Consider the following 61,927-nt stretch of genomic DNA (forward strand, 5'->3'; position numbering starts at 1 on the left):
TGATTCTTAGATTCACTTGTTGATAGATGCATATTTGTTGTTCATAATTTGTATCTTTATCTTTTACTTCCTCTTCCTCTTCTTAAAGGATACCTTTCAGCATTTCATATAATCCTGGTTTGGTGGTGATGAACTCCTTTAGCTTTTCCTTATCTGTGAAGCTCTTTATCTGACCTTCAATTCGGAATGATAGCTTTGCTGGATAAAGTAATCTAGGTTGTAGGTTCTTGGTATTCATCACTTTGAATATTTCTTGCCACTCCCTTCTGGCCTGCAAAGTTTCTGTTGAGAAATCAGCTGACAGTCGTATGGGTATTCCCTTGTAGGTAACTGAGTTTCTTTCTCTTGCTGTTTTTAAGATTCTCTCTTTATCTTTTGCTCTTGGCATTTTAATGATGATGTGTCTTGGTGTGGTCCTCTTTGGATTCCTTTTGTTTGGGGTTCTCCGCGCTTCTTGGACCTGTAAGTCCATTTCTTTCACCAGGTGGGGGAAGTTTTCTGTCATTATTTCTTCAAATAGGTTTTCAATATCTTGCTCTCTCTCATCTTCTGGCACCCCTATAATTCTGATGTTGGTACGCTTGAAGCTGTCCCAGAGGCTCCTTACACTATCCTCGCATTTTTGGATTCTTTTTTCATTTTGCTTTTCCGGTTGGGTGTTTTTTGCTTCCTCGCATTTCAAATCATTGACTTGATTCTTGCGCTCCTCTGGTCTGCTGTCGGGAGTCTGTATAATATTCGTTATTTCAGTCCGTGTATGCTTAATTTCTAGTTGGTTCTTTATCATAACATCGAGGGTCTCATTAGATTTCTTGAGGATCTCACTACATTTATCGGCGGCTTCTAAACAGTTCTTGAGAGACCTTAAAAGTGTGGTTCTGAACTCTATATCTTCCATTGACAATTTTGTCCTGTTTCTTTGTCTCCGCATTTTGTTATGCTTTCTTGGTGCACCCCCTAGTGGTCTTTGTTCGAAGTCTTATAGTTAAATCTTGATTGTTGTAGCTAATTCCAGGGAGGGTTTGACCTCCAGGCCAAGTGGCTATGAGAATCAGCTGTGTCAGCAGTGAGAGAACTTCTGTCCTCTAGGGAGGTGCTAATCTAGCCTTTGCCTGAGGCTATCCGGCAAAAGCCTCTGTGCAGGGCTTGGGCGGGCGGGTCGAACAGGATCAACAGGGTGGGCCAGAGAGAGCAGTTATGGCGGCTCTCAGTCCTGTCCCCAGGGGCTCTGCCTCTCTGAGTCCCAGCACCCACTGCAAAGTTCAGAGAGAAAGCTGCACTCGCTCTGACCGAAGCCAGACAGTCCCGCTTCTCCTGTTTGAGTCTGGGTCGCTAAAGACTCGCCCGGATCTGGAGCTCAGAGTCTGCGACTCCCTCCCGATTGAAAACGCCAACCGCGCCCTCCGCCGCCAGCCCGCTCCGCGCACTCCGCACCTCAGAATTTGACTTCAGCACTGCGCCTCCTCTGAGTGTCCGTGTGCGTTTCTCTTTCCTCCTAGTTGTAGGACTTCCACTCAGCCAGCGTTCCTGTGGTTCTGGGTGATGTCCCTTCTGTTTTTTGGTTTCACTTTTGAAGTAGTTGTTCAAAGCAGCAAACTCCGGCGTTAACCTATGCCGCCATCTTGGTTCTCCAGAGACAGCAAGTTTAAAAATAAAGAAAATACAGTATCTCCAAAGCCTCAGGAAGAGGATTGGCCCAAAATCTCAGTGGTCTTTTTACTGTCTCCATAGTTTTGCCTTTTCCAGAACATATATATATATATATATATATATATATATATATATATATATATGTCTAAGTGACGGAACGACCAATCGCCCGCTCACTATGACCTGCACTGACCACCAGGGGGCAGGCGCTCAATGCAGGAGCTGCCCCCTGGTGGTCAGTGTGCTCCTACAGCCAACCTTCTGCAGTCCCTCCCCCAGCCAGCTGTCCTGATTGGCCTGATCGGGACTGGGCAAGACGGCCCCGATTGTCCCTGATCACCAGCCAGGCTGAGGGGCCCTGCCCATGCACAAATTTGTGCACAGGGCCTCTAGTATCATATAGTTGAATCATATAGTATGTAGCCTTTTCAGATTGTCTTCTTTCACTTAGTGATGTGCAGTTAAGATTTCCTCCATGTCTTTTCATAGCTTAATAGCTCATTTCTTTTTAGCACTGAATAACATTTCATTGTCTGGATGGATCACAATTTATTTATTTATCACTATGGAGACAGTAAAAAGATTGTTGGTTGCCAGGGGTTGAGAAGGAGGAAAGAATAGGCAGAACACAGAGAATTTTTAGGGCAGTGAAAATACTCTGTATGAAACTATAATGATGGCTGCATGCCATCATACATTAGTCCAAAGCCATGGAATGTACAACACCAAGAGTGAACCCTAATGTAAACTATGGACTTTGGGTGATTATAATGTGTTAATGTAGATTCATCACTTGTAACAAAGGTATCACTCTGGTGGGGGATGTTGACAGTGGGAGAGGCTATGCATGTGAGGGGATAAGGGAATATGTGGGAAATCTCTGTACCTTCTGTTTTTCTGGGAACCTAAATATGCTCTAAAAAATAATCTTAAAAAAACACACAATACAATATACAGATGATGTGTTATAGAATTGTATACTTGAAACCTATGTAACTTTATTAACCAATGTAACCCCTAATAAATTCAATTTTTTAAAATGCCAGTGATTGCTGAGAATATTTTCCCCTCCAACTCTCCCCTTCACCTTTCAGGCCTTCTCTGAGCCTCTCCACTAAGTTAGTCCCCCATTCCTCAATTATCCTTTCCCAATCCCATACCTGTGCTAGTCCTGGGTTGGCCCTCCCTTTCTCTGCTCTGCTCGGTACCACAGGCAACTAACCCCTGCACTGAGGAGGCCAGAGGGTGGAAGGAACGGAGAATCTTCACCCCTCTCAGTCTTGAGTCGTGTCTATGAAAGTGATTGTGTCTCCTCTGTAGTTCCAACTTCTATCAGTGACCCTGGCCTCCAGCCACTGACTACACTGCGTTCCCCTAAAGTCCCTCCACCCCAGGGGTAGTAGTGGATTCATGGTTACTTCACCATCTCCTCCTGCTGGGCTTCTCAACTCTTCCATCGTCTGTGTGACCAATCCTTGCATTCAATTCCATGTCTAAAAACTCAGAGTGAGTTCTGCTTCCCTGGTTGGGCCCTGCCTAATATAGTACACACTGTCCATTCTCTCATCACCCTCATCATCTGGAATGACTTATTAAGTCCTCATCAGTAGTCACTTGTTCAAGGTCTACCCACCCACGACACTGGAAGCTCCCTAAAGGCTGGAACTGGTCTGAAATTCCACACTCCCCAGTGCCTGACATAGTTAGTAGGTGCTCAGAGCATCACGTTTGTGACTGACTGCAGATGAGAGCTGAGATGAGGTTATCTGACTAGGAAGCAATTAGTGGGTGTCCATGGAGAGAAGGGGTGGTGGCCAGAAACCAGATGGCAAGGGGTACATGCAAGTGGCAATTGAAACAGATGCAAGGAGGACCAAGAGACTTGGGAACTGAGAGGGGAAGAAAGGTTGGGCCAACAGTGTAAGGAAAAGCCAGGACAGAGGAAGAATTTTTTTTCTTTATTTGTCTGTTTTTAGGTTGCAGAGACTTGAGCACATTTGGAAATTAAGAGGAAGAAGCTAAAGGGGAGAAGTTGTGAGGACAATGGGGCAGAACACATCACCCAAGTGGTCTAGGAGGAATAAATCCACCAGAAGGCTTGAGGATGATGTGGCGAGGAGACTAGAAGGGATAACCAACGAGGAAGTGAGAAGAATTTGAGTCAATTCTTAACCCAGGACCCCCTAAGAAGGCTTCAAAATTGGGAGGGGTCTCAGAAAGGTAAGTCCAGGACCTGGTCTTAGTCAGGTATATTTTCCCAAGTGCCTTCATGGAGACCCCCACCCTGGCAACTCCATCCTTTGAAGAGATTGGCACCTCTTCTCTTCACCCACATCACATGGCTCCTCCTCTTCTCTGATAGTTCTATAGTTTACCATGTTCCTCCATAGGGGGAGCGGGGGCAGAATTGGAGGGGGTCAGTCCGAGACCAGAATCTGCATGCAATGGTATTCTGGTAAATGTTTAACAGGTTGAGGGTGGGTAGTCCTGATTTATACTGTTTGCCAATTTCCATGGTGTAAATACGCCCATCGTTTCTGATTTCAAGCTACCAACATGAAATTGTCACTGACTGCAGAGTAGGAAGAGAACTCCAGCACACCACTGCCTACATCTATTTCCTCTCCTGCCTCCTTGCCCCTCCATATAACTCTAGACTGGGTGGTAGCAATGGGGCAGGTCCAAGCCAGGGAGGAGGGCAGTGACATCATCTCTATCTTACATCTGAGTTCTTCTCAAGTGTAATTCTAGGATCTCACAGGAATTTGGGGCCTCAGGTCCACAGACACTCAGATGATTCATTACCCAGTTTCTCACTAAACATGGCTGGACACCATGAACTGTGCTGACTAAGGCAGTAAAAACCAGAATACAATTTCCTTTCTTGCAAGCAGAAAAGGGAAAATGATCCAAGGATAACATTCTCTCACTGATGCACAAAATTCATTCACCCTTCATTACTCTTGTGTAGAACTGATGGGCAATGGACTCCTTAAAGTCCAAAGTCCTTTTGTAGAGTCCTATATGCAGGAGAGCAGGAACCCTGGGGCCACACTGGTTTGAATCCCAGGTCTTCTGTTACAGTAAAATGACCTTTGGCAAATTAGTTCTCTCTGAGTCTCAGAAGTGGGGATAATTATAGTACCTACTCTATGGGGTTAGATTGTAAGAGTTCTCAACTGGGGGCAATTTTGCTCCCTTGGGGACATTTGGTAATGTCTAGAGACATTTTTTGTTGTCACAACTGAGTTTGGGGCGGGGGGCGGGGGGGTGATGTTACTGGCATCTAGTGAGCAGAAGCCAGGAATGCTCTTAACTATCCTACAATGTATATCACAGTTCCTACCCCCCACACCCCATCACCCCAAACCCCATCCAATCCAAATTGTTAAGAGGGCCAGGTTAGGAAACCCTGGACTAGAGTGAATATTCAGACGTTAAGCACACAAAGCACTTAGAAGTGTCTGATTTATTTTTTGTAAGCTCTCAAAAAACAGAAGCTGCTCTTCTTTTTGGAAGGACACAATCTTACCCTTCTGTCTCCAGACGTGAACCGTTGAGGTGGGATGTGGAAATCCTTTAGTGCTGAGAACCTGGCTCACGACTCCAGGTGTGAGTCACCCAGTCAATGTTGGTTTATTTTTATTTAAAGCAGAGCTGAGGCTGCACAAGTGACTCAGGGCTAGAAGCCTTAGGTTGTCCTGACTTAACTGGCTGGACTGGGAGGAAGTAATTTTGCCCTAAGCTCTCCTTCCAGAAGGTGCCAGCATTTCAAGGTGCTCACTCAGAGTGGGTGTAGTGCTGTTTCTCACCTCACCCCACACATGCTGGGGTTTGGAAAGGCCTGAGAAAAAGAGCTGAAATTCTGAGACCCTTCTTATCCCATATCACCTTCCTCACTAGCCTCTAGTGGTTTGTTTCTCTGCAGCCTGCTGAGAAATCCCTTCTTGGAGCCGCATATTTGAGTCAACATGCTCACTATCTCCCACTAATACACATTAGTGTTAATGGATAGATTTAAAGGCAGATAACCATGATAGAGTGGATGTGGGCAGGCAGGGACCCAAAGAAATGTCAGGGAAGTATGTGGGCCCTGGGTATCCTAAAGAAGGAATGGTGATAAAAGGATAATGCAAAGGCGAGCCAGGGAGCATCTGCAGATCTGGGCCTGTGCCCACGTCTTTCCTGAGAAGTGGTATGCCCAGAGGCAAACAGGTGGTGAGAGCGCCAAGCTCTGCATCCAGGTTTGCTGATACCAACCTGTAACCCACCATCTGGCCAAGCTCCGCCTCTCCCTGAGTCACTGCAATGAAAAAACTCAGGGGTTCGCCGAAACCGGTTTGGCTCAGTGGATAGAGCGTCGGCCTGCGGACTGAAGGGTCCCAGGTTCGATACCGATCGGGGGCATGTGCCTGGGTTGCGGGCATATCCCCAGTTGGAGATGTGCAGGAGGCAGCTGATCGATGTTTCTCTCTCATCGATGTTTCTAACTCTCTATCTCTCTCCCTTCCTCTCTGTAAAAAAATCAATAAAATAAAAAAAAATAAAAAAATAGAAACTCAGGGGTTCGAAGGAGCTTTAGGGGCTACCAGCTTTCTTCTTGCCCGCCATCTTGCAAGCTGGTCAGTGGCACAGCCAGTTGATGTACCAGAGACTGTTCAGCTCCAAAGCAAGGCTCTATCAGGGCCACAGTCTGGAATGCTTCAGGATCCAGACAGATGACATAAGGTTTAATGGTTGGGTGTAAGACCTAAGGCCAGGGGCTGTGAGAAACTGCAGGCTCTACCCTAAGGCATTCAAATTCAAATTTAAACACACACACACACACACACACACACTGGGCTAGCCAAACAAATATTTATGGCATGACTGCGTTGGCAAGGCCTTTAGGTTGTGAGTTTTTGTCCTCTGCCTAAATGAATGGTCTTTCCTACACCCCAACAAGGGAGATGTCTGTTGAGTGTAGATCACCAGAAGTAGGCTTTGAACTACCAAGGAATGTCTGAAAAGTGGTCTTGAGCAACACTTCCAGCGATGAGATGATCCTTATTCCCAAAACAGCTTTGGACAGGGCCTACCTATTAGAGTCAGTAACCACACCTGCCTGCTGTGGACCACTGATGGGGGTAGGTAGGGTGCCCAGGTAGAGACATATCTTTTCCATTTTGCAAACTATTTTAAAGTTTGGGAATTTTTTTTCTTTATTACAAATAAAATACAAGATCAATGAAAATACAGGTAAGCAAATATTCAAAAAGAAAAAATGTCCATACCGCCCCTAAATGCCTCCTGTCCACCTAACCCTCGCATTCGGAAAGAAGCACGGTTGACACCTTGGTCCTTTTTGTGCACAGGTCCAGGTACAATCTTCTTCCTGGTTCTGTAACCTAGTTCTGTCAACCCACCAAGGAGAAGCTTCACGCAGCGCTCGCACCACGCTGCTTCTCTGGCTGCGGGATGGGGTTGCACCATGCCATCCACCCGCTCTCATCAGACTTGGGTTTCAACACACAGGTCTGACCTGTGTAGGCCTTTGGCTCCCCAAGTTCTTCGAGGGCAGGAACTAGAACCTGTCTTACTAGTGCTCGGGAACTCTCCAGCCCTGAACAGAGTAAGTGCTCAATAAAAATGTTTCTAACCAGCACCACCACGCGCGCGCACCCCGCGCCGACCGGCCTCAGCCATCGAGACCTCGAGCAGAGGAAGCAGAACTTGGCCAAGTAGGGAGAGCGCCTCGCCGTCTCCAAGGTAACCGAAGTCCCGGGCTGGGAGTGCCCACGCATGCGCATATTCACTCTTACTTCCCGTAAGAACGCAACCCGTGAAAAAACTGCCGAAGCCGAGAGCGCATGTGTGGTTAGACCAAACTCCCGCCGCCTCCGCCTCCTGTCAATCCATCCGCCCACCGACGTCTTCACTATAAACATTGTCCGGAAATAGTGCCCATTTCTGGAAACGCGCTCTCGCTACCAATCGTTGCTCGAGGCAGTAGCCGAGACGCGCCATCTCATTGGTTAGGTTGGTGGGGTGGGCGGGACAATGGGGTCGAGGTGCGGCCAGAGTGGGAGGTGCGAACCCAGGCAAATTTGCCGCCGCCGGGGGAGGCGTGGCCCCGGGGGCGACCGGGAAGGCGACCAGGGGGTGGGGCCCGAAGCGGGGGCGGGGCGACCGTGGGCCCCGAGAACAGCGGTCGGCAGCCGGCGGCGGGAGATCGCGGGCGAGGGGAGCGCGAGGGGAGCGCGACAGTCCTGCTTGGGGAGATCGGCGCTCGGCCGGTAGGTGACTGGGCAGGGTCCCAGGGCTCGGAGCGGGGAGCACCGCATATGGGTCGCCCCTCAGCCCGGGACCGGGATGCGGCCGGGCCCGCCGCCCTAGAATGGTGGGGGTCAGCGGCGCGGCCGGTTGGACGAGTCCACTCGCGCGCGGGCCCTGGGCCCCGGGGGTCTCTGGTCGGCGGCGCGCCTCACCACGCGTCTAGGGCCACGGCCGCACGCCGCGCTCGCCCCGCATCCCCGCGGGCGACACTCTTGCCCGAAGCGCGCGCGGGGGCGCCCTGCTTCCCTTTCCCCAGCACCCCGATTCCCCTGTGCTCAGCTGTCCCCGCCGCCAGGCCTGCCGCTCCTGTCCGGTCCCCTGGGTGCCCGGTAGGATGGGGGCTCGCCTCGGCGCGGCGGAAGGCGGCTGATGCACAAGCGCTCCCCGGCCGCGTTGCCCCCTGTCTGCCGGGTCAGTGAGACCCTCCGGCTGCCCTGGGAAGTTCTCGATCGCACACCCCGGGCGGGGAGAAGGCGCAGACCTGCCCTTGGCGTTCGGCGGAGCTGGCTGGCCGCTCGCAGCATCCTCCTGCGTCCCCCGACGCCTGGGGACTTCATCTGTCGGCTCCAATAGAATATTTCCATCGCGGAAGCCCACTGTGGCCCCTGGCAACCTGCAGCCACTGCCCCCAGGCAGAAAGGGGCCACTGGTACAGTGCAGAGAGCCCCACCTGGCCAGGAGCCTCCTGATGCTGGGTAACTTCAGAAAAAGGCGGCACCTTCCTTATTAAAGTAAAAAAGTTGCTCTCCGTCCTAAAGGATGGACTGGGCCATGAGTATGAGGAAGGTCGGGGAGAGGATGAATGGAGGGAAGGTAACCGAATTCAGTTTTTGGTAAATGGAGAGACAGTGAACACCGGTGACTTGACTAGGAACTCTAAAGGCAAGTAAAATGAAATGAGGAGAGGTGGGGCCTAGTGCAAACTAGCAGTCTGAAGTTTATTCCAGGAAAAATGCTGAAAACCCCTTGACTAGAAGGAGAGATAATATCTTAACATTAGAGATGTGTTTCTTTTACTGAGTATCTTCATACCTGTAACCTCCTTTTTCCTTTAGAACCTGTGTGATGAGACAGATAACATTGTCTCTTACAGGTAAGGCACCTGAGGGGGGAGGGGGCATATAGAAATGCCAAAAGCCTAGGACACTGGAATCTTCTCCAGCTCTCCCCCCGGACCAGGACCACAATCTGGGACTGAGATGCAGAAAGGAGGGAGAAGTGTTTGGTGTGGTGTTCTGCTCCTAGCGCGAGAGGACAGGTGGACAGGTGCTTGTCTTGCTTACGATGTGTTTGGATCCACGCTTGGTGTTTTTAAGTGATGTCAAAGTCAGTTCCTTTGGTGCAGCAATGCCAGACCTCTGCTTTTCTCAGACACCTTTGGGGCATCCTCATTTATTTTGAAGGGCGTGGTGAACTTCTCAGAAGGTCTCAAAATAAACGTAATAATCTCTGACTTTAATTGTAGAAATATGTATCCAGGTATATGTCCTAGCACTTTCGTGAAATCAGACCATAGGTTGCCAAACTTTAGGTTATCTTCTGTTTTCAGGATATAAGGAGCAGTTTTGAATGTGGGAGGGGGGGAGGGTTGCCCCTAGTATTGTCTGTTAGAGCTTGTGGGAGTGGCACCACAGACAAGAGACCTTGCCAAATGAGCCTTCGTCTATTAAACAAAAATGTCTGGTTGGCCGTTGCCCCTCAACAGATGGAGGCTTGCTTCCTCATTTTGGTTCTCCTGTTGAACACTGACTTCTTTGTGATATTCTTGGAGTGTTTGTATATCACTGAATGTGGAGACGCAAGCTTGTCCTGATGGGCTGTCCAACTCCAGGCAACTGTTGTGATTTTTTGGGGTGCGTGATAAGAGTTCATCTTGGCGGGGCTCTGGTGAGAGGTCTGTGGGGATGTGAATGAGGTAAAGCTTCCTCCCGGGTTGTTATCTTCATTGTTGGCACCCTCAACCCTGTCTTATCACTCTGGCCTGTGAAGTTACTCTGAATTTCCTATTTTTTCCTGTGTCAGTGGATAGCACATGAGCTTTCCTAACAGGTCTGCCCGCAGTGATCAAGAGCTGACAGATGTCATGTTGGTTGACTTATGGATGTTCTTTCTGGGTGGAGAGTTAAGAAATCTTAAAAGCAAATTCCTAAATTAAAAGTAAAAGTCAGCTTGGTAACACATATAGACAGCATATTCTACCAATGGCTTCCATCCTCTCAGAGCTGTTTTTTTCCCCCTGGCAAAAGGTTAAGAGGCAACTAAAATTCTGCTTTCATGATTAATAAGTCACTACCGCAGTTGTGTCTGATGCTTCCTGTTTGCCCCATTTTAGTATTTCAGTTAAACTGGAAACATGTGAACATTACAGGCCCTTTAGATGGCACGGTGTGAAATTAGCAGGGAGGGGGTCAATTCCATGTCACTGGATTTGGGGAGCTCTAAAGATCAGCCAGCCCCTCTGGCCTCTGCATGCCAAGATTCCCAGGAAGGGAAAAGTGGGGGTGAGCATCTTTAAGGGAAAGGGCGCGTGCTCACAGTGATGCATGTGTGAGAGCTTTGCATGTACTTGGTGATGCTGACTGAAATGCTGAAAGCAGTAGCTTAGAAATGGAAGGCCACGCACAGGGCAAATCATGGAGTAGAACATCTCAGTTGAGCTGAGCAAGACATTGCAGTGTGATGGGTAAGGGGCCTTGGCCGTGGGCTTGTCTTACTGCCTGAGTGACGATGCAGAGAAAAGCCATTTTTCCTCAGTGACCTGTGCGCCCTTCTTTGCATTTTGATTTCAATGATTCTCTTCCCTTCTTGCTATTTTATATCCTTTAATCCCTTTTCCTCCTGATATAAATCCCTTGAAATTATATGGCATCAAGAATAATGGTGCTTAGTAGCTATTTTTTGTGTTTTTCTCACAATACTCCTATAAAGAAAGACAGGGACAGAGGTCAGGAAAGTAAAATCTCATAAAGAGAAATAAAGTAGATGAGATTACTCAGGAAATCAGTGTCATGCCCAGAATCTAAACCCTTATTTCCTGACATCAAGTTCACTGCCTTTTCTACTAACTTACTCATGAAAAGATAAATTGTTTCTGCCCCCCCCCCAAAAAAATGTCAATTTTGAATGTAACTAAACCAGGGTAGCTTCTTTATTTATCTAGCTATATATATTTAAAAATATTAATATGTCATTAATAATTAATCGATATCAATTATTCACAGTTATTATTATTAAAAGACCAACAGATGAATAGCATAGCCTATGCTCAGCCCCATTTTACAGATGCAGAAATTGAGGCAGAGTGGTGAAGTGATATATCCAGAGCAATATAGCAAGTCCATGGTGTCTCTGTGTCAAATGTGGGGGTTTAGGCTGTCAGGTCAGACAGACCTGGATCAGATCCAGGTCTGCTACTATCTGTGACCTCAGGCAAACTCAGTGCCTGGCATATAATAAGCCACAGAATACGACAGCTGTAAATGGTGCTGTTAGGCTGTAAACGTTGTTGGTGATAGTAGTAGTAGTAGTAGTAATAGCAGTAGCAGTAGTTGCCAATTACCACATTGACTAGACCTGTTTTCTGTAAGATGATGTCAGGACGGGTCAGCCTGCCTGACAGGGCGAGTCATTTTCTCAGCAGGACCTCCAGGGCGACATTTCTTGTCAGGAGGTTCTAGCTGTCAAGTTGCCCCTGCCTTACACCAAACCATGCCCTCACCACCCTCCCAATGAGCCTGAAAAGGCCCAGGCTCTACCTGGTCAGGGTTGGTGATTCTAAACAAGGGGTGGGCAAACTTTTTGACTCGAGGGCCACAATGGGTTCTTAAACTGGACCGGAGGGCCGGAACAAAAGCATGGATGGAGTGTTTGTGTGAACTAATATAAATTCAAGGTAAACATCATTACATAAAAGGGTACGGTCTTTTTTTTCAATAATTTTATTCATTTCAAACGGGCCAGATCCGGCCCGCGGGCCGTAGTTTGCCCACGGCTGTTCTAAACCATGGGTGCCCTTCGCCCTCCTAGGACTCTGAGCCAGAGGCACAGCTGGACCTTTCTAGGGCCTTCTGTGTCCTCCATGTGGTGGAGTGGGTCCCAACCTTAATTCTGGAGGTGAAAAAGGATAATACTGTGTCGAAGATAAGTCAGCAAGAATTTGTTCCTCTTTCATAATATATATATTTTATAATATACATTATATATATATATATATATATATATATATATATATATATATAATTGATCTCAGAGAGGAAGGGAGAGGGAGAGAGAGATATAGAAACATCAATGATGAGAGAGAATCATTGATCGGCTGCCTCCTGCACACCCCACACTGGGGATCAAGCCCACAAACCCGGGCATGTGCCCTGACCAGGAATCGGACTGTGACCCCCTGGTTCATAGGTCAACGCTCAGCTACTGAGCCATGCCTGCAGAGCAGGACTTGTTCCTCTTTGTTCAGGGCTCTAGGAGGAAAATTTTGGTTCTGTGGGGTAGGGTTCCCACCACTACATGCACCCCCAGCTCACCCTTCCTTCCTCTTACAAATATATCTGCTAATCTGCTACTATCTGTGTGACCTCTGGCAGACTCAGTGCCCGGCATATAATGTCTGAGGGCCCTGGGTCGGTAGTCACAGACTTGCAGAGTTCCCTTTAAATCACCCAAAGGGGAAAAAAAGTTTCACATTACATTCTAAATTCTTTTTCCCCTCCTTTTAACACAAAACAAAAATATAGGCTCCCACCAGGCTGCTGTTCCCTTTAAATAACAATTTGTTTTCTCCTGGGGAAGCTGTCTCGATGGCCAAAGAGTCATTTCTAAAGTGAACCTAGTTTTTAGAAAAAATAGATCACCGGATGTCAAGCATCATGTTCAGATGAAAATGAAACCAGCAGCCTGGAGTGGCAGCTCCACACTCGACTTCAGGCTGGAGGTGAGAGGCAGAGTGTGTCTGGACCCAGCTCAGTGGCTGGTTGGCCCCACAGAGTGCATTTGATAGGCCCCTTCGTCATTTTCCAGGCAGCTTTGCTTAGGTGAGCAAAGCACTTTCTCTGGAAGGTGAGTCACCCATGCAGGGGTGTAGGTGACAGGCGATTGATCCACCCAGCACAGTTGCAGAGGAAGTCTTGACTGGCCTGTGTGGAGAAGCCCTGTGCCAACGATTAGGTTCATTTCAGCCCAAGGGTTTGGAGGTAGGGATACAGAAGCAAACGGAGGCTCCCAGGGCTGGCTGACTGAAAGAGAGATGGATCCCCTGGCACGAGGTCATGTGAATAGGGCACAGAGCCAGATCAGCAGTGAGTCCAGCCACCTTGAGAGTAAAAAATGGCCAGCTGCCAGTGACAGTCAGCAAAGAAGCAGGAGGGGAGCTTTGGCTCCGTGGAACTGGGAAACCCCTTGGCAAAGAGCAGAGAGATATAACCCCTACTTTGGTGTGAAAGACCTTTTGGGGAACCCTTTTCTACCTGCCTTGCTTTTCACCACCTGAGTTGGAGGCTCCGATGAGCTCCAGTGATTGGAAAGGCTAGATTGAATCCTGCATTTCTGGAAACTGTAATTCCAAGCCTGCCACCACCTAGGTTATCTGCACTTCTAGAGCCACGGTATGAACTCGGAAAGAAGCAGCAGAGGAACTCCTGAGCTGGCCCTTCTGCACATCTGGTTGCTATGGCTTCTGATGACCCTCTTACCACTAAACCCATGCCTAGGTGTCTATTCAGTCAAAGAGTTTGTTCAGACTGTTGTAGATCTGTGCGGTTGTTGTTGAGCTTGACTGCTGATGGCCAGGGATGTCTGTAATCAGTGTCTAGGGCAGCCGTTCTCAACCTGTGGGTCGCGACCCCTTTGGCGGTCGAACGACCCTTTCACAGGGGTCGCCTAAGACCATCCTGCATATCAGATATTTACATTACGATTCATAACAGTAGCAACATTACAGTTATGAAGTAGCAACGAAAATAATTTTATGGTTGGGTCACAACATGAGGAACTGTAGTTAAAGGGCCAGAAAGTTGAGAACCACTGGTCTAGGGTCACCCACAAGATGGCCTTGACTTTATTGAAACCACAGGGAAAGAACTAGTATGACCTCGCAAGTGGTCACAAGCTTTTCCCAGCCCCTGGTGCACACGCCGTCAATCTGGGCTAACCAGCAGTCACTTTGGGTGGGCATGGCTAAGTCACCGTAGGCCTTAACTGCTCTGTCAAGAAAGTGCTATTAGAATTACAGACTGGAGCCCTAGCTGGTCTGGCTCAGTGGATAGAGCATCAGCCTGCGGACCCACGGGGCCCAGCTTTGGTTCCAGTCAACGGCACCAACCTTGGTTGCAGGTTCCTTCCCGGCCAGGCCCTGGTCAGGGCTCGTGTAGGAGGCAACCAATCAACCTGTTTCTCTCGCATCGATATTTCTCTCTGTCTTTCCCCCTCTCTTCCACTCGCTCTTAAAAAAATCAATGGAAAAATATCAGGTGAGGTTATGGGCTGGAAATGATCATTACCATTGCTTGCTCCTTTTTTTTTTTTTTTTTACAAAAGCGTAAATGGAAGGGAGCTGAGTGAGTTGCCCAAAGCCACCAGCTAGTTAATGACTGAAACTGACTGAAGTCCAGGCTCGTTACACTGTGCTGCACTGCCACTGAACAAAGGAACTACTCCTGAGGCAGGAATTGTATTTTGTTCCTGCTTTGTTCCCCCACCCCAGCCCCATCACCCTCAGCCTTTCTGCAAGCTCTGGCAGACCAGGAAAGGGTGGAGCCAGAGACGCAGCTGCTCTGGGTCTAAAGAAAAGTAAACAGAAAGCTATTTCATTGACACTGTCTTGGACCATGAAGTTCATGTAACCAAAACGAGGTCAAGGTTGATAAGAAAATACAATTCTGGGCAGGGTTACCAGGAAGTCTCAAAGGTTGCCTACACCTGTAGGACACTTGCCTACCTCGCCAAGCAGTATCTTACCTAAAGTGGGCGTTTAGTTGCTATGAATGATTGATTGTGAGGGCACAAACCCACTGGGCACCAAGAAGCTCTTATCTTTGCCTTATCTTTGATCTGTGAAGAAGAGACACGTTGCTAGTGGCATGCAGGTGGCTAGAAGAGCCAGAATAGTCCGCGTCATTCCTCTGGATCCATCCAGCTCCTCTCAGTGAAGAGGCTCTTCCTGTGGGCAAAGCATGACGTCATATCTGGATGGTGGCCCCTGCAAGTACAAAGAGCTGTTGTAGCCTAGGTCCACCACCCACCCACCTGCTGACATTGACATTTTCTCTCACTGGGCCAGAATCAGTCTACTGGTCAATACCAGGGACCGCTGGGAGGCTTGGGAAGAAAGGAGAGCTTAGCCAGCCTCCAATGAGGATGTTATTGCTAATGACGATTAGAAATAGATTCCTTTGACCCAGGAAGTTAGTTGGATGAATCAGTGTCCTTGAGACCATGCTCAATAGTCCCGGTGGTAAATGCTGAATGAACTTTGAGCAGTAGAAATAGCCTTAGAGATAAGTGTCAAAGGCCAAGATTTGTATATCACCTCCTAGCTAGCATGTCTACCCAAGTCCGAGCCCAGACGGATATTGTTGAGTTCAGAAGGGTCATTTCTCAAGGAAGTGGAAATAACTGGGTCTCTAGGTCAGCATTTAGAAAAGGGGATGACAGGGGTGGCTCAGGAACCAGCTCGCATGATACCTTCTTGCTGGGGTGCAGTCACAATACATCATGCTGATACCTTGTGCAGGGAGCTGGCTTCATCCCCTCCAGCTCTCCAGGTGATTGGACAGACTGGATACTCAGATCTCAGGCCAGCCAGGCTCTCAGAGCCCACAGCACTCATTTATTCCTCAGTGTGTCAGTCATTCTTTCGTTCAGTTAACACTTGTCAAGCGTATCAAATGTGGCAGGCTCTGCTAGGTGCTGGAATATAAAAATGAGGACAACTGAGGTCCTGGCCCCGAGGAGCTGGCCATGGACATGGAAGCAGACACATTACAGGTGCTGAATCCTGAGCCACGATTGTGGGAGCTGGAGAGGAGCAAAGAAGGCACCACGCGCCATGGCCCTCCTTTGCCAGCCTCACCCAGCTCTAACTCACACACAGAGCTCCTCAGAGGGGAAGAGCACCCCTCCCCATTCTGCAGGTGTCTGGGCAGGAACGCTCTCAGCATTTCTTTCATCTTGGGGCTTTGTACTGCTTGTTTAGCTTGGAATAAGAGCTTGAGAACCATGTGGAAACCTCAGCACTCTGGGGGAAAGGAGTCATCTGCAGTGGTGTTGGCACGTAGACCATGAGTAGCCAGCTATTAAAGACATGGCAGACTTATCCTGGTCTTCCAGGCTGGTTTTGAGAGGGCAGTGACCAGACTAGCAAATCCCATGTGCTTGGTGCCACTCTGAGACAGATCCGTAGGCAGATGGTCTGTGCCTGATCCATGGCAATGCTTCTTTTTTAAAGAAAAATATATTTCTGTTGATTTCAGGAAGGAAGGGAGAGGGAGAGAGAGAAACATCAATGATGAGAGAGACTCATTGATCGGCTGCCTCTTGCACACCCCATGCTGGGGATCGACCCTGCAACCTGGGCATGTGCCCTGACCAGGAACCAAACTGTGACCTCCTGGTTCATAGGTCAATGCTCAACCCCTGAGCCATGCTGGCCAGGCGACAGTTCTTCTTAGTAACTGGGTTCAGCACTCCAGGAAGGCCTTTCCAGGATTACAACGGAGCAAGCTCCGTGAAGGCAAGGACCTTGTCTGTCCAGGTCACCATCGCTTCTCTCTGATCAGCACAGTACCTAGAGCAGGGGTGGGCAAACTTTTTTACTCGAGGGCCACAATGGGTTCTTAAACTGGACCGGAGGGCTGGAACAAAAGCATGGATGGAGTGTTTGTGTGAACTAATATAAATTCAAGGTAAACATCATTACATAAAAGGGTACGGTCTTTTCTTTTTTTTAGTTTTATTCATTTCAAACGGACCAGATCCGGCCCGCAGGCCGTAGTTTGCCCACGGCTGACCTAGAGCATGGTAGCCCCTGGCTCAGTATTTGTTATTGAGTGAAAGTGCAAGACCAGAATCCACACTCCTCCTAGGCCCTGCTGTCCCGAGAAAGGATGAGAGAACCACAGGCTATGTCATGGTTCTCCCTCCTTTACCAAGGAATTGGTCTGAGATCCTCTGTGAATGTTCTGTCATACCACAGGTCCCAAGCCCTTTCTCCCTTCTGGGGGAGACAAGAATGTGAACCTCTATTGTAAAGGGACATGTCAAATGCACCCCTAACTGCTCACATCCTCCAGCTGATTATTCAGGCCAGTCTGTCGTCACCGGGTGTGCTAGGCAGCATCTGAAACGAGGCCATGGTCAGGGTTCCACTGCCCAAGGGCGGAGCTGCACCGTGTGCCTCCATGCTTTCCGTGGAAGGCCAGTGTTTGGGTTTTTTTTGTTTGTTCTGCAGTTCCTCAAACTAGTTCCTCAATTTCAGAACCACTCACCAGTGACTACAATGAACTTGAAGCCTCCTCCCTTACAGGAAGGCTGGGCCTGTCTTTCTCCATCTTCTTTGAATACAGGTAGACCCTGCTTTCAGCCAGTCCCACCTGGGAAATCCAGAGTTACAAACCGAGAGAGGAGGGGAGTGGTTTATCACAGTGGATTGACCGTAGCCCAGGGAACTGCTCCAGCTCAGAATCCAATCCAAAAGGTTACATAAGGAAAGCAGTTTTTCACAACCAAACATTGCTTGTAATGATGACCTCAGGCTGGCAAGATCCAGAAGCGCATTTTGACTCATCAAAGAAAACTGGTTGTGTCTTGCCTGACTTTATGTCATACTTAGGGCAGTTATGGCACTGTAATCTTTGAAAATTGGTCATTATTGACCTACCAATATATACTGCAGCCCAGAATATTCAGTTACACAAAATACCCAACCTATAGATTTCAGTGACACTTGATTTTTTATATAACATACATTAAAAGTTCCTTGTTGCTTATTGTATAAATCGAAGTATGTATGTGGTTGAGTTTTTTCCTCAATACTACTTTCTCCCCCTTCCTCCTGCATACCAATTGCATAATTGTGTCTGTGCATCAATGATGGCCCAATGGCAACTTTACTATATGCCATTGGCTCTCCTCATACAAAGGATTTGAAAGTTAAATTTGAAAATGCTATTGTCACACGTTCCTTTTAAAACTTATACAATGCCCAAGTCAGGGGCCTGGAGACAAAGCACTGATTACATTTATGAAGATAGCAAAGATACACAAGGTTTTGCTATAAAAACCAAAATCCAAAAAACAAACAAAAAAGGCTCAAAAAGCCTGGAACCAGGTTTTATAAAATGAAAGGCAAATTTGAAGTGTGTCATAGAATTGGTCCCTGGTATGGGCCAGCTGTGCTGGACAGCCAGAGCATGGAACACAGGCTGGCCACATGTCCTGCTTGGAGGCTTTGCTCTCCATTCTAATGTTGCTTTTATTAGGAAGCGTTTATGCTTCCTAATTGAGATGCTTCCTCCTGGGTTTCTCACTAATAAACCTTTGGCTTATGGCAGTTTCTGCATTTGGGTACCAATTTTTAAAACTTAGATAATTTGAAATTGGATAGTGTCGTGGCTGAGAGTATGGTGGTTGACATAAGAGTCCCTTGTGCAAATCCCGCTTCTAGCACTTCCTTGCAATGTGACCTTGGACATATTACTGACCTACTGAGCCTCAGATTTTTCCTCTGTGTAAAGGGAGTAATATTAGTGCCATGCCCACCGAGTTATTTTGAGGATTCAAGAAATAATGCTGCCCTGGCCGGGTGGCTCAGTTGATTGGAGCGTCGTCCTGTACACTAAAAGGTTATGGGTTTGATTCCCAGTCAGGGCGCATACCTAGGTTGCAGGCTCAATCCAGTTGGGGTGCATACAGGAGGCAACCAATCAATGTTTCTCACACATCAATGTTTTTCTCTCTCTCTCTCTCTCTCTCTCTCTCTCTCTCTCTCTCTCTCTCTCTCTCCCCCTCTTTTTAAAATCAATAAACATATCCTCCAGTGGGGATTTAAAAAAATAAGAAAAATAATGCATATATTACCTAATTCATAACAACCAATAATAGCTGTCATTATTATTTTTATTATTGACAACCAGCATGTAATTGTGTATACACATTGCAGCAGATGGTTGAAAACACCCAAAGATGTCCACAAGACGATTAATTTCAGTTCCAGCTGCCAAGGAATCTGGGTCCTGGTTCACGCACTGGCCAGTCATTCCTCAGCCCATTAGAGCTGAGGCACTGCCAGCAGAGAGAGAAGCAGGGTGGCGTGTGCAGATGCTCTTCAAAGAACATTCTCCTTCATGGGTTGCCCTTCTCTTCCTGACCACTTCTGTCCCTCTGCTCTTGGGTTTCTCCCCTCTGCCTTTGATAGTGTTTGTTCCACATCTTCCTTCTGACACTAGGGCAGCTGGCTGGAAGCTGTGGGAGGTGGGTTTCAGCTTTGCATAGGCAAGGACTTTCGAAGAACTGGCACTTGCCGTGATGGAAAGGACTGCTCATCTTATAACAGCTTCCATCTCACTGGAGGTTCTGCTGTTCACAGAGCACCCACTATATGCCAGGCACTGTACTGGGCATATAAACATTGTTTCTTACATTTAATTATCCCATAAAATCCTTTTATGTAGGTTTCAGATCCCTGTTTAACAGATGAGATAGTTGACTATCAGATTAGTGACCTGCCCATGGTCACACACCAGAGTGCTAAGAGGCTAAGATTTGAATGTTTGTTTGTTTAATACATTTTTATTGATTTCAGAGAGGAAGGGAGAGGGAGAGAGAGAGAAACATCAGTGATGAGAGAGAATCATTGATCATCTGCCTCCTGCATACCCCAGACTGGGGGTTGAGCCCACAATCTGGGCATATGTCCTGACTGGGAATTGAACCAGGACCTCCTCATTCATAGGTAGATGCTCAACCACTGAGCCATGTCAGCCAGGCAAGAACGAGATCTTTTGACTCCAAGGCCAACCTGTTACGTAGCTAGATGGCCCTCCCTCCTAATTATTAAGTGATATATTGGAATAAATTACTTCTAGGGCCCTTCTGATCCTAAGATCATTTTGTGATTCCTTTATCATTTATTTATCCATCCACCCATTTTCCCCAAATGGATTGTAAGCACCTTGAGGGCAAGGGTATCTTTCTAGCAAGTAATGAATATCATATTTGGGAACCACCTGTTCTTGACTGATGGCTGCTGCCTACTTCCCTGACACATAGGAACAGGAGAGAAGAGAGAGCCCACTGAGAAAAGGGTCACCCAGAAATTCCAATTCCAGAAATGTGCCACCTAGAACGATGGAATATTATGTATGTACTAGAGGCCTGGTGTATGAAATTCGTGCACGGGTAGCATCCCTAGGCCTGGCCGGCGATCAGAGCCAATCTGTGGGGCAACCAGTGGCATGATCAGGGGGCCCCTGCTGGCACCCGCCTTGGCTGGCCTGGGGTCTGTAGGTTGGGGGAAGCTCCTGCATTGAGTGTCTGCCCCCTAGTGGTCAATGCACATCATAACGACCAGCCATTAGGTCAGTTTGCATATTGGGCTTTTATTATATAGGGTAAGCTCATGCTTATTTTTAAAATAATCCCAAATTATATGTTTGCATATGTATAGTAATGGAACGAAAAAGATTTATGCTAAACTTAAGTATGTCTTATGTTGTAGGGAAGAGGGAGTGGTACAGGGATTTCTTTCTCTGTCCACTTTTGTATTGTTTAAATGTTGACAATGAACAAGTATTATCTTTGTGATTGAAAACAAAATAAAACAGGGTCATATGTTATATAAGGGAGGTAGGAGAGATTGGTGAGAAAACTTGCCTCTCTCGGGTTTCCCGGGTTGGGACCAGCCCTCAGATCCCACCCCTTGACATAAGCAGCGAGGGAGGAACTGGTGGTTTTCTCTCAGGTCCAGTTCTGCTGTTTCCCACTCTATGGGGCCACTCGTGCCCACGAGCATTTCTTACACCCAGGCCTGTGACCACTGTGTATACTTGGCAGTGGATGACCACAAATAAGAGCAGGGAAGCGGTGGCCATCAGAAGTGAGGACGGCTGGCAGAACCTTCTTTGAGCACCTTCCTACTTCTTGAGTCATAACTGATAAAACCCACAGTCCCCAGAAGAGAACAAAAAGGGGAGTGAAATGAAAACCAAAACCGGGAGGAATGGGCTTGCCCATCTCCAGCCTTCTGCGTTAGTGGCCCTGCTGCCAGAACTCATTGCCAGCCACAGAGAATAAGGTGAGGCTTCCTGTGTGAGTGGTGTGCGCGCAAGGGGGCGGGGGAGAAGGGGGGACAGTCATCACCCGCTTGTTAAGTCCCCCACACACGCGAAGGTGGACCGGACGTCTCCTAAGTTCTCACCGCAGACCAAGAGAGCCTCTCTGGAGGAAGATACAAGAAACTGGTAAAGGGATCCCCTCAGAGGAATGGGGGAAGGGTGGGAAGGACTTGCACTTGTCACTCTATATCCTTTCGGTATTTTTTTAACCACTTGGAACCATCTGTGAAAAAATGAACACGGAGAAGAGTAATACATGCTCACTGAAAAAAATAAGTGGAAACATTAGAAAAGTATAAAGAATATTAAACACCTCCAAGAAAGAAACATTGCTGTATGTCTGTGCTAGGTGTGCATTTTTTTATAAATGTATCCCGCTTGCCCTGACCGGTGTGGCTCAGTGGATAGAGCGTCGGCCTGCAGACTGAAAGGTCCCAGGTTCGATTCTGGTCAAGGGCATGTACCTTGGTTGCAGGCACATCCCCAGTAGGAGGCGTGCAGGAGGCAGTTGATCGATGTTTCTCTCTCATTGATGTTTCTAACTTTCTATCTCTTTCCCTTCCTCCCTGTAAAAATTCAATAAAATATATTAAAAAAATAAAAATAAATGTATCCCGCTAGCATTTCTCCATATAGTTAAAAATTATTTATAAGCAATTTTAATGGATGTAGCAGGATTTATTTCATAATTATCCTCCCCTGTACTTAGACTTTCCCCCAGTTTTTCACTATTATAAAAATGCACTGAACCTCTTTGTGCATCTTTATCCGTATTACTGTTTGCGCCATACCTAGATTGCAAGTCTGAGTTGTGCACACAGAAATGTCCGTCTTCTCTTGGCATAATGCTTTATTGTTTCCAGGGTTCTTTCACCTACATTATTTCATTTGATGACTAAAGGGAGTAAGGGTGTGGTGAAGGGCCAGGGTGAGGGTGAAAAAAATGAGGAGACCCAGTGCTGAAAGCCGTCGGTAAAGGAGGCCATGCAGGGGAGCTGATGGGAGGGACTTCCTGGAGGTGGAAGGCCTGAACTCCACCTGTGAAGGACAGGCAGGGTGTGAGGGCGGCCCACACAAGGACGTGCCACACTCCTCTAGAGACTGTAGATTCGAGCAACTAGCAGGGTGTGGAGAGATCAGACTGGCCAGAGCCAAACGTTGTGTTTAGGGAAATAGTGGTCAGACAGATTATGGACCACAGAGTTGGGCCTGGGCCCATAAGCAGTGCAGAGCCAATAGATGTCTTTGAGCGTGAGGTTATTTTAGGGACATGATGTTTTAAGATTAGCTCAGCATCAGGGTGGGCTGGGAGGGGGTCAGGGAGAAGCAGATGTGGGAAAGACCTATGCTAATAGAATTAGGTGATTGCCTTAAACATGTGAAGGAGCCTGTCAGCAGCAGTGTTCCTGCATGTGGTGGGAATTGAAGGACAGTCATACATTTTATTCCATGCATTTCATTTATCGGGCAGTTTGACCTATGGAATTGGCAGCGAGATTGCCTTTTTGTGGGCATGGCAGGTTTCTTATTTATAATTGATCTGTGAGGCTTTAATGATTAATGTACATTCACATTTCATAGCCTCCTTAATGGGAAATTGCTCTCCTGGGAAGCAGAACTCAAGCTGGCAAGGGAGGCAGGTTTGGAGATTCCTCCAGTTTCATCAGAGTGCTCCTTCCTCCTTCCTCAGATGTCTGCTTCTAGGTCCCAGTGCCCACTCGGGCTCCCCCCCTGAGGGAGAGAATGAAGCCTCCCAGACGCCTGTAACTTGTAATATTGTCAGCCTAGGCCAGGGAGGTAGGGGAAGATCCCGTCCCAATGACACGGTTTTCATTTAACGCCCAGCACCCACCATTTGCCCCTGCCCCGTAGGCTCCTCCACCTGGAACTCTGCTCCTGAATGCTCTGCCTCTCTCTCTTCTGAGAATGTAACCCCTGGAGGTGTCTCAGGACCAAGCACATTTCCATTATCTGGTACCTGGCCTCCACCGGCAGCCTCATCTCCTGCCCTCGGCTTCCTGACCTAAGTTGCCCATCAGCAACTTGGAACTGTTTGTGATTCCTGTATAGACTCACTCTGTACCTTAACTCCAGCCACTCTCTCTACCCGAAATACCCTCTCCTTTTTCTTGGGAAACGTTTGCTCACCATTGAGTCTCAGTGTGGGCATCACCTGCTTTGGGATGCCTTTCCTGACACCCACCAGGCTGGGCTAGATGTCCCTCTGTGTGTTCTCATTGCAGCTGCTGTGTGTCTGTGTCTGTCGTTGCATCACTATATTGTATTGTTTTTCTGACCACTTGTCTCTTTCCCCCGGTAGACTGTAAGCTCCTCAAGCGACTGTGTCTTCTTCCTCAGTGTATCCCCAGCGCCCAGCACAGGGCCCAACAGCCAATGTGAGCTCAAAGAATGCTGCTGTAAGATGCTGCTGTTCTCTGCAGTGTGACAGGACACCGAAGCCAAGACTGTCCTCATCCATAAGGCCTCAGCCTGCCACCAATTCGGGACGTTGAGGCTCTTTATTGGGTGTGCATATAAGTGATTGTTATATCTTTTTGTCTTAAGTATTTTGTCTGAATTAATATTACATGGTTTTATATTGACCTGGATATCTCTTTCCAGCCTTCCTTTCAAACTTTCTGTATAATTTTGTTTTGTTTCTTTTAGTCACTATCTAGCCAGATCTTTTAAAAACCTTTCTGATTGGCTGTGTTTTAATAGATGTGCTTAATCTATTTATGTCTGTTGTGATTATTGATATATTAACATTTCAACTTATCTCTGCCCCCTTAACTTGTGTTTCATTTTATACTTGCTGTCCTTTTTCTTCTCCTTACCTTTTGTTAGAGCAATCACGCTTTCTTTTTTTTTTTTTTTTTTTTTTAATATATTTTATTGATTTTTTACAGAGAGGAAAGGAGAGAGATAGAGAGTTAGAAACATCGATGAGAGAGAAACATCGATCAGCTGCCTCCTGCACATCTCCTACTGGGGATGTGCCCGCAACCCAGGTACATGCCCTTGACCGGAATCGAACCTGGGACCTTTCAGTCCGCAGGCCGACGCTCTATCCACTGAGCCAAACCGGTTTTGGCCAATCACGCTTTCTATTTTTCCTTTTTTACCCTTCTGGTTTGGAAACTCTGAATTGTATTTTTGTTCTTATAGTTAGCTATTCTTAAATTTTAACATACATCAATAACTATTAGTTTTTCTAATGAAGTGTAAACATTTTGACATGTAAATTCCATTAAAGGCAAGGCTCTTATCACTCTTTACCCATGGACCCACACACTCCACCCTTCTTCCTTATTTATATTGTCCAGAACTTAATGTTTTTAAATGTTTTAAACTAATTCCTTTAACGTTCCATTGTTAATTAAACTGACCAGCATATCATATTTTGCCCTGTGCCTACCATTGTTGCTTGCATCCCATTTCTTCTCTGTTTCACTTCTCTGCTTGCCTTCAGTGCTGTTGTTTTTTCTTATTTTTAACTTTTTTATTGAATTTATTGGGTTGACCTTTTCAGTGAGTGGTTCTTTCAATGAAGGTAGCACCATCTTTCCTAGAACTCTTGTTTGTATGTGTATTGTGTGTGAGTTTCTTTTTAATTGTTTTAAGAAAATGAAATGACCTGCTAATGCTAATCAAGTTAAAAATCATAATCCCCAGGAACATGTACTAATATAAGTCAACTAAAAATCTGACCAATTTTTTTGCTGATTCAGCTCTTATTGATGAGATCTCTCATATTTCGATCTTATGCCTCCATAGGCTAAAAAATTATTACCGACAGTGGGTAGATCCTGTGGGTGAAATAAGGGTAGTGATAGCCACATGGGTAGTAATACTGCTCCATTCCTGGTTGTTCCAGGTACCTCTGCCAAGACACTTTTATCCTAAAAAGGAACTGAGGATCCTTGAGTCCCAGGAGAAAGGGCCAGGCGTGTCCTAGCTGTAGCCCGAACCCCACATTAGATGCTCTAGTTGTATAAATTGGCCTCATTGTTTCTGCAGGTAACATGTCTTGAAAACTTAGTTCCTTCATCTGTAAAATGGGAACAGTATTAACCAACCTTACCGGTTGCTGAGGTAAAGCACCTAGTACATGCCTAGTACATTGAAGACGTCTGATGACTGGTCGTGGTTATTGCAGTCCCTGGCCCTTGGGAGACACTCATTGAACTCTTGTTGAATGAATGCAGGAGCCTAACACAGAAGGCTTCATTGAGGAGAAACGTTATAAAGGGTAGGTGAGGTCTGGGCAGATATTAATAAAGAAAGAAGGCATTCTCTATAGGAGCAACGAGGTGAGCAAAAGGAAAGAATCTGAGGCTCACCCATGGCTGCTCTGCTTGGGCCAGTGAAAGGAGTCTGGCTGGAACAGAAGCTGGACTGGGGGGGGGGGGGGGGGCGACGGGAGGATGGGTAGGCAGGGCAGAAAGGGAGCCAGGGCTGAGCGTGCATGGGGATCGCTGTGTCTGCCTCGCCAGATGACTTTTGCCAGGCCAGCTCGCTCTGCCTGACGCGGGCCCTTGTTCCCCTTCCTGCACAGCCCCTCGTTCTTGATAAGCTCAGGCTGGCCCAGTGGCCAGGCAAGCTGGGGCTTAAAAGAGGAAGCATCAGAATAAGATTGGTTTTTCAACTCATATCTTACTAAGGAAGTTGAGTCATTCTACTTCTGCTATTTGTCCCCTCTGGGCATTCAGAGAAGGACAGATTTTACTTCCAGATGAAATAGTCATGAGAGGGATTTGCCCTGGTCTGCCCTGGCCCCTCAGTGGACATTTTCAAGATGACCCTATAAGATGGAGCTTTTTATTTCCTTTATATTCAGAGAACCAAGGCTCACGTATGGCTTAAGTAAGGCTCGACATCTTGACTATATGGCGTCGAAACAGAGAAGTACCATTGTCTCAGTGGCAGCATTTATGGGCCTGGTGAAGGGCAAGGGAGTGAACTTTCATTTAGTATCTTCTATTGGCCAAGCAAACCAATTGGCGTTTCTGTACTCTACCTCGTTCAGTCCTCAAAATAACTCCAAAGACACGAAGAGAAGAAACTGGGCAGCCTGCTTAAGCTTTAGGCAGCAAGCCTCACCTCTGCAACCTGTGACTGTGCGGCTTGTATTTTTTTAAATATATGTCTTCATTGATTTGAGAGAGGAAGGGAGAGGAAGAGAGAGATAGAAACATCAATGATGACAGAGAATCTATTGGCTGCCTCCTGCAGGCCCCCTACTGGGGACCGAGCCCACAACCTGGGCATGTGCCCTGACCAGGAACCAAACCGTGACCTCCTGGTTCATAGGTTGATGCTCAACCACTGAACCATGTCGGCAGGGCCAGAGAAGCTGTTTTTAATGTGAATTACATATCAGCTGCATGCTTCTAGCTCTTTTATATATTAGGAGTTAAGGTCTGATTTTATTTGACAAAAATGGTCTCATGGCTTCTTTTTTTGTTGTTTAAGTTGCCAAGGCTAAAACCCTTATCTTCTGGTTCCTAGTCTGGTGTTTTCACCATACTTACTAAAACAGGGAAGTGAAATATGATACATTTTAGAGAGGTTATCAACACTGAAGATAAAATTTTAAACATTATTTTTGTACCCTCTAGTTAATAAAAAAAAAAATCATTTAACGTAAACTACATTCCTGTCTCAGGATCCTAGGAACAACTTTTGCTGTTGAGTAAACATCGCTATCATGGCTTTAGACCAGCGCTGTCCCGTGGACCGTGCTGCAGTGGTGGGAGCATTCTCTCGCTGCACTGTCCAACATAGTAGCTAGTGAAACTGAGGAACTGATTTTAAAATTTTATTTAATTTTAATCCATTTACATCCCTAGTGGCCACCATATTGGACAGCGCAGCCTTACAGTATAGAGAGGGGCTGAAGTGACAGTCCCTGACCCCTTGGCATCAGAATCATCCAGAGAACTTGTCAAAAGTACAGATTCTGGGCCTAATGCCCAGTGACTGATTCAGTAAGTGTAGGGTGAGTGCATCTTAAGAACTCATCTGGTTATTCTAACCTGCAGTCAGGTTGGAAATTGCTGCGTTAGCCGGGTGCCCTCTTCCTTAGGGTGGGAGAGCAGAGCCAGCATCAGGCATTCAGCCCTGGCCTTGATCTTCTGGAGATTACAGCAACCTTCTGGGGAATGTCAGACCCTTGGAGAATGTGATAGAAGCTATGGACCTCTTCCCTGGAAAAAGCCCAAACTGTATATTTTGACATGCCATCCTTGAACCCACTCCTCACCTTGGACCAAAGACCTTTACTACCTGGTAGGGGAGCCAAGTTAGAGTCTTAGGGTCTGGCAGCCTTGTCCACAACAAGCTGTCATACGGGTCTGCCCAAGGGTTCATCTGGTACCATCCCAGTCATTCCTACCCCGCCCCCCGACTTCCAGGGGCTCAGCAAGGCACCCCAGAAGAGAGAATAGGCAGTGTGCATGCATCAGGCCCTGAAAGAATGAATACTGAAGGAACTCCACCCCTTTCCCTTCCACTCTTATTTTCATGGCCTTGGGTGAGCTGAGTGCATTTGGCTATTGCTACAGCTCGCATACGTCCTCAGCTCAGCTCTGACGAAGCAGAGGCCAGACTGCATTTGAGGTGTGAGTGGAGATGGGGAGAGAGTCCAGGCTGAGTAATGGCTCAGGATTTTGACCTGCTTTCAAAGGCAGAGACATAACTGGCTCCCACTTAGTCCTCACTCTCCACAAGCTGCAGGAGAGAGAAGGGGCAGCAGAGCTGCGGGGCTGTGAGCTGGGGTGACTACCCAGGGACCAAAACCTGGGGCTGGGAAGGCCACCCGGCTAGCAGTCCCAGGATTAATGCAGAACCTGCTTTTGTAGACCAGACCCAGTATAGAAGTGCGGAAGGCGGGAAGGAGCGTGAGTGTGTGTGTGTGTGTGTGTGTGTGTGTGTGTAAGAGCTGCTGTCAGGCAAAGTGTCCCGAGAATAGCCTCTTGAACTTGGAGTCTGTCAGTGAGGGCCTGAGTCATGGTCATGTGGCCCAGGAAAGCCAGCCACAGGAGAAGCTGTACAGTTCCCAGGCCGTGATTTCATGCCCCTGAGGGGTGAGGGTCAGCCTGTTTTCCCCATGCCCTTCACAGGTTCAGCTGCCAGCTGCTGGGCTAGCTTCTCAACAGCCTTCTTGTTCCTCTCCGCCTGCCAGGCTGGTGGTGAGTCACCAGGGAACTGCACAGGCCCTGAGCTTGGCTGCCTCCGCCTCAGCTTCTCCCAGCAGGAGAGCCTGATATGCTCATGGGGGAGGATCCGGGCGCCTGGCCAGCAGCCCTTCTAACCACCAAGGTGAAAGGATGGCTGTGGTGGGGAGGGGGAATGGAGCTCTGGCTCAGGGTGAGCCATGTCAGGCAGAGGTGGACTCTGAGCACCAGCACATCTAGATCTCAAACAGCTGGGTGCCCTCGGGACAGCCGTTGACCACTCGGCCTCATTTCTCTCTCTCGTCGGATGGAATTCTCTCTCCATCCCCCACGCTCAGGACCATCCTGTCTCTGGAGGTCATCCTTTGATCCCCGCATTCAGCCAGCATCGATTGTCTCGTCTGTGCCTCGCTGTGCTGTACACTGAGGGCACCACCTCTGCCCTCAGGAGCCTTCTGACCAGGGAGTTCCCCGTGTGTTTGCCTATAACCCCGGAGACTAAGGGAGTAGGCAGCACAGCCGAGAGCCTGGGGCTCCAGGTCCTGGCCCTGCACTGCCACACAGTCTGGGCAACCTTGGGCAAGTCACTGCCAAATCAGGTCTCAATTTCTTCAAGTGAAAATGAGGAGGCCCTAGCCAGTTTGGCTCAGTAGAAGGTTGGCCTGTGGACTGAAGGATCCTGGGTTAGATTCCCGTCAAGGGCACATATACCTCAGTTGCAGGCTCCTCTCCGGCCTGGGCCCTGATCTGGGCTCATGCAAGAGCCAACCAATTGATGTGATATATTTCTCTCTGTCTTTCCCTCTCTCCTCCGCTCTTTCTAAAAACCAATGGAAAATATTCTCCAGTGAGGATTAAAAAAAGGAGAGAAAAAGGAAATGAGGAGGTTGCGCCCTGAGGGTTCTGCTCAGTGGTTGAGCTTTGACCTACGAACCAGGAGGTCACAGTTTAATTCCCAGGCAGGGCACATGGCTGGGTTATTGGCTCGATCCCCAGTAAGGAGTGTGCAGGAGGCAGCCGATCAGTGATTCTCTCTCACTGATGTTTCTCTTTCCCTCTCCCTTCCTCTCTGAAATCAATAAAAATATATATTAAAAAAGAAAATGAGGAGGTTACAGTACTGTGGCAGTCCCTGTAAGCAGAACGCTAAGGCTGTTTGTTAGGTTTGGAGGTTTGGGGTTGTTTTTAAGATCTCAATGCCCCTGGTAAAGAATCCAAGGAAGGTGGGAGGTGCTGTAGGCCCCAGATCAGTTCCTTTTTGGAGGTTGCAGGGGTTGAGGAGGTGGTTGGGAAGAAAGTGTTCTTACAAGGAAAACAGCCTGCTTGGAGGGCTTTGGCCTGATTGAAGTCAGAACACCCCCTGGACTGCTGAAAGTCATCAAGTAACAATGAGGTCACCCATTCAGCCTCCTCAGCGTCTAGTCTTCAGGACCAAACCCAGGCATTCGTGCTGAAAGCTGGAGCCACTCTGAGTTCAAAGCTAGGAGGCCCTTGAAGGCACAGATGTGAGGATCGAATTAGTGACCAGCACACCCAGCCCCCTCACCCCACCCCAGTCAGACTGGCTCAGTCTTTCATAGTCTTTGTGGTGAGGCAGACTCAGTAGGAAGGTTTGAGCCTAATGTTTCCCAGCTTCTGACTGTCTCGTTTTAGCTTGATAGGGCAGAAGGCCAGAGGCGGTCCAGCTTTGGTGGCCTTCACAGTTCACAGGGTCTGCCCTTCTACCCAAAGAGCAGACGGAGGCGGGATCCGGGATGAGTGGAGTTACGGCGGCAGGGAAGACTGCCTCTGGTAGTGACACCTTTAAGACCAGCCTGCCACCAGAGAGCACTCATTAAAGACCTGTTTGCGCCCCAGGCAGTTTGGCTCAGTGGATATAGTGTCAGCCTAAGGGGGACTGAGGGGTCCCGGGTTCGATTTCCAGTCAAGGGCATGTACCTGGTTGCAGGCTCCTGATTGGGGGCGTGTGGAGGCAACCAATCAATGTGTCTCTCTCACATTGCTATTTCTTTCTGTGTGTCTCTCCCCCTCGCTTCCACTCTCTCTAAAAATCAATGGAAAAATATCCTCAGGTGGGGATTAACACCAAATAATAAATAAATAGATAGGGCCTGTTTGCATCTGGTGCCTTCCCAGGCTTTGTCTGTAGCAAGTCAAGACCCTGCTCTGTGGGAGTTCACAGCCCAGTCTTTAGAAGGGTTCCCAGATGGTCACAGTCTCCGATGGTACGGTCTGTTTCATGGCAGCTCTAGCCCACGGGCTATTTGCACAGGTTGTCAGAACACTGGGCTCACCCTGCAGCTTCCTGTAACACTCAGGGCCGCTGGAGATTGCATTCTCGTGCTTTGCCCTCTTATTTCTAAGAGGTGTGGGGGTGCTGGAGGCTCTCATCTTGCTGATGTTGCCTGCAAGAAAGATGAGACCTAGGAGAGGTGTTCAGCAAATGAGTTTGGACGTTACAGAAGGAAGTATGTCAGTTCCTCTGGAGAGCCACAAGCAGATGCTTCCTGGACAGGAGCCAGGCGCTGGTGCCGCCGTTTGCATGGTGATTTTTAGACTTTGTAAGACATGTGTATACATATGCGCATATGCATACGTATGTCTAGTCCTGCTAGGGAGCAAAACCTTCATTCTCTCCTGTTGGAGAAGAGCCATGTGGACGGTGCAGGCATGTCCTCTGAGAAGACAAGGCTTGAGCAGTCAGTGAGGTGACTCATGGTTTTGGAATATAGGATCCACCACCCTGTTCTGGGGAAGCAACGTTTGCCATAAAACAAACAACAGAAGATCCCGCCATTATTTATAAAGGCAAAAAAGAACCAACCCAGATGTTTGTGCCATGGTGTCTGGAGGAAGTGGCCGGAAGCCTCCTTGTTGGGCAGGGTGGAGTCTGTTGAGGGTGGTGTGCTGCTAGGGCTGGGGGCTCGCTGCTCCTGGGGCCAGTGTAGATGCCGAGAGGTGGACTTCTTTGCCTTCGGGAACATTTGGAGGATGAGTGCACGGGCATAAAGAGGCGGAGCCCCATCTCCCCTGCTTTCCTCCTCCGCCCACGCCTGACCTGGGCCCCTCGGGGTCTGTGAGTGACCTGCTCTCGTTTGGTCTCCCCTCAGGGTGAGCGTGAGCCTGGGAGATGGCAGTGATGGAAGTGGCCTGCCCAGGCGCTCCTGGCTCGGCGGTCGGGCAGCAGAAGGAGCTCGCCAAAGCCAAGGAGAAGACACAGGCCATGGAGAAGGTGCACAGCTCCGTCAACAAGCTTGAGGCCGTGGAGAAGAGCCCCGTGTTCTGCGGGAAGTGGGAAATCCTGAACGACGTGATCACCAAAGGCACCGCCAAGGAAGGCTCCGAGGGAGGGCCGGCCGCCATCTCCATCATTGCCCAGGCTGAATGTGAGGGCCCCAGGCTGGGAGGGTACTGGCTGAGAGGGTGGGCCTGCAGGTGGGTGCAGCTCTTACGCAAGGGTGGCTGGCACAGGTGAGGTTTGGGGTCTCCTATGGAAGAGGGAGGTCATGGTGACCACTCTCTGTGATTCTCACAAGATACAACTGGGGGGAGTGGAGGTTAAGCCAAGACTGAGCGTGAAGTGGGAGTTATAACAGTGCTGGGGAGTGAGACAGAAGGAGGGAGAAGTGGCAGATGGAGGCCTTTACCCATTGTAGCCAGAGCAGGGAAGAGAGCTGGGAGGCAGGACACCGTGGGCTCCACAGGTCCCGGGGACTCTGCAGGATCATCAAGCAGGCCCTTAGCCTTCTGTCCTGACCTTGGGCAGCCGGCGCATCGCTGGAGAGGCCCCGACAGGAAAGGCCAGGTCTCCTGGAAAGCCCCTATGGGGCCTGATTCTCTTCCATCTCAAGGTGGCCCCACCCCAAAGAATGAACACCTGCTCCTGGGCCTGCTGGGCACGCTGATGGCCGCAGGCGGCTGCCGGGTAAGGCCTGGCCTGGCCCTTTCTGCTTCCACTTACAATATCTCAAAATGATTGAAACGATGGCTGCCACAGGAGCCCGAGAAACTCCCAGGAGGGCTGGGTCGGGCCAGGAGTCTCCTCTCTCCCCACCCACCCTCGGAGGTTTCTGGGCCAGGCAGACAGCTCATGACAGCATTTTCCCACATTCACATCCTCCCCCTCATCTTCCACTGCCTTCTGTCTGGTTTTTGAGGAGAGATGAGGGAATAACAATTGAAGTGGAGTGAGTGACAGAATGTAATAATAGACACACATAAACACATACGTGTAAGAACGTAATAGCTTATATTTATTGAGCCGTGATATGTGCCAAGCACTTTGGTGAGGATTTTGTATAGATCATCTCACTTGAGCTTCACAGTAAGGGAAGTGAGGTGGGCACCCTATGAGCCCGTATTATAGGTCTGCCCTCTGCTCTTGACCCTTAAACTCGGAGGGTGGGGTGAAGCAGTCATGAGAGGAGCTGGCATGCGTAAGGAGGGAGCCACCAGACAGACGGAGGTGGTCTCAGAGGAGGGGGGTGCGTGGTCCCGAGGGTGTCTCTAAAATGCCTCTCTCCCAAGTGCTGAATTCCTGTTCCTTCTCTTCTCCCTTCTGCTTGTCCAACCCCATTTCCTTTACTTCGAAGGTGAGAATAGCCAAGAGTTCAGCCCCACCTTTTCAGAGCGGATTTTCATCGCTGGGTCAAAACAGTACAGGTAAGGAGGTGAGCTTGAGCGGGACACGGGGAACTAAGCCAGCATCCTCCCTCCCCCCGCTGCTCCCCGGCCGCTCCCTGGTGACCCCTGGCTCCCTCCTTCAGCACCTGTGGTGCAGCCCTTGGAACCCGCCCAGGCTTTCCTGGCTGAGCTGCTCTCTCAGCCAAATAAGCTTTTCAAAAGCTTTTCACAGCGTGTGGATGACTGCCTCTGGGTCGCATCAGCTTGACATTTTATTTTTATTCTCCTCAGAGTCCTTGCTGCTCCCCCTCATTTCCCATCAACAGGGAGGGCGCTGGGAACAGAGATCACTTTTTCGCTGGTCCATGACCATAGGTGCAGGCCCGAGGGGCCTCCCTGACTGTGGGAGAAACCTGCAGTGTCTTTTCTCCTGTGAGACACCCGGCGGGATGAGGGTTTGGAAACAGGCAGACCCACAGCTCCGGGGCCCTGGAGGAAGGCGGCCAAGCGAGGCTCAGTCTGGTCCCAGGCTCCCCTTCCCCAAGGATGAATTTTGGCAACTGAAAGTTGAACCTGGAAACAACTTCCTCCTCTACCGCCAGGCGGACTTTTTTATCATTGCAATATGGAAACTGCTAGTGATAAGAAGGCTGTGGGGCCCTAGCCGGTTTGGCTCAGTGGATAGAGCCTGCTGACTGGAGGATCCGGGTTCAATTCCAGTCAAGGTCACATGAGCCGGTTTCGGGCTCAGTCCCCAGTGGGGGGCGTGCAGGAGGCAGCCAGTCGATGATTCTCTCTCATCATTGATGCTTCTATCTCTCCCTCTCTCTTCCTCTCTGAAATCAATAAAAATATATTTTTTAAAAAAGGTTGTGGGGAGGACCGCTGCCCTTGAACCCATAAATGCTCAGTGTTTGGTCAAATTCCTTACACTGCCCCTCATGCCTTTTGCCCAGGGGAAGGGCTCCTGAGGGAGCCATTCTTTGAGCCCCCCGAGAAAAGCGTGTAGGCCTCTAGCAGCCCCCAGGACTGGGGTGCGTCTGCCTCCTGTGTGCGAGGGTGGCTAAGGCTGAGGTCTGTCCACAGCTGTTTGGCAGCCATCCTTCCAGAAACCGTTGCCAGTGCCTTAATACCTGGCAGGGGAAAGAGCCAGTGAGATCCATGGCGGTGGGGAGGCCATCAGAGAAAGCCAGGCTCCCCTGGCCCCTGGTCACCAGCCCAGGCAAGATGTCTTGTTTCTGTGGCTCCTCACATTCCTATGGCCACCAGAGATCAGAGGTGACCGTCCTCAACTGTCCCTTCTTCTGGAGGTGACAGAAGCAAACCCTTGTCAGTTAGAGTCAATGCCCACCACGGAGTGACCCTCAGAGCCACGCGCCACCTACTGGGCCCTCCAGGGACTCCCCCCTTGGAGAGCAGGGAGAGAAGCATGTGCCTGAACACCCAGCCCCAATAATAATGGCTTAGGGGAAATTTGCCTTTGGGGCCAGGCACTGAGGTAGGCTTTTCAAATGAGATGTTTCTTTTTTTATTTTATTTTTATTGATTTCAGAGAGGAAGGGAGAGGGAGAGAGAGACAGAAACATCAATGATGAGAGAGAATCATTGATCAGCTGCCTCCTGCACACCCCACACCAGGGATAGAGCCCGAAACCTGGGCATGTGCCCAGACAGGGAATGGAACCGTGACCTCCTGGTTCATAGGTCAACCACTGAGCCACACTGGCTGGTCAGTGAGCTGTTTCTTTCCACCTCGCCACCTGCAGAAACACTACCCCCACTTTATAAATGAGAAAACCGAGGCTCCTGGGGCTTAAGGATGTCCCCAGGTTCACTTAAGTACCAAGGGATTTGTCTATGACTCTGACCGCCGTTACCTAAGCAGTTACGTCTTCCTGCCTCCTCACGTTCAAAATGCATATCTGTCCCCTTTTTGACAGCCAGTCTGAGAGCCTTGATCAGATCCCCAACAATGTGGCCCACGCAACTGAGGGCAAAATGGCCCGTGTGTGTTGGAAGGGGAAGCGTCGCAGCAAAGCCCGGAAGAAACGCAAGAAGAAGAGCTCGAAGTCCCTGGCTCAGGCGGGAGTGGCCGTGGCCCGACCGCTCCCCAGAACCCCCGAGCAGGAGAGCTGCACAGTCCCTGTGCAGGTGAGCCCCACTGTCATCCCCAGAACCGGCTCACGGGGCCCTTGGCACAGCGCCTGAGCCTTGGCCTGGCCCTATGTCCTAACACCCGTGTTTTCCCCACAGGAGGACGAGTCCCCACTTGGCTCCCCATATATTAGCAACGCCCTCCAGTTCACCAAGCCTCTGAAGGAGCCAGGCCTTGGCCAACTCTGTTTTAAGAAACTTGGGGAAGGCCTACGGCCAGCACTGCCCCGGTCAGAACTCCACAAACTGATCAGCCCTTTGCAATGTCTAAACCACGTGTGGAAACTCCACCACCCCCAGGATGTAGGCCCCCTGCCCCAGCCTGCTCACCCCTTCCCCTACGGCAGACTGCCCCATCCCTTCCCATTCCACCCCCTCCAGCCCTGGAAACCTCACCCCCTAGAGGCCTTCCTGGGCAAACTGGCCTGTGTAGACAGCCATCAGCCCCTGCCTGGCCCACCCCTGAGCAAACTAGCCTATAGAGACAGTCAGAAGCCGCTGCCTGGCCCACCCCTGGAGCCCAGCCGCCCACCTTGTGGCACTCATGAGAAGTGTTCTGTGGAGGAGTACCTGGTGCACGCCCTGCAAGGAAGCGTGAGCTCCGGCCAGGCCCACAGCCTGGCCAGCCTGGCCAAGACCTGGTCGGCGGGGGGCTCCAGGCCCCAGAAGCCCAGCCCCAAAACTGAGGACAGCGAGGGAGTCCTGCTTACTGAGGTAACTAATCCCCCAAACACACACATACCACTGCCACCACCACCAAGTCCAGGGTCAAGGGTAGCAGCTGGGAGTCAGGGGGACCTGCTATGGAAGAAAGGGCATCGCTGGAAACCTGCCAGACCCACTGTCAAGTTCCTACCCTTTGGGGGGATGGTTTTTTCTCTTTATCAAGATCACGCAGGCATGGGGTAAAAAGATGACATCATAGCAAATTGCTATCGCTGATGAAAAGCATAGTCACCCACTCAACCTCCAGGCTCTCTTTTCCGTCTTTTTAGCTATTTCTGTTTTTAGTCCGATTGGTTACCTCATTACTGCTGATTGTGTGCGTGTGTTATATGAATAATACATATGCTGAGAAATGGGAATAAGCAAATATCACCTTCAGAAGTTACCCAGGACCCCGATGTGAGACATGAGGATCTGGCCCTCCTTCACTACTCCCCGTCTTCCCCTTTTCCTCTAGTTCTCTTACCAGATAATTTTGTAACCGTAAATGATTTTCCACGCTTACATTTCTGGGCTTTATTCCATCCATCTTTGACGTTATCCCTTGGCCCCTGCCCCCTTCCCTGTCCTTCCCTTTCTTCTACCTTTTAGCTCCTGAGTTATATTTTCTCATTGTCAACATTGACTCAATGTCCGTTTCTGTCCCACAACCACAAGTCTGGGAGGCTTTTCATCCACGGACCCGCTTGCCTCCGGCAGCACGTGAGGCACTCATTCGCCTTCACCTAATTCCCATAACCCCCTCTCTGGGTCCTGCCCTCCCAACCCCCAACTCGGTGATGTCTTTGGTTGTGAGGGCTCAGCCCCAGCCTGGCAGCCTTCCTAACTGTAACGCTTCGTCCCCCTGTGGCCTGGCCACTGAAACGGGGCTCTCTCCGCCAACTACAGAAACTGAAGCCGGTGGATTATGAGTACCGAGAGGAGGTCCACTGGGCCACACGCCAGCCCTGCCTGGGCAGAGGCTCCTTCGGAGAGGTACACAGGATGGAGGACAAGCAGACTGGCTTCCAGTGTGCTGTCAAAAAGGTAGGCCCCCAAACATGTGCCAGAGCTCCAGGGGCTGGAGAGGGAGGCCAGGGCGCCTGCTGCACTCCCTCTGCCTTCCTTCGAGGTAGGCCCAGGGTGGCGTGGGTCTAACTTTCTAACGGAGCCCAGCTCTCCTGGCTGCCCTGGCTCCGTCTGGGAGCTGCACTTGTTATGCGTGTAAGTGAGAGGGGATCTGAGAGTGTGCACGCGGCCTGGGCCACTTCTGAGGCCATGCCAGGGGCAGGTAACCCTGGAAGACGGGTGGATCGCCATGACATGCATGTGAGGCCGAAACCCCTAACCACATAGTAGGGCCACCACACCTGGGCCATAAGGCAATTGCAAGAGCAACACCTCCACCTGACAGGTGCCTCCTGGAGGAGTCTGTGCGTCGGGGGAGTCAGATCTGGTTTGAGTTTGGTCCTGGGTGATGGACATTATGAGGAAATGAGACTTAGCAAGAGACGCAGGCTTGTCTGACTAGAATCCACCTCTGAAACACTTCTCAAGGAGAGTGGGGAGAAGGACTTGTGGTCCTAGGATTTAACTAGAGACACAGGCATGCATCACCTCTCCACTCTCTCATCTCACCATGTTAGAACTGAGACCAGAGAGCCACGTGCCTTGCCCAAAGCCACACAGCTGGGCCTGAAACGGAGGCCTCCTTCTTTCAAGTCACACACAGGCCCACCAGCCGCACATCCACACACCTGGAAGGTGTCAACCCTGCTCCCCTTCTGCCCCCTTTTCTCCTCCCTCTGGCTCTCAGCTCATCTTGACTGGAAGCCACTTGGTCCCTGGCCCCAGGCCAGCATCCAGGACCTCTGAAGCCAGAAACCAGAAACATTTCTGGGGGCCATTTCCTTGGCCCGCTGGCAAGGTGAAACAGACTAGCTGAGAGATGGACCTTGTTATCAAGCAGCTTTTGTCAAGGACATTCTGGTCCCTAAATGGAAAGAAACCAAGTAGCCAGACCAGGGCCTGTGCCGAGTGGACATCAACTCTGCCGCTGCCATGGATGCCTGTGGCTTTAAGGGGTGAAGATACAAATTGTGGCATTGATACACCTGGCTTCCCTGGCTTGTACCTGGGCCAGGGTGTTAGAGTTCTACAGTTGGAGCCTCAGGGCGACAGGACGAGAGGGGACTATCCGTAGGTATTACCCCAAACTTCAGACATACTGTCTCAAATAAGCAAGCTCTGCCCTCGCCAGCCCCCACTGACCAGAACATGTGCGGAGTTCCTGCCAGCGTGGTCATCTTCCCCTGGGAGGCCCGGGCCTCGTGCCTGACCTCTTCAGCAGCAGCTCCCTCCCCAGGCCATCGGAGAAGGCGCAGCTGTCCCTCCGAGAGGGTGTGAAGTGTCCTGGAGATGAATGGTCAGTGCTGGGGGCTTAGTCACCGGGCTTCTCAGCTGTTCCCCTGATGAGGTTGTCAGAGTCCCAGGCAACAAGGTAAACAACCCGAATATAGTAGAAGAGGACACATCCTCCGTCCCTCACCAAGGCAGAGAGGGAAGCTCCAAGCACCACTCGGCTGCCCACCCATCCACTCAGTGCTTCTGCTTCTGCTGGAGCATCCACTCCCCCAGCTCCCCTCCTGCTGTCCACGGTCTCAGTGGGGCGGCTTGTGGGCTGGGGACAGCCCCGCTCTTGGCTGGGGACAGCCCCGCCCTGCTCTCCTGTCTCCCGAGGAGAGGAGAGAGGGCAGGCAGTGGGGTCCTTTAGGATGTTCATCTGGAAGATCTGAGAGCCAGTTCCCCGCTGAGGAGTAGGATGGGGGGACGGGGTCAGAGGTCAGGCTGCACATAGGGTCAGAGCAAGTCGTGCACTGTCTAATGCTCCCTGGGGAGGATCCAGCACACGGTGAGGACAGCACTTCCTTGGTCCTCCTTCTAGAACATCCATGGCCCCAGGTCAAATGCTGATTGGTCATGAGTCTGGGGTTTAATGTAGAGTTTTTGTTTTTTAAGGTTTTGTATGATCTTACTTTTTTTTTAATATAATTTTATTGATTTCAGAGAAGAAGGGAGAGGGAGAGAGAGATAGAAACATCAGTGATGAATCACTGATCGGCCGCCTCCTGCACGACCCCTACTGGGGATTGAGTCCGCAGGCCAATGTTCTATCCACTGAGCCAAACCAGCTAGGGCTGAGCTTACTTTTTAATTGCAAATAAATATAGGCTCATTATAAAAGAATTCAAATGATACCCAAAAAGCAAAAGTTTCCCTGTTCCCTGACCCCATTCTCAGAGGTAACTATTCTTTGACATAAATCATTTTAGACTTGTTATGCATATATAAACATGTAGTTGTTGTCTTTATTAACATGAGGTTGTACCCTAGAGGTTGTTCTGTACCATGTTTTCTTCATGTAATAATATGTCATGGACAGATTTCCTTACTGATACATATGCATTGCGCTAGTGCTTTTAACAGCCAATATATAAGCTCTCATCCTAGCAGCGGATGAATTCATAGGGTCCATGTCTCCTCTGTGTGTGTGTGAGTGTGATGTATAGATGCACACACACATTTTTATGGGGAAGGGTCCGTGTTATTTATCAGATTTTCAAAGGAATCTGTGGCCCAAAGAGGGTTAAGAACCATTCATTTGAGCACATCTGGCTCAAGCATGGAGTTCTGGGAGCCTCCTTTTAACTCTGCCACTGACCTGGGATAGCATGGCCTTGGCCAAGTAAAGCCAGCTGCTGCCAAGCACCTGCTCTGTGGAGATAATGGGAATACCAGCTCACAGGCTATTGCAAGATGTAAATAACCACTGATTAGTGTAGAATAGTACCTGGCATATGTTAAGTGTGTATTAAATATTAGTTCTCGTTAACATCCTTATCTAGCCCAGTCCCTCACTTCCTGGGTGAGGACACTGAAGTCCAGAGCGGGGAGGTGGACCAGATGGGCGGCTGGCCTGGCTGCACAGCCTGTGTTCTCCCCACCTGGCTACCTCGGGACTGCCCTGCCAGCCTGCTCTCCCTGAGCTGGCACAGGTTTCTAAACCACCTCGTGTTTTGAAGAGTCTCCTTTGACCCCCCTTTGGCTGGGTGGGTGGGAACGCTCTTAACATGGCCGGGCCACTCTAGAGGGACTTACGAATCTCTTAAAAGTGAAAGCAGGGCTCCCCAAACTTTCTTTCACAGCTCTTCATGTCTCAGTAATGTTTTCATGGCACCCCAGGCCGAAACAAGTACCTAACAGTTCCATTGATTAAGGCATTAGGTCCAATAATGTCTTTATCCTAACAACTTAGTAGCCATTTGAAAACAACACATAGAAACTGAAAGAAAAATTTTCTTCTGTCCTTAAACCACCGTAATTACTCCTGGGATGCGCTCGTTGTTGGGCACTGCACAACTTCTCAAACTTTGAAGTCAGATTGGACACCATCACCTTCGATTCCTGCTCCCCATGTTCCCCCCGAAGTATGTATCACAGCAACCTCCGAAAACCTCATTTCATAAAGATCTACCATCAAAGGAATACTCTGCAACCTAGTGTTGAAGTGAACTACCTCAAGCCAGCAGTTTACTCGACGTCCCATAAACGTACATCGTTGCTATTGCCCCCAAAGTAAAATATTCTGGCGTGGCCTTCGAAGTTCTCGGCGATGCCCCAAGGTGCTTCAACTAACAGTTTGGGAGCACTCCGTTTACAGACATTTACAAACAAGTCCCGTTGGTGAATTAGCTCCAACTCGGGTTCAGAGCTGGAAACACTGACAAAGAGTCAAAGTTCATGCGAGTTCATTAACAAAACCAGATATAGTATTCTGTATGTAACCAGGAGAGAGACATTTTCCACTGATAGGCAAAAGTCCAAAAACCCCACATCGTCAGAGCTGTTTGCCAAGGCAGAACGTCTCCCTCCAAAGAAAACGGCCAGGTCCTGACTGATTTTTTCCAGCCTGTTCTGCTACCCCTGGCGCCCCCTGGTGGTACCTCTCCAGCGGTTCTCAACCTGTGGGTCGCGACCATCGGAAAACACATATAGCATATCAGATATTTATATCACGATTCATAACAGTAGCAAAATTACAGTGATGAAGTAGCAACGAAAATAATTTTATGGTTGGGGGTCACCACAACATGAGGAACTGTATTAAAGGGTCGCGGCCTTAGGAAGGTTGAGAACCACTGCTAGGCGAACACGAGAACCCCCAGGAGCCGGGAGGAAAGGCTATTCAGGAAGCCCAAGCATTTCCTCAGCTGCTCTTACTTGAGCTGGAGGAGGAGGTGGGAAGCTAGCATTTCCTGAGCACCACTGGTTGCCAGGCCCGGTGCTGGCTGTCACCCCTCCAAATGCTCACTCTTCCCAGGAGCCGAGGCCACTGCCCCCACCTTTCACTTATGGAAACAGGGTTTAGGGGGATTGATCTACCTTTAGAAGTGGCTGAGCGAGGGTCTCTGCGCAGGGTGCTTGTATGAGGGTCTGTTCCTTCCTGCCACCCCATGCTGGTCCCTGCAGAAAGGAGAGGGGTGCTCAGGCCAGCCGGTCCCCAGCGGGAGGGTCCTTGGCCAAACCCCTCCCCGGAAGCCTTCTGTGCCCAGATGCTAGGGAAACAGCTGCGCACAGAGCACAGCACTGCGCCGTCCACGTGGATGTCAGTCCTGGGAGGAGAGAGACCAGCATGAGAGTGAGAAGAGTGCTGAGGATCAGAGGCACTGACAGTCAGAGTCTTAATAAGATTCAGAACCCAGCATCTGAAGAGTCGTCGTGGGTGTTGATAGAGGAGAGGTCCTGTGTCTAGAAATTGCCCAGGCATTTGTGCTGGGGGAAAGAAAAAAAAGTTCTGTGTTTGGCAGATTTGAGGGTTTGAGGGTGGGCAGCCTGCTGAGAGCCAGGATGAAGATTGCAAGTTTTTGTATTTTCACACCCGTCAGCCCCTCAGAACTTTAATCAAGTCCTGGGAGTTGCCCCTGACCCCAGGGGTACACAGTTTGGTTTCTGAAGGGCCTGTAGGCCCACCAGGGCCCTGCCTGGCCTCAGAATCGTCACTGAGCACGTCAGCAGGCTCTGTGCGGGGAGCATCTGGGTCCTGACAGGATGACAGGGAGCCCGCCCTGGCCCCTCACCCTGACTCACAGCCACCTCCGGGCCCTTTCAGGTGCGAGTGGAAAAGTTTCGGGCAGAGGAGCTGATGTCCTGTGCCGGGCTGACTTCGCCCAGAATCGTCCCTTTGTATGGAGCAGTGAAGGAAGGTCCTTGGGTCAACATCTTCATGGAGCTGCTGGAAGGTGAGGAGCGAGGTCCCACCCCTTCTCCCTCAAAATTCAGAGCCCAGGGTTTTCCCGAGTCTTACCAGGTTCACCTTGGTCCCCAGTGCATCCGTTTTTAACCTATTGACCCTGTGGCATTGGCGGGAAAGGCCTGCTTTCCACCACCCGCCCTTGTCCTCGGCTTGGAGGCCTGGAAGAGCCCCATGTAAAGGCTGGCCCTTGGTCTCCAGGTGGCTCCCTGGGCCAGCTCATCAAGCAGATGGGCCGTCTGCCGGAGGACCGAGCCCTCTACTACCTGGGCCAGGCCCTGGAAGGGCTGGAATACCTCCACACCCGCAGGATCCTGCACGGCGATGTCAAAGGTGAGGCCCTGGTCCCGGCGGGCTTCTTCCTCTCCCGTCCTGCCGACTTCTTCCCCAGTCTGCTGGGCTCCCTGGTCATCTCCAGGGGCAGGGCCGGGGCCAGGCTGACAGGGCTGTGTGTGGGAAGGGGAAGTGTTCTCTAAGCCCTCAGTGGGTGGTGCCCCACTACACACGGGTGACCACTGGGGGGAGGGAGGCCGCAGAGCTGAGTAAACTCTGCCCCTGTCCCCTCACTCTTGGAACGCCTGCCTGCTGCCTGCCTTGAGCCTGAACTGATACCCTCCTCCCTTCCTCCATGACAAATGAGCCTAATCAAAAGCAGCAGCTGCCATGGAGGGTCAGCCAGAAAATTGCCTCACTGGAGGTCCAGGGTGGGCCGGGCCCGACGTGACTCACCTGTTCCTCTTCTTCCCCGGGACGGCCTGGCAGCTGACAACGTGCTCCTGTCCAAGGATGGGAGCCGGGCAGCCCTCTGTGACTTTGGCCATGCTGTGTGCCTTCGACCTGATGGCCTGGGGAATTCCTTGCTCACAGGTAAGCCCATGCCCTCCCTCCCCATCCCCACCCCCACCCCCGCCTATCGCCATGATGATCATAGCCAGTAGCCTTAGTATTAGCCCTGTCCTGTACCTTCCATAACGGAATCAGAGATGTGAGCACTATGTCCACCAATATGCTTCAGCCCCACAACCACCCTAGAGTATTATAAGGCTTTTGTCAGACTTAAATGCAATAACGCATGTCAGCTGCTCGTTTCTGATGTTCCCTTTACACAGAGGAGAATGGAAAGGCTGCGTGCCCGGCCCTAGGTCCCAGGTCTTCTCCCAGACGCTTCCATGGCTCCATCCCTCTTGTCTGGCCTTCTGGGAGAGCTGTGCTCCCAGCCTGTGACCTCGGCCTTCCTGCGCCTTTTTTTTTTTTTTAATATATTTTTTATTGCCGAAGCCGGTTTGGCTCAGTGGATAGAGCGTCGGCTTGCGGACTGAGGGGTCCTGGGTTCGATTCTGGTCAGGGGCATATGCCTTGGTTGCAGGCATATCCCCAGTGGGAGATGTGCAGGAGGCAGCTGATCGATGTTCTCTCATCGATGTTTCTAACTCTCTATCTCTCTCTCCCTTCCTCTCTGTAAAAAATCAATAAAATATATTTAAAAAATATATATATATATATTTTTTATTGATTTCTTACAGAGAGGAAGGGAGAGGAATAGAGAGTTAGAAACATCGATGAGAGAGAAACATCGATCAGCTGCCTCCTGCACAACCCCCACTGGGGATGTGCCCACAACCAAGGCATATGCCCCTGACCAGAATCGAACCCAGGACCCCTAAGTCCACAGGCCGACGCTCCATCCACTGAGCCAAACCAGTCAGGGCTTCCTGCGCCTTTGAGAGCAGGTTCTGGAGGCACAAAGGCCTGAGCTGTGTAGCTGGAGAAATATCTGGTTTTAACTTTTTAACTTATATTTTTCTGATTATTAAAGTAATCTACACCCACTGTAAGATATTTTGCAACTACAGAGTTAAATGGTATAGAAGGGGAGGAAAAAAGGAATTCTCACCATTTTCCTTTCTCAGAAAGATAATCATGAAATTTTAGATAATTCCTTCCAGGTATTTTTGGATTTTTTTTCTGTACATAGTTAAGGCCATTATAACCCAATTCTGTGCCCTGCTTTTTTTCATTTATAACATTAAGCATAAAGTAGTTTCCTTTTGATCAAAGGAAAAACAACCTTTTGGAAAAAAGTGCTTACTTGTTGTTAAAGGGTTTTGATGGTGATTCTGAAGATGTAAATTGAACATGGACACCTGCCCTCCACACTAAAATAACTTGGGGGTTTTCTTATTACAAAAAATAATTCCTTTTCTAATATATTTGCAGGAACTAGAGCTAAACAAAAATAAAAACTGTAGATCACCAGAACAAAAAATGCTATTTACATCTGGTATCAATCCTTCTAGCCCAGTGGTTCTCAACCATCTGGCCCTTTAAATACAGTTCCTCATGTTGTGACCCAACCATAAAATTATTTTTGTTGCTACTTCATAACTGTAATGTTGCTACTGTTATGAATTGTAATGTAAATATCTGATATGCAGGATGGTGTTAGGCGACCCCTGTGAAAGGGTCGTTCGACCGCCAAAGGGGTCGCGACCCACAGGTTGAGAACCACTGTTCTAGCCTTTATGAACATAAGTTTTCTTTTTTTTCACTTACTAAAATTTCAGGAATATGATACCATTCATTAGTCTTCTACAACCTAATTTTCAATGTCCAGGCCCCTCCCCATTTTAAAGAAGCACCTAAAGGATTTGGTCCAAAGGGCAGCGTCCATATTTGGATGATGTATTCTTTGTACCAGTCCCAGCAGAACCCCTGACTTAGCTCATCCCCAGCAGATGTGATATGAAAGCACTTTAACACAGACAAGTTCAAGGCATCTCAGGAACAGACTGGGGTGGTCATTGCCGAAGCTCTTGCCTATCAGAGGTCACAGGTGACTTCTGTCTCCCTTGCCTCCTCAGGGGACTACATCCCTGGCACAGAGACCCACATGGCTCCAGAGGTGGTGATGGGCAAGCCCTGTGATGCCAAGGTGGACGTGTGGAGCAGCTGTTGCATGATGCTGCATATGCTCAACGGCTGCCACCCTTGGACCCAGTACTTCCGAGGGCCGCTCTGCCTCAAGGTCAGTGACAGCACCTGAGACAGCCAGGAGGGACAGCCAGCAGGGCTACGGGGCTCTGGCTGCAGCCTGGAGGTGGCCTTGCATTTTAGCTGCTCTGCAGTGGCAGATGGGAGCAGGGAACAGGAAGAGGCCTCATAAATGTGGGATCCTGGCTAAAATACGTGTCCCCCGAATCTGAGGGGCCAAGGGGAGATCCTAGGTGAGGGATCTCCTTGAGCTCCCTCAGGTCTGAGCTCTCCTAGGTCTACACTCTGGGCCCCCTCTGCCTGCCTCCTGACAGGGTGGGCCCGGAGGTCCTGGGCGTCTTGCTGCCTGGCTCTGACCTCTCCTACTTGCACCGTCTTTTTCCCTTTTCTTGGAAAAGTCTCAGACTTCACTCTCCCCCAGGTCCCTCCAGTCCTCATGACCAACCCCCCAGCACAGCCGGGTGGGAGAGTGGAGAGAAGCAAGAAGAGAAACCTGGGAAATGGGGGAGGCAGGCCTCACGTGTTGCTTTTTTGTTTTGTGAATATATTTTTATTGATTTCAGAGAGGGAGAGGGAGAGAGATAGAAACATCAGTGATGAGAATCATTGATCAGCTGCCTCCTGCATGCCCCCTACTGGGGATCGAGCCCACAACTGGACATGTGCCCTGACCAGGAATCGAACCGTGACCTCCTGGTTCATAGGTCAGCGCTCAACCACGGATCCATGCCAGCAGGGCCTCACGTGTTGCTTTTTTGACCCCCAGATTGCCAGCGAGCCTCCGCCTGTGAGGGAGATCCCGCCTTCCTGCACCCCTCTCACAGCCCAGGCCATCGAGGAGGGGCTGCGGAAAGAGCCTGTCCAGCGAGCATCTGCGCTAGAGCTGGGGGGGAAGGTCCACCTGGCGCTGCAGCGCGGTAAGAGCCTGTGCTGGCCGGAGGGCCAGGGAGGCTGCGGCTAGCGTAGTGGTCGGGAGCAAGGCACTCGGCCTGCCGGAGCCTTGGTTTCCCCAAGGGAACATCAGGGTTGGTAAGACTGTGCAGAGGCCGTGCTCAAGAGATGGGGGAGGGGGTCACAACATCTAAAGGCGGCCCAAACTCATTAGTCATCAGAGAATGTGCACCAGAGCCAGCTGTCACTCTCCAGCCATTTGAGCGACAGAGCCTGGAAGTTGGCAGCACCAAGCACTGGTGGGGATGTGGGACAGGAGGCCGCAGGCTCTGCTAGGGTGCCTGCCAGAGCCTTGGTCAGCACTCAGGCAGACACCCGCAAACCTGGGAGCCGCCCTCCACGGGGGGCGCTGCCAAAGGGGTTCTCACCAAATCCCTAAGCCAGTGGTTCTCAACCTGTGGGTCGCGACCCCTTTGGTGGTTGAACGACCCTTTTACAGGGGTCGCCTAACACCATGCTGCATATCAGATATTTACATTACGATTCATAACAGTAGCTACATTACAGTTATGAAGTAGCAACGAAAATAATTTTATGGTTGGGTCACAACATGAAGAACTGTATTTAAAGGGCCAGAAGGTTGAGAACCACTGCTAAGCGGACACGCTGAGGACGGCACTGCAGCCTCGTTTGCAGGAGGGGAATTGGGTGCGGTGGGGTGTCCTTCCCTGGGAGGTAGAGAGGCCACGGGTGGGGGATGCCTCACAGAGCACCACCCAGCAGTTAAAGCAGCTCCATGTTCACAGAGCAGCCGGCTGCTTACAACCACAGTGCTGGTGGAAAGAGGACCCGCGGAGCGGGGCCCACAGCACAAGGCCTTTTTTGTAAATTAAAAAATCGATAAATAAAAACCACAAACGCTCTGCAAGAATGAGATCAAACCCAAAATGGCACATTGAACGTAACGGACTGTTACCTGGGAGGTTGGCAGGGGAAAGGCCGTGGTTATGGGAATGAAAAGGGAATAAGACAGGAGAGGGACCTTCTCTAGCCCCCAGCCCCAACATGGACGTTACAAGGATGCTCAGGGGCTGAAGTGCCCCCCACTCCAGAGAAATGGTGCCCTGGGGAAGCCTGTGGAAGGGAGGAGTAGAGAGGGGGTCAGGGAGGCAGTTTAGCTGGGAACTCTGAGTTGGTGTTACCCCAGAACGGTTTTTAAATCTTCTCTTGACTATTAATATTAAAGTCCTCGTCTGGAGCCAATTCTGTCCTTTTTCAACTTGCTGCTGTGACCTAGGGAGAAATTGAATAAAAAAACAGAAATACTGTCCACTTGCCATTGTAGGAGGCCATCCGATGGGAGCGGCCTCCTCTGGAGCGCACGCTGCCCTCCTAAGTGTGTCCCTCAGCGAGGCCAGAGCCCTCCCCACTGCTCGGTGCTGGCCCGTGGCCACCTCACCCCGTGTGCTCTCTGTTTTGTAGTGGGAGGTCTGAAGAGCCCTTGGAGGGGAGAGTACAGAGAGCCAAGACATCTGCCGCCGGCACTCCAAGGCCATCCGCCACCACACCCAGCCCACTCTCACCAGACCCTGCAAGCCCAGCCCGGGGAGCTCTCCCCAGGGGCCCCGGGGCCCCAGCCAGCCGAGGACACCACAGGTGGGGCCCCCAAGCTCCAACCTCCTCTACCTCCAGATCCCCCAGAGCGAAACAAGTGCCCAAGCCTGAACTGGGGCAAGGAGGAGTCTGGGATGTGGGAACCCTTGCCTCTGTCCTCCCTGGACCCGGCCCCCAGCAAAAACCCCAGCTCGCCAGAGCGGAAGGCCACCTTCCCGGAACAGGAACTGCAGCAGCTGGAAATAGGTACGGCCTCTGGGTCCCCAGACTTCCTCCCCTTTCCAGCCCCTTCCCCATGGATCGGCCCCTGCAGTCTGTGCAGGAAGACCCCTGGCCGCACAGCCGGGCCCCTCCCAGTCTTTCACAGCCTCCTCCTGCTTCGTTTTGCAGAATTATTTCTGAACAGCCTGTCCCAGCCGTTTTCTCTGGAGGAACAGGAGCAGATCCTCTCGTGCCTCAGTGTCGACAGCCTTTCCCTGTCAGATGACAGCGAAAAGGTGAGTCGGCCGTGAGCCGGGCACAGGGCACAGAGCAGGGGCTTCGTGTCCAGCTGGTGAACGGGCTGTGTGCGAGTAGTGGGTAAAGAAAGGGAGCGGGATGCGGTCACCCCTTCCTGCTGGGAGCGGTCTTCACTGGAGCAGGGGGCCTTGGTTTCTCAGAGTGAGACCCTCCGTCTCCAGCCAGCACTGCCGGACATTAGGAATGGTTTGGCCACTGGGGATGGTGGGGAAGGAGGCTTGGGTCTTGGTCCCCATAGAAAAAGTCCTCACCCTCTTCCAGCTCAGGGGCCCCTCATGACCTCAGCCTCCTACTGAGCCCCAAAAGTGCCCAGTGGAGCCATACACCAACCTAGAACAAGAGCAGTTCCTCACTGCAGGGCGGGCCTGGGTCCCTTTTGCCCCAAGCAGACCAAGGCCAGAGATGGTTCCCTGAGCCCAGGACCCTGAGTCTGTGCCCCCCGCTTGTTGTTTCAGAACCCGTCAAAGGCCTCTCAGAGCTCGCGGGACACCCTGAGTTCCGGCGTGCACTCATGGGGCAGCCAGGCTGAGGCTCGCAGCTCCAGCTGGAACATGGTGCTGGCCCGGGGGCGGCCCACGGACACGCCAAGCTATTTCAATGGTACAGCACCCACCTGCTCAGCAGCCCCAGCACCTGACCCACCTGGGACTAGGGAGCCTGAGGGCTTTGTCTCCCTTCCTCTGGCACATGGCGAAGGGAGAGGAAGGCTCCTGGCAAACAGAACTTGAAGTACTTGGCCATTAAGTCAGTTTAGAGCAAAGACCCTTCTCGCCCTTTCCTGCTGGGGCAGAGGGACTGTTGCCCCTGGTGGGCTGTGGATAGAGCTCGGAAGTCAAGAGTCAAGAACCTTGGCCTAGAATCAAGAAACTGAGCAATGAATGTCTCTGAACAAGGTTACTGGGATCCTCCACTGGGATCTGAAGTCAGAATTGCAGAGAGAAATTATAGAACTTAATTTTCAGGCTTGGTTGCATAAGTTATGTTGTGATTTCAATACAACAAGGGTTTCATCAGCTCACAGTCCCGGGCCCTCGCCAGGCCAGTGTGACTCATGGTTATCAAGCCTGCACCGCCTGGCCAGAGGCCTCTTCAGCTCAGGGAACATTACAGTCTAAGATGCCTGCGGTCTAACTTAGGGATCTTTGTTTCCAGTTCCTTTCTGCTTTGTGTGTGCGCTGGAGTACTACTTCCCCATGGAAGCCACCCTTAGCTCTCTGCACTGTGCAGGGCAAACTCTGGTATTGACAGAAAATGGCCTAGCAAGTGTATAACCTTAGGGCCACTCCGGACTAAATAGCATGTATGCAGCTTCCTCACAGCCAGCCTGCTTCCCTCTGCTTAGGGCTCCTCAGGGAGCCAGCAGTCACTTTCCTGACGGTCACCTTGCTTGCATTGTAGGTGTGAAAGTCCAAATACAGTCTCTCAATGGTGAACACCTACACATCCGGGAGTTCCACCGGGTCAAGGTGGGAGACATTGCAACTGGCATCAGCAGCCAGGTAAGGGGCAGGTACACGCTCAGGGGCAGAGGAAGGCTTCTGAATGAGCAGAAATGGCCTGTGGAGAATAGTTGGCCTTGGATGTCCCCCAGGGTCTCGGGGCAAGGCCGGCAGTAGTGACTGCGGGGTTCTCAGGACCCGCACTTGGACCAGGTGAAAGGCAGGTGGTGCCCTCAGGTGCACTGCTTGGCTGGAGGGAGGTAGCTCCCACGGCTGGGGGAGAGGAGACCGGCAGCTTTATACTTCTAGGTAGCTTCTGAGGCCCAGGCCAGTGTCTCAGGCCCACTGCTTTGCTCTGCCCCAGATCCCAGCCGCAGCCTTCAGCTTGGTGACCAAAGATGGGCAACCTGTGCGCTACGACATGGAGGTGCCAGACTCGGGCATCGACCTGCAGTGTACCCTGGCCCCAGATGGCAGCTTCGCCTGGAGTTGGAGGGTCAAGCATGGCCAGCTGGAGAACAGGCCCTAACCCAGCCTCCGCCACCAGCTCCACTCAGCCAGAGGAGCCTTCCTTCTTGGCGCTCGATGCTGCCGCTGAGCCAGGCTCAGGCAGCTCCCAGGGATCTCAGCAGTGGGACCAGGGCAAAGGGGGCGCCAGCAAAATGCCTCCTAGGATTTCCACTTGCATCCTGCCTGACCCACCGAGAGAACACCCTGTGCCCACGTGAGGAGGAGAAAGAAGTCAAGAGGCCTCTTCCCACAGGGAACAGAGAGGGCCTTCTCTGACCTGGTTCAAACGAGCTGGCCTGGCCCTCTGGATCAGTGACTACTTGTCAGGGGAGAGCAGTTTGGGGCCCATGAGGGACCTGCTGGTGGGTGAGCCTCTCAGCCTCTACGCAGGTCTGAGGGTGTCAAGTGCCTAAAGACCCCTACCCAGGTCCAGCACAGGACCAGGTGGCAGGTGTGCCCAGCCTTGGGTAAACAGGGCCTTCCGACCCCCTTGCCTGGCCTGGCCACTCTTCAGGCAGAGAGGGAGGGAGGAAGGCCTGACTGGGAAGTCTCCCTGGGAGAATGCACCACGTTCTTCAGGGTATTGCAACGCAGGTCCTGTGCTAAACGCAGTTTCAGCCAAGGACCAAAGAAGGTGTTTCAGTGACGTGGTCCTCAGTCCGCACGTTGGTGCCCCGTGGCTGCTGGCCACGCCTTCCCCAGAGCTGCAGGCGCTGGGCCCAGACTGCAGGCCCAGCACTGCCCTGACTAGCTGGCACTCGATCCCCTCGTCCATAAAGTGAAGGGCGATGGCATGAGACCTCCCTGACAGGAAGTGCCTGGGGATAAGGATGAAAGACAGAAAAGAAAGCAGCAGATGTAGGCGCTACTGTTACCCGAGCCACGGCTTCCAACATCTTGCACACCAGCTTCCCGAGACACAGCTCAGGCATCATGCCCACACTGACCCTGCCCTGCCCCAGGTTACGGGGGCACTGCCAGCTGCACTTTGCACTCTGATGACCTCAAAGCACTTTCACAGCTGCCCTCCAGGAGGGCAGGTCACTAGCACAAGCAGACTAGGAGATGGGGTGAAGGGACTCAAGTCTTGACCTGTCTCCACACATGTGATCCCGTCAAACCTCCAGATTTAAGATGAGTCTCTCCCCCCCCCCCCCCCATTCCTCTTCATTGCCCAGTCCAGCCTTTTCAGGGGGGAAGCTGATCAGGACTCATGTAGCATTAATCAACTGTGAATCACTGGGAGTTGAGGAGCCTGCTAGTCTCAGCCCCTGGGGATGAGGGGGTATCTATCTCCTGAGATTCCTCCTTCGGAAATCTTGTCCCCAAGTCTTGCCAAGGTGCCCTCTGTCCAGCTATCTACAAGGAGCCATCCTGCTCCCCAGGGAGAGACCCCGGCCCCCAGTACATGAAGAACTGCAGGGTTCGAGTTGCAGGGAACTCTGTGAGCAATAAAGTTTGGAGTAATGACACGGATTCAGGCCCTGGCTCTCTCCATTCTCTCGCCTGCTTGCAAAGACTCGGATCCTAACAGCTGCTTCCCTTTGCCTTCATGGTGGGATCTTGTCAAGTCTGCCCTATGTATGGGGCAAGGACGGTTTTCAACCTTTGAGTGGGGCTGCCTTTCCCACCACTCCCAGTGGGTGCTTCCAGTCCCCCCTCTGAGCTACCCCATCAGACTGGTTTGGCAAGATGCCCCACTGGTGGCAGCAGGGAAGTCCCTGCCAAACACTGCCAGGCCGAAGGGAGGACAGCGGAGAAGAGAAGGCCTGGGCACTGACCAGGCATGGATAGTGCAGGCCCAGAACAAAGACTGCCCCACCCACTGCTCCTGTCCCTGAGGCCAGGCTCCAGGGAACTTAGTGGGGAGGGGGAGGAGAGCCTGGACTCCCAGCCCTTCCAGCCACCTCCTGGGGCCTGCCTGTGAGCAGGGGTGACTTCTCAGAGTGGGACCTTGGTCAGGGGACAGGGGCCTGCCTGAGGGTGATGCCACCAGCACACAGGGTGTCTTGTCTCATCTGGCTCCACACCCACTGAAGCTGTGCACGAGTGAGTGTGTGTGTGTGTGTGTGTGTGCGCGCGCGCACACACACACACACACACACACACTCACTCGTGCACAGCTTCAGTGGGTGTGTGTGTGTGTGTGTGTGTGTGCGCGCGCGCGCACACCTGCGCGCAGGGACATACCCGCCCACCTTGGGGTAAAGGTCGAAGGTTCCATGGGTTCTTGGAGGGCTCCTGGGTACACGGAGGGCAGCGGCCTTGGGCCAGAGCAGGTGCAAAGGCCAGTCGGGGAGACCCCAGGCGTACCCCTGCCCAGCCCTCTCTGCCCTGGGCCTGCTGCGAGGCGCGGAGCTGCCTGGTCTCCAGGAGCTGCCTGGTCCCCAGACCCAGACGGGCTCGGAGGCCGAACGGGCGGGTGGGGCCTCCTCCGGAGTCCGTCCCTTCAGGCCGCTCCCACCCACGCGCCGGAAACCCACGCGCCGGAAATCCTGAGCGCAGTTCCCGGCCCACGGGACTCGCCGGGACGTCACAGAGGCAGCGACATCACAGGCACCGGCGCCCACAGCATCTCCACCGCCCCCACCAAAGAGCACAGTGGAGGCGGAGGGGCCAGCAGCCACCATCCCTCCCCGCCCCCCCCAGAGCCTCCCTGGCCGCCAACTCGGTCTGCATGGGGATGACAGGTGGGAGCGGGCGGCGGGCTGGGCGGTGCGCAGGGACTGCTCGCGGGCGGTGGGCGGGGAAAGTGGAAGTGGGGGGCAGGGTCTTGGCCCCGCTCCTGCCCCTGCTCCTCAAGGCGGGCGAGGGGGTGTGCACAGTATAAAGGGCGATTCCAGCCAAAGCCCTGGCCATCCTCAGGGGGAGAGGGGGGCGGGGGGCGGGGGCGGGGGCGGCCCAACTCCGAGGCCTCGGCCCTGTGCGGGGCAGTCGCCCGCGGGTGCACCGGCAGCAGGTACACCTTGGGGTTAGGGCCGCACATTCGGAGGGTTCTTGCCCAAAGGTTCTAGGAACAGTAGCCTGTGCCCAGAAAAAGACTCATGAATTATCCAAACCGCAGACAACCGCTCAAATCGTGGTTAGTTGCCCCTGACCGGTGCTCGGAACTTCTGCAGGAAGAAAAAGCAGCCACCACTGTTTCATGAGCACCTCCTCTGTGCTTTGCACTCTTCTCTGTGCCAAGGAGCAAAGATGCTTGCCCTCCGGGCCCTGGGTCTCCCCAGTTTCTGGTCATGGGGGCTCAGGCCCCCACTGGAATGAGGGCTTTTCCCTCAGGACCTTCTCTCCCTGGAAAACATACCTGGGCCAGCATTTTAAAATGCGCCCAAAACCAATGCATAAATAAATAATAAACTGTGCCAACAACCAACAACCAGAGAGCAGCTTATCCCCTTTCCCAAATTTGTGGGGTAACAAATTTATGCAGACATTTTAAGTCACTCCTACAACATTTATCACACCCCCTCCAGGGGCTATTCTTATGCTAAGTAGGCCTGGGTCTGACGAGTTGACTAAAAGTAAAATGTGGGTCAGCAAAAGCCCCCTCTGGGCCACCTCCAGCTCTGGGTGAAGGAGAGCCATGGACAGGCAGCAGCACCTTCTCATCTGCCGCACCTGACCCTTCCCAGTACCCGTGTTGCCAAGGCCGCTGCGAAGGGCCAGGGACAGTCCAGGGCTGGAGCCCAGCTGAGCCGAGGGCTCGTTCACGCTCTTCAGACTCCTGGCCCGCCCCAGCTGAGGAAATGAGAGGTGGATTGGCCCCAAGTAAAAGCACAGTGTATGTGTCCAACTTGCCGTCTTCCCTGACCAACAGTGACACACTGGATATTTTCCAAGTGTGGCAAAAATTGTAAAGGTCACTATAATGAAAGTTAAAGACACCAGGAAGAATAAAGGCATTGCATTTATTTTTTTTTTTATAAAGACTCTGCACAAAACCATACCAGGACAATGAACAACAAAGTCCTTGGGTAGTGATAAAAGCAAGCATTGCTATTGATAATGGAAGATCAGCTGAGTTCGTCCCAAAACAAAACTATTTGATAGTGAATCTAAGTGTTATGATTGTGAGTGAAGAAGTGGTAGAAAGTGGAGATGAAGGGGAAATCCTGCTCTTGACAGCCTCAGTAATTCTATCAAACATAAAGAAGAAATAATACCAATTTTACACAAACTCAGAAAATTGGAGAAGGAACACTTCTCAACTCATTCTCTGAGGCCAGTATTACTCTACTATCAAAACCTGACAAAGACATTACAAGAAAAGAAAATTACACACTAGTACACCTCATGAACATATATGTGAAAATTCTAAAAAAGAAAAATAACAAATCAGATTCAACAGTGTACAAAAAGATAATACATCATGACGAAATGAGGTTTATTCCAGGAATGCAAGATTAATTTAAAAAAATTTTTTTTAAATATATATTTTATTGACTTTTTACAGAGAGGAAGGGTGAGGGATAGAGAGCTAGAAACATCCATGAGAGAGAAACATCAATCAGCTGCCTCCTGCACACCTCCTACTGGGGATGTGCCCACAACCAAGGTACATGCCCTTGACTGGAATCGAACCTGGGACCCTTCAGTCCGCAGGCCGACGCTCTATCCACTGAGCCAAACCGGTTAGGGCATAATTTTTTAAAATTTTTAATCAGTGTATTTCATCATAAAATGAGTTATTAACAGAAAATATATAACAGTATTCATGTTAACATATAACATGCTATATATAACAATATGTTAACTAATTACAAAATAATTTTTAAAAAGCATCAGACAAAATCCCACATCCCTTCCTAACTAAAAACTAAGTAAACCAGCAATAGAAGGTAACATTGTCAACCCAATAAAAGGCATCTATAAGAAAAACTACAGCCAGCCTCGCCGGTGTGGCTCAGTGAATAGAGTGTCGGCCTGTGAACTGAAGGGTCCCAGGTTCGATCCCAGTCAAGGGCACATGCCTGGGTTGCAGGCTCAATCCCCAGTGTGGGGCATGCAGGAGGCAGCCAATCAATGATTCTCTCTCATCATTGAGTTTCTATCTCTCTCCCTTCTATAAAAATATATTTTTTAAAAAAAGAAAGAAAAATTACAGCCAACATCATATTTAGCGGTGATATACTGAATGCTTTCTCCCTAAGCTCAGGAACAAAGCAAGGATGTCCACTCGCCACTTTATTCAACATTGTATTGGAGATTGTTCTCAGTGCGATAAGGCAAGAAAAGGAAATAAAGAGACACCTAGATTGGAAAGGAAGAAGTAAGACTGTCTTGAGTCACACACGCTATTGTTTATGTAGTAAACCTATGAATCTATTACAAAATAAAACTAGAACTTATAGGATTTTAGGACAGTTGCAAGATCAATACATTTCTATGTACTAGCAATTGGCAGTTAGAAATTGAAATTATTTCGCATCCTACAGAATGTCACGGAAGTCCCAAGTTGAGTCAAGCTCAGACTTTTGTTTCCAACCCCCAGTGCTGCTATGAGGTCCACACCATAATCACTTTTCCTCCTGTCCACATCCAGTTGCTGTTCATGGGAGGATTAAGATTGCAGGATGTTGATTCAATAGCCAGGGAAACTCTGTAAACAAGCAAGGAAGGCTGTGAGGTCAGAGGCCTGGGAGGAGCAGCACTTGGGCAGGTGAAGTTGAAGATGAGAGAGATGGGGAAGCCACGGGAGTGTGAAGGGTTCTGAAGAGACCACTTATTCTGTCCATGGTGGTGCGGACTTCTAGCGCAGTTGATCCAGGCTGAACACAGAAGTGCCTAAATCCCAGTCCCAGGACCAGCCAGCAAGGACCCTCCTCAGCCTCTATATCTCTAGGAAGAGGCCACAGTACATTCTGATCCTTTTGATATAACCCTGGGAGCAGTTCTCAACCAGAGCCAGGGTTGTCACTTCCTGCCGCACTCCAGGCTCATGGGAACCCAGCTTGCCCATTGCCATGATGACCGCACCATCAACCCCTATCCATGACCCTGGGGAGCAAGGAATGGGGTGCCTCCCACCCCCAGAGATTAAAAAAAAGCTTTTTCAGTAAAAGACACAAATCTCCAGGGAGGGATCTAATGTGCCAAAAACTTGAGTGGGAAGACCTCCCCCAAGGAGTCTCTGTGTAGGGTTATCAGAGCTCCTAAATAACCAGGTCCGTGGCAGCATCACCTGGGTTGAGAACCTGGGCCCAGAGTTGGGGGTGGACGAGCCCAGGATGTGATGGGGTGAGAGCCAGGGAAAGAGGATGGACTTCGGGGTAGGAGGACCGGTAGGCTGAGTGGCAGAGCTGAAGCCTGACCAGAAGAGAGTGGAGAAAAGGACAGAGGGACAGGAATGGAAAGAGATGAGGAAGGCTCATGTGGACACGACGGGGAGCCCCACACAATTCCGGGCTCCTGGGTAGGACAGCATGCAAGACAGGGCACTTGAGTTTCCTGAGTCCAATCTGCATTCACACGCTAACTTCCTGAATGATCAGCTGAAGGACCTTGGGCAAATGAACCTCCTTTTTGTTGAATCAACGAGATAAAGCCCAGAAAGTGTTCAACATAATGCCTGGGTTAGTAGTTCTCAATAAATGGCACTGAGTGCTGTTAGCATTCAGCCTTACGGAGGGCCAGCATGGGCCAGCGTGGAAAGTGGCGGGGAGCAGACGTGAAGGATAGGTCTTCATGTCTGCTGACACTGGCTAGCAAGAGGGAGGAAACAAAGGTTAAGATGAGAGAGGGAATGGCAAATGGGTTAAGGTGAGGAACGGAGAGAGATGGAGAGGATGGCTGAAGCATCACCAGCAGCCCCTGTTCCAGAACCCCTCACCACCTTCTTTCTGCCAGGTGCCAATGGATTTCCCTGCTGTAGCAAGGATTCGGTGGACATAGTGGAAACACAGTGAGAACCAGTCCCCCATCATCGGAGGACCGCTCCCCCACCTTCCAAGACCACCAACCCTTACCCCCACTTGCCACCACTGCCAAGTTTTCATATACCCTCCCAACCCAGCATCTCCCTCCATCTGTTTTCAAAATCTCCCCAAGGATAGTATCCAGGCCAAAAGGCCATGGCGGGGCGAGGGCCCGGGGGTGTGGGTAGCACCCCCTCCTGCTTCTGTCTCCAGTCTCTGATCTTGGAGGAGGACTAAGGGGCAGTGGGGCATACCCAGGGACGCGGATGGGACCTGACCCCTTAGATCCACCTTGCTCTAAGGACAGAGCTGTCCGAGTTGGGGTTGGGCAGGTTCCTAAGGAAGGAGAGGGGGTCATATGGCTGAGCACTGAAGGCAAGGGGCCAAGATGGCAGCACATGGCCAACAAAACTGAGGGAACCCTACGCGCGCACACACACCTCTGCTCTTCACATCTGCTGAGCTGGGACTGAGCAGGTTGGGGAAAGGCAGTGCCCTGGGCTTTTCCTTCAATGAGGAGCCACTTCCTGGGCATTGGTTCTCCAAGTGAGCCGCATCAGCTGATAGATGCTTGATTAGAATGCGGATTCCTGGGCCTCGCCTCCAACCAATTGGATCCCTCTTTGCGGGGGGCCAGGGGGACAACTTGGCAAGCTCTCCAGGCACTTTCTAAACTCACTAAAGTTTGAGACTACAGCTCCAGAATTCTTGGTGGGAGTAGGGACAACCAAGGGAGTGGATTAGCTGGGGACATCTTGCCAGCCCCTGTATAAAGCTCCCCTCCCCGCTAAAGCCATCCCACCAACCCCGTGAAGCCCTGTCACCCACTCTGTCTCCTTCTGTCTTAGGATTGACTTAAACCAACATGAGCTCCAGCCTTCACATGAGGAGCTCCCGCCTGCACAAGAGGAGTCCCAGCCTGCACAAGAGGAGTCCCAGCCTGCACAAGAGGAGTCCCAGCCTGCACAAGAGGAGTCCCAGCCTGCACAAGAGGAGTCCCAGCCTGCACAAGAGGAGCTCCAGCCTGCACAAGAGGAGTCCCAGCCTGCACAAGAGGAGTCCCAGCCTGCACAAGAGGAGTCCCAGCCTGCACAAGAGGAGCTCCCGCCTGCACAAGAGGAGCTCCCGCCTGCACAAGAGGAGCTCCCGCCTGCACAAGAGGAAGATGAGGAAGAGGTAACAGTGGGCAGGGTCACCTTTTCTGAAGAGGTGGTAGACAAAGCCCATCTTCCCTAAATTCTAACCAGCCCCTAGCCTTGACAATTCTGGGACCCTAGGACCAAACCGATATTGACCTTGCTCACACCACCTCCCTGCCCCAGGAGGTCTCTGCAAAGAGACAGGTGTGGGGAGGAAGTGTGCAGAATGTGTGTGTGTGTGTGTGTGTGTGTGTGTGTGTGTGTGTGTCTATGAGGGTTGGGGTCGGGGGAGCAGGGCAGGGAATTGGTACAAGGGAGGAGCCGAGGGGCAGGGGCCTCCTCAGCTTTCAGTTGAAACTTTTCAGGAGGATGAATTGCTACACTTGAATGTCCCACCTAAAGAGGACCCGGAACAAGACACAAAACTGGTGCAGGAGGCCAACACTCCGCCACCATTGGAGTATTGCCCACCATGGGAGTATTGGCCAGCCCCCATGCTTAAGCCTGAGGCCAAGCAGGACTCCAGCTTGAAGGTCTGCAATGAAGACCTGGAATCCTCCCAGCCCCTCGAGGGGGCGCTAACGCAGCAGGACTCCATCACAAGCCCGAGTATCACGGATGTGGAACAAGTGGACTCCACCCATCGCTCCATCTTTGTGCAGACTTCCAAGCACCTCTTCTGGGCAGACAAAGATATCCAGGCCTCAGAACACAGCCTGGATTTGGAGACCGGCATGCATCGTGGCGAGAGCACAGAGAAGATCGCCAGCCCCCTGAACCAGAAGGCAGCCCCAGAGCCGGTCCCCGTCAAGCAGTTCCAGGATGAAAGCACCCAGGCAGAGCTTTCAGAACCAGGCACCCGGCAGCCGTCAGACACCCACTTGCCCTACCCCTGTCTCACACCAGCTATCAACTTACAAGATCTGGTCAACTTCGCATCCTCCCTGGCCATCGCCTCCTCCAGCAACAGGGACCTGCCCAGTTTGGAGCACATGATGAAATCTCCACCCCAGAAGGCCGTGGAGCCTTCTACAGTGCCCATGGCGCCTTCTACGGTGCCCATGGCGCCTTCTACGGTGCCCATGGTGCCTTCTACAGTGCCCATGGCGCCTTCTACGGTGCCCATGGTGCCTTCTACAGTGCCCATGGCGCCTTCTACAGTGCCCATGGCGCCTTCTACGGTGCCCATGGCGCCTTCTACAGTGCCCATGGCGCCTTCTACGGTGCCCATGGTGCCTTCTACGGTGCCCATGGTGCCCATGGCGCCTTCTACAGTGCCCATGGTGCCTTCTACAGTGCCCATGGCGCCTTCTACAGTGCCCATGGCGCCTTCTACGGTGCCCATGGCGCCTTCTACGGTGCCCATGGTGCCTTCTACGGTGCCCATGGTGCCTTCTAGAGTGCCCATGGTGGAGAGCACCACCCTGCCTGCCAAGGAGGAGCCAGAGCAGGAAAAGCTCTCTGGGTTGCAGGAGAGGGCATCTGAGAAGTCGCTGGAAGCCGGAGAGCCACTGGAATCTGCCAAGCAGGAAGACAAGACCCTGCACCCTTACTTTGACTTTAGCAAGCCGGAGCCCCGAAGGACCGCCTTTAAAGGGAAAGTCAAGTTTATCCAGGCCCCGGCCAGGTCCTCTTCACTGAATGGAGACAGGAAAGAGTAAGTGAGGCTGGCGCAGCTCCCCGCAAGGGGTGGCTGCTCGAGGATGTGTGGGTGGGCCCGCTCCTCACAGTTTCGGGAGGACAGGGACCAGTGGAATGGGGGGCTGGGTGGAGGAAGGGGGGGTGCAGTGCCAAGGCCAGGGCTGGAGGAGGCCCGGGAACCTTGGAGAGTGAGCACTCCAGGGCTCGCCAGGGACCTGGGTTCAAAATGGGAAGAGCCGTTCTAGCATTAGGAAGCCTCTCACCCCGCGGGCCGATGACCTGTCCCTCATCAGAAATGCTCAGGCTAATTCCATGCCAAGAACCTGACGGCTCCAGCCCGGGGCCCAGGACACTTCCATCGAGTGGCCAGTGCGGGAAAAGGGTCCTCCCAGCACCCCTTGCTTCTAGTGATGCATGGACACAGTACAATGTCAGCTGCCCATCCGCGTGCAGCAGGAGCAGGTCCTCTTGCCCTAGGGCCCTCCTCAGAGCGGCCTCTGGGCTCATCCCTCTCCCTTGACCCTCCCACTGGAGCCCAAGTGACACCCTCTCTTTTGCATTGCAGCTCAGTGCCGGGAACCAAGAAAGAGACTCCATTAATGCTGAAAATCCATTTTAAGCTGTTGCCCACTTCTTCCCCCAGAGAAATGACTAAACAAAACCAATAAAGCCTCCAGTGCTGGCCCCGGCTCAGACTTTTTCTGCAGAAGCTCCGGAACCAGTGAACTCACCTGGCTGCGAAGTCCTTGTCTCGATTTCTGAGGGATGCCACCACCATTTTTTAACTACCCAGGTCCCCCTGCCACCTGAGGGCTCTACCAGCCCTGTTTGTCCCCACTCACTCCCCACAGGTAGTTCCACTTCCCCTGCACCTCCCTAGCCGCCATATCATCAACAGAGACTCATGACTCGTCTTGGGGAGGCCTCCGTGCCCTCTCTGAGGCTTCAGGTCCTTAAATCATAAAATGGGGCTTCCCCTTGGCCTGAAGCCAGGGACACATGGGGGGGCATCTGAGGAGAGAGTCTCGGGTGGGAGGGGGGGACTGAGCAGGCAAGAAGGTGACTCTGAAGGGAGTTCTTTCTTCCTGCTTCTCTCCATGAGGAAAGATGGTGTCCTGAGGCTAGAAGGGGGGAAATAATGAAGCTGGAGGACGGGCCCTCCAGGAGCCCACAGCCTTGAGTTAGAGATACCACAAAATGTAGAGGAGAGCCATGTGTAATAGTGCATGCAACCCAGACACACATATGCACACACACTGTCAGCTGACCAGCACATCATACAGATGGGCACTCACATAACACATCCACACAAAGACAGAAGCACGCTCCACACATGCCATGCACACAAGCGCATCAGCACAGACGTGTGCTAGATATGTGCACAAATGCACAAGCCTCCCCACATTAGGGGAAGGTGGGCAATGTGGGGAAGGTTCTGGAAGAGGAGAGACATGGCAACAAATGAGGGAACGGAATTCTGAGTGTGGGGATGGACACGGGTGTGAAGAGGGAAGTCAGGGAGAGAGAGAAGAGGGGAGGCAGTGCCGTGACATGGGCTCTGGTCAGCCTGGACCACGACCCACTCTGGACCAAGGCTCCCTGCCAAGCGAAAGCCCAGCCTTGCAGATCCTCAGGGGCCTGGCCCACCTTGAGAGGAGGTGGGAAGGGAGGTACCCAAGGTCTGGGAGAATGGGATTAGGAAGGGGCCAGCAGTTAAGGACGGGCTGGGGGCCAGAGGAGAAGGGGGCAGGAGACGGGAAGGAGGGATGAGGAAAAGATGCAGAGGTGTCTGGGAAGGGGCTGGCCAGGGTGTCATTCAGCCGCTGGGACCAATCTTCCTGGAATATTTTTTCCCGTGTGGTTTGTGGATTTGCATTGTTTGGAGAAGGGGATGCTTCTCTCCAAGGGAAGCTGGGATAAGATAGGCCACAGCCCCCCCCCCCCCTTGGCCTGGACCCCACCCACCCCCACGCCCTGACTTCAGGACTCTGGGGTTTGTGTCT

The 61,927-nt window shown here is 51.2% G+C and overlaps 2 protein-coding genes across 11 annotated transcripts; both read left to right on the forward strand.

Moving 5' to 3' along the window:
* The first annotated feature begins 7,798 nt into the window (after positions 1-7,798).
* On the forward strand, positions 7,799-51,706 carry MAP3K14 (mitogen-activated protein kinase kinase kinase 14). Of its 10 annotated transcripts, none has more exons than XM_036340329.1 (18): positions 7,799-7,925; positions 9,021-9,058; positions 23,617-23,822; positions 31,585-31,860; positions 33,067-33,136; positions 35,038-35,248; positions 35,351-35,965; positions 36,866-37,003; positions 42,126-42,255; positions 42,468-42,599; positions 43,029-43,133; positions 45,128-45,291; positions 46,024-46,174; positions 47,631-48,008; positions 48,153-48,259; positions 48,737-48,881; positions 49,680-49,780; positions 50,085-51,706. In XM_036340329.1, the coding sequence occupies exons 4-18, from the start codon at positions 31,605-31,607 to the stop codon at positions 50,247-50,249; spliced, it is 2,868 nt and encodes a 955-aa protein (XP_036196222.1). In that variant the 5' UTR covers positions 7,799-7,925; positions 9,021-9,058; positions 23,617-23,822; positions 31,585-31,604; the 3' UTR covers positions 50,250-51,706. The 10 variants fall into 10 exon arrangements, with proteins under 10 accessions (XP_036196222.1, XP_036196220.1, XP_036196221.1 ...); XM_036340330.1 differs by lacking the exon at positions 9,021-9,058 and adding an exon at positions 20,988-21,256 and having other exon boundaries at positions 7,821-7,925; XM_036340327.1 differs by lacking the exon at positions 9,021-9,058 and having other exon boundaries at positions 7,809-7,925.
* A 3,615-nt stretch (positions 51,707-55,321) lies between these two features.
* SPATA32 (spermatogenesis associated 32) lies at positions 55,322-60,648 on the forward strand. The gene is made up of 4 exons (XM_036338790.1): positions 55,322-57,131; positions 57,993-58,320; positions 58,649-59,940; positions 60,490-60,648. The coding sequence occupies exons 1-4, from the start codon at positions 57,007-57,009 to the stop codon at positions 60,590-60,592; spliced, it is 1,848 nt and encodes a 615-aa protein (XP_036194683.1). The 5' UTR covers positions 55,322-57,006; the 3' UTR covers positions 60,593-60,648.
* Positions 60,649-61,927: the final 1,279 nt, after the last annotated feature.

The sequence above is a fragment of the Myotis myotis genome, unplaced genomic scaffold (genome assembly GCF_014108235.1).
Source record: "Myotis myotis isolate mMyoMyo1 unplaced genomic scaffold, mMyoMyo1.p scaffold_m19_p_17, whole genome shotgun sequence".
In the NCBI taxonomy this organism is placed as follows: domain Eukaryota; kingdom Metazoa; phylum Chordata; class Mammalia; order Chiroptera; family Vespertilionidae; genus Myotis; species Myotis myotis.

Coding starts and splice junctions, on each gene's coding strand:
- SPATA32 (XM_036338790.1), top strand. CDS start 57,007: ATGGAGAGGATGGCTGAAGCATCACCAGCAGCCCCTGTTCCAGAACCC. Junction 58,321..58,648: donor AAGAGGAAGATGAGGAAGAG/GTAACAGTGGGC, acceptor GAAACTTTTCAG/GAGGATGAATTGCTACACTT. Junction 59,941..60,489: donor CTGAATGGAGACAGGAAAGA/GTAAGTGAGGCT, acceptor TTTGCATTGCAG/CTCAGTGCCGGGAACCAAGA.
- MAP3K14 (XM_036340329.1), top strand. CDS start 31,605: ATGGCAGTGATGGAAGTGGCCTGCCCAGGCGCTCCTGGCTCGGCGGTC. Junction 33,137..35,037: donor GCTGGGTCAAAACAGTACAG/GTAAGGAGGTGA, acceptor CCTTTTTGACAG/CCAGTCTGAGAGCCTTGATC. Junction 35,966..36,865: donor AGGGAGTCCTGCTTACTGAG/GTAACTAATCCC, acceptor CGCCAACTACAG/AAACTGAAGCCGGTGGATTA.